A 72,089-nucleotide genomic window follows, 5' to 3' on the forward strand; every position below is an offset into this window, starting at 1 on the left:
CACAGTTTTGGTGGTTGTTTATAAGATGTAAAAGGGAACGGTCCCTCAAGGGTGTTTGAACGCAGTCAATGGAGCTGATGAGAAGACAATCAATTTTGGAACGCAGTGAATGGAGCTGTTGAGAACACAGAATTGGTGGTTGTTTGAGGGATGCAAATGGGAACGGTCTCTGGAAAGTGTTGAACGAAGTCAAAGGAGCTGTTGAAAACACAATGAATTGGTGCTTGTTTGAGGATGCAAAGGGGAACGGTATCTTAAGAGTGTTGTTGAAGCATACCATTGAGTTGAATGGTGGGAAGATGTGGTTGAGTTTGGTGCTGCATAGACGTGGTTGAACTGGATGCTGTGAATAGATGGCTAAGTTTGACATTTCGAATGTGTAGCTGATTTGAATTATTTGAAAATGCATCAGCCAAGAATGGAAAGCATTACCGGAGAAAAAGGACCCGGTGAAATAGGATCCCTTTTACGAACTTTTTTTAGGTCCCTATTTCTCCACTAGATGGGTCCTTTTTCTCCCCTCCGTAGGTCCTATTTCGTCTTCGAATTAGTGTTGTCGAGTATACTCGTCAAAATACTCGGTACTCGAGTACGATCCGAGTACTACTCGGAAAGCGAGTAGAAATCGAGTGAATATACTCGTACTCGGCTTTCAGCGCCATCTATCGAATACGATAATAACTGTTCTAATTAAGGCGCCAAATAATTATGATGAACAATCCATTCCTTCCATCACTCTTTTTATCTGTTATTAATTTCGTCAATTCACTTGCGTCTGCTATTTTACGAGTGTTTGATAGTCGAATAAGTGCGTTTTCGTTAGTGTTTCAACATCATGGCTACATTTGAAAGTGACGCTGAGAATTTGGACAATTTTGATGGTTTGGTGGAGGAGATGAATATTGAGGTTCACAAATTTAAAAAAAATCGAGTTCTTTTTCATGTTAGATATGTTGTATGTAAAGGTTGCAGACAACATTGAAGGCTCTAGTTCGGCGTATGTAAGCCCTATTTGGAAATACTTTGAAAAAGACCGTAGAGATGAAACGAAAGCGAAGTGCAAAATTTGCGACTCATTTCATAATCGCTCTGGTAGTTCTACTAGTAACCTGATTAAGGTATCAAAAATTTTGATTTAAAATGTCTGGATAGTAAAATAAAATTTCGATTCGTTTTCTAATTTTGTGTAGCATTTGAAAGCAGTGCATAAGATCGATCCTGGTTGTAGAAAAGTCACTAAAAAGGTAAACGCATCGGTCAATAAGACAATCGTGGTAAAGAGGAAGGTGGATACCGAGCTGGATCGTCTCTACGTTATGTGGCTTTGCCACGATCTTTTGCCATTTCGAACCGGGGAAAGTAAATATTTTCAGAAGTTCATTGCTGCTCTTAAGCCTGACTACGTAATTCCATCAAGAACTAAATTAAGTCAGTGCCTGGTTCCAGAACTAGCAAATGAAATTCAAGAAAAACTTGTTACGATCCTTGAACAACGGGATGTTGCAGACGTTGTATTGACAACTGATGCTTGGACGTCTAAGTCTTGTGACAACTATGAAGCTCTAACGGCCCATTTTATTTGCAAAAATTTCGTGTTCAGATCGGCTACGTTGGGAATCGCAAAACTCGACAATCAAACTGCTGACGGGCATGTAAAACTAATAGAAAAGCTTGTAAACAAGCATAAAGGACTAATGGAACGGGTAACCACATTAACTTCCGACAATGCCGAAGTTATGAAGTCCACATGTAGAAAACTTAAAATTAGCTGGTTTGGTTGTATCCCTCATACAATTAATCTTGTTGTCAAAAATGGTCTTAATATTTCTGATTGTGCGAATATTCTGGCTTCGATTCGTGCAATTGCTTCTCATTTTCGCAGGAGTGCAAAAGCAACTGCTTTACTGAACAGTGAACAGAAAAAACTAAAACTGGCTGAACATAAGTAATCACATATCATTTCTTAATTTTAAAAACATAGCTAATTGTTTGTTTACTAGGATCATAAGAGACAACGAAACCCGCTGGTCTTCTGTTTACTTCATGCTAGAACGTTTCCTTGAACAGCACAAGGCAATTTACAACGTCCTAAGTGATCTGAAGTCTGACCTTGCTTTTCCGTCCTTATCTGATTTGAAAGACCTGGCCATGTTAAGGGACTATCTGAAACCTTTTCAAGAAGTTACTACAGTAATGTCGTCAGAAAAAAACGTAACTGCATCGTCGGTAATTACTTTTATGAACTTATTTCTATATTTAGATATGATTTTCAGGTCATTATTAGGTGATTTATCTCGTCACTGAACTTATGCGTCATGCCACAGATTTCAGTGTCTTGCATGAAGACAAATACAAAGTGACCGCAGCTGTTGCAGCTTCCATGAGGGTTTCAATGCTAGAGCGTGGATTTCCTTCGTATGCGTCAAACAAAATACTTCTTCTTGCTACTATACTAGATCCCCGTTACAAAACTGCTGGGCTTCCGAATGACGAAGCAGTTCAAGCAGCAAAAGGTATATTAACTTTAGTTCCCTTTCTCTATTTCTTATACTGTCCTTTTTTATCATTGAAGGCGAGCTATTTCGGAAGGCATCTCTGCTCGACGATAGCAACGATGGCATTGATGAAGCTGTAGTCGAGTTATCATCAAGTGAACGCCCTAAATCAATTTTTGATCGTCTGGATGAAAATCGCGCTATTGCTAATCAATCTGCCTTAATTTGTGCTGGATCTCGCCACGAAGTAGAATCCTATCTTACTGAGCCGACTATTGGGAGGCACGAAGACCCTTTGCAATGGTGGAAGGCACGCCAAGATCGATACCCTCGCCTTTCTATTTTAGCAAGAAAAGCACTTTGCATAATTGTCAACTCTGTTCCGTGTGAACGCATATTTTCTAAAATGGGATTAATCATAACAGATCGCCGTCAACGCCTTAGTCATCGAAAGGCAGGTCTTCTCGGTTTTATAGCCCAAAATTTGCAAATTCTTTCCGATGAAATATAATAAGTATATAAATGGTTCCTTCGTGCAAAATATCTTTTTTTTTAAATTTTGGTTGAATTTCAAATGTACCTATACGTTATTTTCTCGATGTAAAACATTTTTATAGAAAAACTAGTTATTCCATTAAAAATTACTACTAAATTTACTTTTCGTGGATGGGATTCGAACCCGAATAATCTGCGTTCAAAGCAGCGGTGATGTCACTGTGGCACACCAGTTTAAATAGGGAAAATGGCAAATATTAATGATTCGCTCTATTTGATTAAGTCACCCGAGTACCGGGTATGTACTCGAGTACTTGCCGAGTAGTAGCCGGAAGTACTCGTACTCGAGTACTACCCGACAACACTACTTCGAATAGGCACGAGCTATATAGTTTTCAGCCGACAGAACAGCGTTGGCGTTGATGCATACATTGAAACATCCCAAACAATTTAGTTTTAACTCCGATTTCTTATTTTCTTTCATTAATACATTGCATATGAAGTGGTTTGTATAGCTCATGTTATGAAAAATTGATGAATGTTCTGTAAGATTGGTAATGTTGAATACCATCATACGTGTTCGTTTTCTGCTGCATTCTTGCACCCTTTCCCGATGTAGGACGCTATGCATTACGTTATGTACGATGCATTACATTAATAAACAATGATTGCTGTTTAATTTTTGTTACATTTTTTTATGAACCACACACTATATAGTATTAACTTCTAATTTTCTGGTAGGTATGGAAGATGACCAGTATAAAAATTTGGTAGGAAACAGTTACCAGTAAGCGTATTTGCAAGCAGTATCCCACAACTAAATACCTTTATCTTTGTCGGTTCTATATATTTTCTTTATAAATATGTAAATATGTATACATAATTATAAAAATGTATACATATTTTCTTCATATATATGGATAAGCTTTGGTTTATCGGAATTTATTGGTTTATATGAACTTATCTATAACCACAGGTATTTACCTTTTGGAAAATTGTCTTGGATCACTGTCTTTTCAGTGAGTCATGGATCATTAGTAGAGATGAACCTTGGATTATCTGCATGAGCTGGTTACATCAGACATTACTGAATTCCGCTGGTCTGATGTTAGCCCCCCCAACCGGGTGTGATAACACAGACCAGCAAATGAAAACCATCGATATCAGCTCGACAGTTGATGTTAGTTCAACTATAGAACTGAATTAGTTGGATATTCTTTGAATTATATAATACATACTTTGAAACACATACAACTGAGATTAAAAATCTTACAGTAATTAATCAATTTTTCATAACATGAGCTATATAAACCACTTCAAATACAATGTATTAATGCAAGAAAATAAAAAATCGGAGTTAAAACAATTTTTTTAATATTTTTTAATGTGTGCATCAACGCCAACGCTGTTCTGTCGGCTGAAAATTATTTAGCCCGTACAGTATCCTGCACCACAATAAGGTGAACACCGATTTATTTTAAAAAAGCCAACTGTGGGTAGAAAATATTAATGGTTTACCTTTTTAAGTTGAGGTAGGGTGGTTTTGGCGCTAAATAATTATAAGGGGGGTTGGGTAATGCCAGTCCAGACACTTTTTTTGCCCTAGGTATTAAATGTCTGGAAAAAGTGGAGACTGTATTATAAGTAGACTCCCGATACTGCGACTTGTTGATGGTCATGGCGAAAGCCACAAGCACGGGGAACTGCAATCGCTTGAGTTTAAACGGAAAGTCAGAGTCGGTTAGTGTCATAGACATGCGTGGTAGAAAAACAGTGTGTCCTTTGTTTTTTCCAGCTGCGATGTTTGCTACTATCAAATTGAGCGCAAGTTCTCTGATGATCAATCTCGCACCGTTGCACAGTCCTTTTCACGAGTCAATGTTCTTGAGAAGAATGATGATGGCTCCAGTTTTCAGTTTCAATTCGTGCGGAGGTAGTCCAGAAACGTTGAAGGTGTTTAATATTTCCGCAGGGTAGTTGGAAATTTCCTCCGGATCCTCTGGTGTCAATGCTCCTATAAATTTTCAATGCGCCAGGCATCTCTGTGATGATTTGGTTGTTTATCCGAAGACAATCTTCATTCTTGGGGCATAAAATCGACCACTCTATCTTGCAAGAGATCCGATGGGTCTCCAAAGACGTGTTCGACCAATTTACGTTGAATGTTGAGAAAGTCTTGTGGAATTTCGATGACATCTGGGTTGTTGAGCCTTGGTATTTGAGGGAGAGTTCCATTTCCGAGCTCGATGAGCCAATCCGCGTAATCTTGACTGCCAGCTGTGGTGCGCATGTTCTGCACCAATCGAAAAAGATGGAAATGTGGCCAAGTCGCGTTATTGATGTTGGTGGCTTCAGCGACTTGGATTCTGTTTCCATGTCGGACAACGGGCAGGCACTGTCTGAAATCGCCGCCAACCAAGAAGACTTTACCGCCGTAGGGATCGACACGATTTTTCATCACCGTTTGGAACAGATAATTGATTGCGTCGAGAGCATGGTTGGTCTTCATTGTGGCTTCGTCTAAGATGATGAGACTCGCGTTCCTAATCATTTGCGCATTATAGGTGCCTTCTTCGATTTTCGATCGTGTCGTCTCTGTAATTGGAGGGTAGATCTTGAACTGCGAATGGTAAGTCGCACCATCTAACAACAAAGTCAACGCGATCCCCGTCGAAGCCACTGCGATGACTTGTTTTCCTTGGCCCTGGAGTACATTTATGAGAGTGTTGTAGACAAAAGTTTTGCGCGTTCCTCCAGGGCCGTCTAGGAAATACTGTCTTTGATGTGCGGTGTTGGTGACATCGTTGACAGCAGCCATGATTTGATTAAAAGCCGCCCATTGACCGTCGTTGAGTTGAGCCAGTATCATTTCACCCATCAATCGCTTTTGTTGCCTCACGTTGTCGTAGTTTTTTCCATTTGGGCATCAATCAGTTGGTTGATGAGATGGAAGTCAGGAACAGGCAAGGAAAATTCTTCCATCGTCTTGTTGTTGAGACGTAGCTCGTCCTGAATCCATTTCAGCGTCAGATTTTTGGCTACATTGGCATCATGTCCGCTCCTAATAAAGTTTGCCATGAGATGATTGAGGTTGGCATCAAACAGAGTCGCGGCGTCTGTAGGATTACAGTAGAGGCAAATGTCGACATAGAGTTGCCTCAGTTGAGCTGGCATTTGGAAAACGGCTGCATCTTCCATGGTCGTTGACCAAGCCCTATCGTCTTCTAGCAGATTGAGTGCGATGGCTGCCGATTTAAAAGTGGCATGTTGTAATCCGTCGACCGTTTGAAGATGCTCAAAACTTGTCGCTCCCTTGACGTCGATGAGCAGTAATCGAAGGCAATGACGCTCCACTTGCCTGACGCCCACCGTGTAGAGGCGACCGATGATTCTAGCCCTTCTGCATCTAGGTTTCCACGAATTGGTTTTCTTCATGAATACGTAGTGGTGAGGGATTTCTCGGTAGAAATACTGTCTTGCGTTGTCGTCTTCGCTATTCAACTTGAAATATGCCGTAAGGTTGGTGTCTTTGTTGGCAGCGTTGATTGCGGCCTGCTGTTCATTGCCAGGCAGGGAAAAAACCGACTGTTCTCGGGGCAAATGGACGGCCAGTCGACATATGGCATGAGACCGGTCTGATAAGGGGAACTTGAAGATTCTCCAACAGGCTTCTGGTGCGCTGACGTAGCGCGCATCCAAATGACTGGTGATTTCATCCCACTCAACTGTTGGGACGTCACCTGCCTCCCGTTGAAAAGTTTCTACTTTCGTGTCTTTTTGATACAATCATATCCCTTGTAGACATATTTGAATATGTACTTGACGCTGACGATTGACGCGCAGTATTCCAAGTTGATGTGCGAATCAAACTTCAAGGACAGCCAGGGGTTTTACGGAACGACCCATCTGTTATCCACTTCGAAATGCGTGTGTCCTCTTTTCAAGCGATGCACGACACCTGTATCTCTTCTTCGATACGTCGGGAAACCATTGTCGTTGACAATCGTTTCGGCCATAAATTCCTTGGGAAACCGTTTCGTGCAGATGTTGCCGTCCATGCAAGGGGACTGTTTGTTGGTCGATCCACACGGCCCGTGAATCATGTGGGCCATGACGATGTTGTAGAGTCTCGGATGGGTTGTCTTGTCTGGTATTTCGGCACAGATGGTTTCGTCCACGTCTTTTGCCGTTGCAGGTGCGTCGTGCTTGTCGATCCAGATAAGCATGTGACAGTGTGGTAGGCCACGCTTTTGAAATTCAATGACGTTAATTCGAGCGGTGGCAAATCCCAGAACCTGGCGCTTTTCGATGTCATTAACCAATTAATTTTTCTTTTGATTAAAGACTCTGGCAACAGTATCGGGCCAATCAGATGCCGATAGATGGGTCGGAATGTTGGCCACAATTTCTTTCCACTTCGGGTTGCATGTGAACGTCAGGAAAAATACCGGTTTGCCGAATTTGCCGCAGATTGACATCGCGTCTTGGTACGCTTGCTTTATGGCTCTTGGACTTCCAATAAAACTCGAAGGGAGAACATGATACGATCCAACCGTCATATTTTCTCTTTCCGCCCGATTATTGATGTAGTCCAAGAGACCGTTGTACTGAACAACGTGAAGCTCCGCCTGGTGTTCGCGGATGTACTTGACGCGGTTGGCTTCAATCTTGACATAGGAATCTACCATCCATTGCTGAGTGAGTGGTCCTCCGGCCAAGACGTTGTTGAAATAGTCTCGTATCGACATGAGAAAGCTGTAAAATTCGCACTGCCTCACTCTCTTGCGTCTTCCCTCACCTCGATTAAATCGCTGAGGATCATTTTCATCATCGTCTATTTGCTCTTCTGGTTCCGGTTCAAGTTCTTCTGCCGGAAACGCATCATTGGCCGCTGATTCTGCTGCTGGAATTTGCATTAGCAGTCTCTCGTTGAGCCTTTGGAACTGAATCTCTTCCTCTTCATCCACATACATTTCTCTTGAAGCAGCTTCCTCTCTTTCTCGTCGTGTTGTGGTTGTGTAAGGCATATTTACATACTAACCATCGTCACCGTTTGGAAAGAGCAATGGATAAGTCATGGGGTCACACATTGGTTGCTGTGTGCTGACTTTGATGAATGTTCTTCCCCTGGCTGGTATGAAGAGATGGCCTTGGATGTCCCTCTTGGCTGTTGGCTCTCCGTTTGCGCTTTTGAATAAAACAGCAATCTCGTTTGTCGTCGGACTGTTGTAATGCCTTTGGTCTAAATTTCTTCGATCACTGCTGATGATCATACCCACTATTTGGTGCGGCAAATTTTCAGCACTTGACGTATCATTTTGTAAATGGCTGCGTAAGGATTTTTTTCGCGGATCATTGCGTCCAACTCCGCCATCAAGTTTCTACAGCATCTTCCGTTCGACTCGAAATCGGCTATGAACTCGCCGGCCTGTGCTGCATCCATGAAATAGAGATTGGCGTACTTGGGATTGTTTGTATTCGTACCAACGGGTGTCGTGTTGTGATACACTTGGCCATGTATTCTGAAACAATAGGGGCCACGTCTTGGTGGAGATGAAATACTGGCTCCCAATCAAGCAAATGCGTGAGCGCTATTGTAGGTGCGAATTTTCGCCATGAAACTCTTCGATTTCGGATGATTGTTTTGCAAAAATTTTGAAAGTGGTTGAGGGCATTCCTTTGGAGGTTGAAGGATAACTTTGCCTTTTCTACAACATTGCATTGATTTCTTGCCTGGCGGTCTTTCACCCTTGAAGTGTATTGCGCCGCATTCTTCGCGAACGATGTCCATTGCTCCACAATCATCTAATGGACAATCATCTTCAGAGACAATAGTTTTGCAAGCCAAACGATGAGTTCTTGCCAATCCAGTTCGGTTACGCTCCGCTAAAATTGCTTCGTGATACGTGCGTTCTTCTTCTGTTTCCAATGGAACGAATTCTGCATGTTCCAATGCGTTCATCGCACGAATTATTTCTTAATCTTCCACGTGTTCTTCATGGAGACGTTCCATCCGAAACCGACTTTGTTCTACTCTTTCTCGGGTTTCTTCTTCGTTTTCTGCCCCTCTGTAGGTGGCTGTTTGTTCCCTGTTAAGTTCCCTATGTACTTCCGCCTCTTCTTCCGTTTCTTCAACCAGATACATCTGATGACGCAATCTGTCAGCCATTACACGGAAAGTCATTTCTTCTACCGTCTCTTTTGCGCGTAGTACTTGATGGCGCATTGCTTCTACTATTATTCGGGAGGCTCTGTCTTCTTCTGTCTCTTAAACGCGTCGCACTTGATGTCGCAAGTTATCCTCAATCATCATTACTCTCCTGTCATCAGCGGTTTCTGCGTCACGTACAGCTTGCTGCCGTGTTGCTTGATCTCTTAGCCTTGCACGTCTTTCTTCCTCACTTTCTTCTTCACGCAGAGTTTGCTGCCGCAATGCTTGCTCTTGTAGCCTACCTTGTATAATTTCGTCTGGCTCTTGAGCTCGGTTTTCTTTACGTCTTTGCGCTTCTACGTCTAGACGCACTTGCCTGTCTACTTCATCTTGGGTTTGACGTTGAATTTCTTGATCGAGATGCTGTTTTTTCTCATCGCGCACATATTGTGTTCTGACTCTATTGTCTTGTAAACGTCTTTCTCTAGCCTTGGAGCTTCTTGCGCTCTTTTCTCTCTTTGCTTTATATTTTTTTCTGCTTTTTCAGCATCAGTCAATTGACGACGCGGTGCCATTGTTTGGTTGTTGATAATAATGGTAATATTCGATTCTTGAATGGGACATGCTGAGTGGAGGGCTTTTGGAGGGCTATTAGAGGTAGTTAGATGTGCAACAAATTAAAGTAATTAAAACAGGAAATCGAATTTTGCAAAAGAGAACGGTATCTTAAGGTTGTTTGAAAGCAGTCAATGGAGCTGTTGAGAAGCCAAGGAATTGGTGGTTGTTTGAGGGATTCAAAAGGGAACGGTCTGTCTAGGTTGGTGGAACACAATCAAGGGAGCTATTCAGAATTGGTGGTTGTTTGAGGGATGCAAAAGGAAACCGTCTCTGAATTATGATGGAACACAGTCAATGTATCTGTTGAAAAAAAAAGCAATGATGGTTGTTTGATGGAAGGACAGACTCTGAAAGGTGTTGGAATGCAGTCAACGGAGCTGTTAAGAACATAATGAATGTGTGGCTTGCGTTGAAGGAACCAAAAAGGGGAACAGTCAATTACAGTTTGTTACTGTACATTTGTAATTGATTATAATGTGAATAGTGAATTGTATACCTTCGTATCGTTGAGTTGAGGGCGTTGAAAAATTTACGCTGGGCATGTGACTGACGTCGGCTCTGATGGTGGAGACGTGTAGATAAATTGTGGAATGCGGTGTTGGGGATAGCTACAGTCACGAAAAAAGGAAACGAGGAAAGGTCAAAATCACGTGACCTGCCTGAAACCAATAGCAGCGTGCGCCTACACGACCTTGAATGAAAAATCAAACAGACGGACAGATACACACACAAAACTCCTCTCACAAACAGCCCTTGCTGCTTTATAGTATAAGCGACTAGTATACGGCGACCCGTACCAGGACGGTAATAGGTGAAGTCTAGTATTCAGGCGGACCTGTCCTTAAACCCCATAATCCACTTAAAGCCCCTTAATCCACTTTAAATTTCTTAATCCATGTTAAGCCGCCGAATCCACGTAAAGCCCCTTAATCTACTTACAACTTATTAATCCACTTAAAGCCCACGTATTGTCAAGTCATACCTCTCCTACACTTAACAAACAATGGAAGAAAAACTAATCACGGTTGAGCGCACTCGGGAACTACCCCCAAGGCCATGCCCGTGCTCCTTATTTGGTCCGTAGACCGAGGCGGAATTTAGTTCCTCTTTTTTTTGTGGTTGTCATTATCACATGGGTTGTGATTTTTAGGGGATTTTTCTTCGGCTCTGGCTATTCTTGTAGGAGAACTTCCTTGAAAACCATGTTTTTCGTGAATACGTTGTTCTTATCTTGTTCCGTGATTTGTGGAATATTTTTAAGTTGCTTGCCCTGTTTCTCTGTTTCTTCGCTCTGAACCTTGACACCTTCTCTTGATGTTGCACGCGAGAATGCGACGTATAGTTGGCCGTGGCTGAAAACGGATTCCGGAAGGTAGATGCCTACTTGCTCAAAAGTCTGTCCCTGTGACTTGTTGATGGTGATAGCGAAAGCAACAAGCACAGGAAACTGCAATTTTTTGAGTTTGAAGGGCAAGTCAGAGTCGGTGGGAGACATGGACATCCACGAAGGAAGACGTTGTGTCTTTTGTGTTTCCCGGCCGCGATCTCTGCCACGATCAGGTTACCGCTGAGCGCCTTGATGATGAGCCTCGTGCCATTGCAAAGTCCCTGTCGCGAGTCAATGTTCTTGAGAAGAATGACGATGGCTCTGATTTTGAGTTTGAGTAGGTGCGGAGGTAGCCCGGAGACTTTTCTTTTACTTTCCCGGAAGGTATGTAAAATTTCCGGAGGGTAGTTGGAAATTTCCTCTGGTTCCTCTGAATCGATAGTGTCGATACTTTTGCAGACTTTCAACGCGCCAGGCATCTCGCAAATGATCTTGTTGTTGATCCTAAGACAGTCTTCATTCTTGGGACATAGAATAGCCCGGTGTAATACATCCCTTTGGGGGTTGAGTACTACAAAGAATTAAATGTTGTTGGAATAGGAGTTTAAGTGAACTCGGAGGCGAATTACCCACAATGATAGACGTGTATTTTACCTGACTAAGGCCATAAGAATTACACGGGACAGGACATACAATATGACAAGAAAGGGAATAACGAGACAAACCATAATGACCAACAGAATAAGGACAATTTGGAAGCTTACCGATGTAGCGCGAGCGTTACGGGAGCGCACGTTGGTAAAACGATACGAAGTGGCTTGTGGTAGCGAGAGCGGGACGCGGGGAAACAGACAGTTCAAAAGGGAGAAAAGCACGAGACAAAGTTTAAGAGTAGGGAAAGAGACAAGTGCACGAATAAACTCACAGGATTAACACTCAACAATTCGACTACTAAACGTTTCAGAACTGTGAGAGGACTCTAGCAAATTCAAGAATTTGCACTGATAGAGTTTCCGCGTCTAAACGTTGTGGAAGTTGCCGAACGACTCTGTTTGTCGGAAATGTGGGTTCATCACGAAACTTCGCATTTCGGGAGTGGTCACAGACGCTGATGGCCTGTCGCAACTCGGCACGAGCAACCAATCAAGAGATGTTTTATTAATTGATTGATTATGACGTGTAAGCAACCAATCAATTGATTGTTTATTTATTGTGTGATATGCGCATCAGTTGCAGGTGTTCATCGAGGTCAGCTAAAAGTGTTGATGACTTCATCTCCGGATTGACCAACAACGTTTCAAGGAAGTAAACAGGAAATACGATACGAATTGTAAACGTTAACATAAGGAAAAAGGTGGATATCATAAGTGAAAAAGGGAGTAACATAAGATCATAAAATGTGGGCATGTTGAGTAAATATATTTGTAGGCCTTCGTTACACCGGTTACAAACTTGTTCTCTGACGCCTTCATTTAAATGATCCGATGGATCGCCAAAGACGTGTTCGATTAAGTTAGTTCGAATATTGAGAAAGTCTTGCGAGATTTCGATGAGATCTGGGTCATTAGGCCGTGGTGTTTGTGCCAAAGATCCGTTTCCCAGTTGAATGAGCCAATCAGCGAAATCTTGACTACCATCGGCGGTGCGCATGTTTTGCACCAATCGAAGCTGTCAAAAAAGAGGCCAAGTCGCGTTATTGGTGATGGTCAATTCGATGATTTTGACCCTGTTTCCGTGTCTCACAACGGGCAAGCACTGTCTAAAATTGCCGCCGATCAAGAGAACTTTGCCACCGTAGGGATCGACGTGATTCTTCATGACAGTTTGGAAAAGATGATTGATCGCGTTGAGGGCGTGGTTGGTCTTCATGGTTGCTTCGTCGGAAATAATGAGACTTGCGTTTCTGATCAGTTGCGCGTTGTAGCTAGCTTCTTCGATTTTCGATCGCGTCGTCTCTGTTATTGGAGGATTAATCTTGAACTGCGAATGGTAAGTTGTTCCGTCCAGTAACAAAGTTGACGCGATCCCCGTGGCAGCCACTGCGATGACTCGTCTCCCTTGGCCTTGGAGGACCGTGATTAGGGTGTTGTAGAGAAAGATCTTTCCCGTTCCTCTAGGACCGTCCAGAAAATACTGCCGCACATGTGAGTTGTTGACATCGTTAACAGCAGTCATGACTTGATCAAAGGCCAAGCGTTGACCGTCGTTGAGTTGCGCCGACATCATTTCGCCCATCAGTCTCTTTTCTCTTTGACTGGTTTCGTTGTTCTCTTCCATCTGAGCTTCGACCAGTTGGTTAATCAGATGGAAATCCGGGACAGGCAAGGAGAGATCTTCCATCGTCTGATTGTGGAGACGTAGCTTGTCCTGAATCCATTTTAACGTCAAGTTCTTGGCCACGTTAGCTTCATGCCCGCTTCTAATGTAGTCTTCCATCAGATGGTTTAGGTTGATTTCAAACAGATGCAGAGCGTCGGAGGGATTACAGAAGCGGCAAATGTCGACAAAAAGCTCCCTCAGCTGAAGAGGCATTTGGAATGCTGCCGCTTCTTGCATGGCTCTAGCCCCAGCCGCTTTAAAGTGGGATGGACAATCTGGTCAACTTTTCACAAATCTTCAAAGCTTGTTGGCCCTTTAACGTTGATGAAAAGCAAACGAAGGCAATGCCGTTCCACCTGTCGAACGCCAACCGTGTATAGGCGACCGATGATCTTAACCCGTTTAACGCGAGGCTTCCACGAATTGGTTTTCTTGATGAAAACGTAGTGGTGAGGTATTTCTCTGTAGAAATATTGCCGTGCGTTCTCGTCGACGCGATTCAACTTGAAGAAAGCAGTCAGGTTGGGGTCTCTCGAAGCGGCATTGATGGCGGCTTGCATTTCGTTTCCCGGTTGGAAAAAGACGGGCTGCTCTCGGGGCAAATGGACGGCCAGGCGATAGATGGCATGCGAACGGTCGGAAAGGGGAAACTTGAAGATTCGCCAACAGGCTTCCGGCACGCTGACGTAACGCGCATCAAGATGGCACGTGATTTCGTCCCACTCCACCCTTGGTTCTTCGCCTTCTACCAGATGATACGTCCCCACTTTTTGATTCATTGTCAGGCAATCGTACCCTTTGTAGACGTACTTGAAGATGTACTTTACGCTGACGATGGATGCGCAGTATTCGAGGTTGATGTGGGAGTCATACTTGAGGGATAACCAAGGGTTGTAAGGAACGACCCATGTGTTGTCAATTTCGAAATGCGTGTGTCCTCGTTTCAAGCGGTGTACAACCCCCGTATCTCTTCGTCTGTAAGTGGGGTAGCCGTTATCGTTTAGGAGTGTTTCTTGGCTATGTTGCTTCGGGAAAGCCTTTGAGCACTTGTCGCCGTCCATGCAAGGGGATTTTTTGTTGATTAACCCACATGGACCGTGAATCATGTGGGTCATGACGCTCTTATCAAGTCTCGGATGCGTTGTTCTATCGGGAATTTCCACGCATATGGTTGCATCCAAATCTTCCGCTGTAGCAGAGGCGTCACGCTCGTCCATCAAAATGAGCATATGACAGTGGGGCAATCCCCGCTTCTGAAATTCAATGACGTGTATCCGTGCAGTCGCAAATCCCAGCACCTGGCGCTTTTCAATGTCATTGACCAACTTAATTTTTCTTTTGCTGGAAGACTCTTGCGACTTTATTGGGCCGATCTGGTCCCGAGAGATGGCTGGGAATGTTGGCCGTGATTTCCCTCCACTTGGGGTTGCAGGTGAAAGTCAGGAATAATACTGATATGCCGAATTTACCACAGATGGCCATTTCATCTTGGTACGCTTGCTTCATCGCCCTTGGGCTTTCGATGAAACTCGATGGGAGGACGTGATAAGATCCGACCGTAAGGTTATCTCGTTCGGCGCGATTATGCAAGTAGTCCAAGAGACCGTCGTATTGAGCCACGTGAAGCTCTGCCTGATGTTCGCGGATGTACTTGACGCGGTTGGCTTCACTCTTGACGTAAGAATCGACCTTCCATTGCTGAGTGAGTGATCCGCCGGCCAAGACGTTGTTGAAATATTCCCGAATCGACATGAGAAAGCTGTAAAATTCGCACTGCGTGATCCTTTTTCGTCTTCCTTCTCCACGATTCAATCGATGGGGATCGTTATCGTCGTCACCCATTTGCTCCTCTGGTTCCGGTTCTGGTTCTTCCACCAGCTCTTCCTCACCAGCTAAGGCTTCTACTGGTGCATTTTCTAGCTGCAGCATCTCATTAAGTTTTGGGAGATCGATCTCTTTCTCTTCATCCACATCCATTGCCCGTGCTGCTGCTTCCTCTCTTTCACGTCGTGTAGTGGTGGTATAAGGCATGTTTATTGGGTCGCACATGGGCTGTTGTGTGTCAATCTGAACGAATGTTGTCCCTTTACTGGGATGAAGAGATGACCACGGATATCTCTCTTCGCTGGCGGCTCACCGTTTGCGCTTTTGAAAATCACAGTAATCTCGTTTGTCGTCGGGCTGTTGTAACGTCTCGGATCTAGATTTCTTCGATCACGGCTGATGATCATTCCTACTGTTTGGCGCGGTAGATTCTCATCTTGGGCTCGGCGGTACTCTTCTTCAAGCACTTGACGCATCATCTTGTAAATGGCTGCGTACGGATTCTTTTCTCGGAGCATTGCGTCCAATTCCTCTATCAAGTTTCTGCAGCATCCTCCGTTTGAGGTGGAAAGCGCTCTGAACTCGCCAACCTGCGCAGCGTCCATGAAAAAAAATTTGCATTCCTAGGATTGTTCGCATTGGAGCCGACGGATGTGGTGTTGTGGTACACTTGACCGTGGATTCTGAAACAATAGGATCCACGCCCTGGGGGAGATTAAATATTGGCTCCCAACGAAGCAAAAGCGTGAGCGCTGTTGTATTGGCGGATCTTCGTCATAAACGCTTTCGCCTTTGGATAGTCATTCTGCAATAGTTTAACCAGCGGTTGAGGGCACTCTTTTGGAGGTGGGAGAATCACCTTTCCTTTTGCGAAGCATTGGGTGAATTTATTGTCTGTCGGTTGTTCACCCTTGAAATGCCTGGCATTACATTCGCCGCACGTGACGGTCATTTCTCCACAATCGTGCATTAAGATAAGGTCTTTGGAAGCCAATATTTTGCCAGCCGCTCTATGAGTTCTTGGCACTTCCGCACGGTTGCGGGCAGCCAATAGCTCTTCGTGAAAAGTGCGCTCCTCTTTAGTTTCCAATGGTATAATTTCAGCATGTTCCAATGCATTCATGGCATGAAGTAATTCCTCGTCTTCCTCTCTCTCTTCTCGCAAACGTTACATTCGAAATTGACTCTCTTCTCGTCTTTCTTCCCTTTCTTCTTCTTTCTCTGCCGCTCTGTAGTTGGCTGTTTGTTCCCTGTTAAGTTCCCTACGTATTTCCGCCTCTTCTTCTGTTTCTTCAACCAGATACATCTGATGACGCAATCTGTCAGCCATTGCACACAAAGTCCTTTCTTCTGCTGTCTCTTCAATACGTTTAGCTCGATGGCGCTCGTTGTATCTTATCTGTCTAACTCTTCTCTCTTCTTCGTTTTCTTCGTCACGCAGTGATTGCTGGCGCAACGCTTGGTCTCTTAGTCGAACTTGATATACCTCTTCAGACTCTCTAGCTTGGCACTCCCTCCGCTTGGCGGACTCAGTTTCCAATCTTGCTCGTCTGTCGTCTTCAGTTACGGTTTGACATTGTCTCTTTGCAGGTTCAGCAAGTTCGTCTGCATTTTCTCTAGCCCCACCTTGAATTGGTTCTTGTTGTCTCGCTCATTTCTTGTTTTCGCGAACATAAGTTGCTCTGGCTCTATTTTCTTCGTACCGCTTCGCCTTCGTCTGCGGGTCTTCCTGTGCTCTTCTTTCTCTTTGTTTCCTATTTTTTTCTGCTTTTTCAGCATCAGTCAATTGACGACGCGGTGCCATTGTTTGGTTGTTGATAATAATGGTAATGTTCGATTCTTGAATGGGACAGTCCGAGTGGAGGGCTTTTGGAGGGCTATTGGAGGTAGTTGGATGCGCAACAAATTAAAAGTAATTAAACAGCAATCGAATTTTGGAGAAGGTGGGAATGGGAGCGTATATTGAACACCGCAAATATCCGAAAACACTTTCAAATTAGTCTCTTGAATAAAATGAATTGACGAAACAAAAATTACACCGCAAGAATTTCCTAAAACACTTTCAAATTAAACTAAGCCAATTAAAATGTAAAATTGAAACCGTTCCACCTCACGACACTTTACCAGAAAAAGTTGCCCGTGGGATTTCGCAGTGCTTATGTCTTATAAAGTTGTTGGTCACAACACCTATCACTATATCTCCGGTATTAAAGGACTGTTCTCAAGTCACAGGCTCTGCATTCTCCCGGCCTTACCGTAGTCTTTGGCCGGGGAGCTTGCCTGACAACTAATCATCACCCGCACAGGAACCTGTGTTCCACAGTGACTTGAGAAGGACCCTCAAAGAAAGTTAGTTTTTCGGTGCCGGGTTTAATCCAACAACTCTTTGGTGGGGGGGAGGATGAGGTTGGGGAATACTTTACTTGAAAATTGAAGACCAAACGTGTGATTCCCCGCGGTGGTGTGGCAATTTAAGTGCCAGGATAGAATGTTGCGATGAAAGCCTTAATAACCTATGAATTTATCGTAAAAAGGAAAAATACAATCATAAAAGATAAAGATGTGAAGAAAACCCACTTACTTAATTCATTAAAACATAGTTTTGTTTGCGAAAATCTTCAAATCAACATAGAAAAGTTTTGTTTCTTTTGCAGTTCAGCTTTTGACAATAATTATCCATAAATGAAATTTTAGAATTGACTGCGTTCCAATATTTTTGGGACCATTCCATTTTTAAAAAAGTATTATACAGTAGATCTTTCTTTTGCAAAAATCATTCAAATTTAAAAAAAACTACGTTCCAACGTTATTGTGATCCTTTTCGTTTTTAAAACCCTAATCGATTGTTTGGAAGGTGACACAGAAAAAGTTTTATCATAAAGTTGGAACTCAGTCAATCAATCAATGAAACATCTTATCCCAAAACAGTTTACTTAGAAAGATTTTGATCAAAAATTTCCTTTAGTTAACTTACATTGATTATTAGAATGCTGTAACATGGAATGCAGGCAATTTTTCAGTTAGAAATAACATTCACAGATTTAAACCGTTTGTGTTTTGTTACAGATTTTCAATGTTTTGGCACCGTTCCCCCTTCAACATTGGAATTAGTTTTTGTTAAAGAATTTTAAGGAATAGTTTTCGTAAGCACAATCAATTCCAATTTTGAAGACGAAATGTTGACTTAAACTTAACAAACACAGTATTTCCTTCTGTTATAGCCTGCAATTGGCAAAAGGACCGCGTTTCCAAAATTTTTGGCACCGTTCCCTATTCAACATTGAATTGATGGTTTGTTGCTGATTTTCAAATGAACATTTTCTCATGCATAATGAATTCCGATGTTGAAGAACCGATGTTGGCTAACTCTTAAAAAATCCAGTATTTGTTTCAAATTGTTTCCACATTTGGCAAAGGACAGTGTTTTAAAAAGTTTAAGCATCGTTTCCTTTTCAACTTATGAATTAATAGTTTGCCACAAATTTTCTAGGAGTAGTTTTCAAATACACAAACAATTCCAATGTAAAACGGGAAAATTTAACTTATAAACTTAATAAACCAAGTCTTTGATTCAGTTGTGGCCTGCAATTGTGAAAGGACTGCGTTTTTCAACATTCTTGCTACCGTTCTCTCTTCAACATTGCAATTGGTTGATTGCTACAGATTTACATAAAACAATTGTCTTGTCAATCACCATTCCTTTAATAATATACTACCTGTTTGTTTGGTTTTTTTTACTGTGGACGGAGCGTGCTCTTTGTCAACGTGTGTAATTTTTCTTGGGAAACTTATATAAGAATTTTGTCTGCTTTTATTTGGGTTTTACGTTTCCTTTCATCGGCCGTCTATTGGTCAATATATTGATTTTCATACTGCTGACGACAAAGAAAACAGGGCGCTAAATCATAGAAATTTGTGCAGCGCAATGTTTTAGAGTTCATGGTTCATACATCATGGCGGCACAAAATCTGCTGGACGACATGTCTGATTCAATCTCTAATTCTGTCGGCGACGAAAATGTGGAAGACAGACAGTATTTTATCCCAAATACCGCTTTTAGAGATCGGGGGAAAATATACCATAACTAACTGCACCCAAGAATCGATGATAGAAGAGAAAGAGGAAGAGGAAGAGGAAAAGATGAAACAAAGAACGGAAAAAGGGATTGAGTATTTACAAAGTGAAAGAAATGAACAGAGGAAAACAATAAATATAAAAAGTGGCAAATAAACGATGGAAGAAGAAGAGGAAAATGTAGAAAGGGAGCTAAGGGAGAAGAAAAGAAAGATTGATATGGAAGGAAGAGAAATAGAAATGAAACTAAGGGAACTGACGAAGAAGAAGAATGCGGAAATGGAGAAAAAAAAGCGGCGGATTTGCTCCGGTATCGAAAGTATCCGGAAAACAAAGCATCAGATTTGCTGAGGGAGCTGGAAAAACGGGCCGAAGAAGCACGCTACACCGCCATTCAGTAATATTTTTTTTTAACCTTTTTGTTGTATGAATAGATTTTTTATTTTAACAGGTTTCAAACAGTTAAAGGAAGGAAATGTTTAAAAGGAAATGTAGCCTATAAATTTAGCATTGCATTGTATTATTACTCTTATTTCAGGCAACAATAGAAAGAAATGACAAAGGACTGCGTTTCCAAAATTTTAGGCACCGTTCCCTGTTCAGCATTGTAATTGGTTGTTTGTTACATGTTTTCAAACAACAGCTCTCTTATGCAAAATCAATTCCAATGTTGAAGAAGAAATGTTGGTTAAAATATAAGAAACAAAGTCATTGCTTCTGTTGTTACCTACAATTGGCAAAGGACTGCGTTTCCAAAATTTTAGGCACCGTTCCCTGTTCAGCATTGTAATTGGTGGTTTGTTACAGATTTTTCAAAGAACAATTTTCTTATACACAATCAATTCCAATGATGAAGATCGAATGTTGTCTAAAATATAAAGAAATTAAACAGTCATAGCTTTTCAAAGGAAAACTACCTTTTACACAACCAATTGCAATATTAAAGTGGGAATTTAGCGATTGCAGTATTGGGAATGGTGTCTTAGATTTTGACAATCCCTGCCTATGTCGAATTGAAATGGAAATAAAATTTATAAAATTTATTATTTTGTATTAGTGCACGAAAAAATTCAACCACAATGGACAAACTGGTGACCGAAGCAAGACAACATCTTCATATGAAGAGATGCAGGAGAGTTGCGGCAGAGCAACGAGAGAAGAATAGCAATAGTGCTGGCAAGAAATAGATATTGTCTTACGTGTATTCGCATTTCGTCATTAGGCAATCGTAATAAAAAATTAACAAACGATGGTTAGATTAAACAGCTTAACTTTTGTGGTTGGGACATCACACATGACGTCAAATCGACCAATAAAGTAAACATTTATGGAGCTGTTAAAAAGACAAAGAATATGTGGTTGTTTGAGGAATGAAAAGGGAACGGTCTCTCAAAAATGTGGGAACGCAGTCAATGGGGCTGTTGAGAACCCAATGAATTAGCGGTTAATTGAGGGATGTAAAAGGGAACGGTCTCTCAAGTGTGTTGGAACGCAGTAAATGGATCTGTTGAGAACACAAAGAACAGGTGGTTGTTTGATGGCTGCAAAAGGGAACGGTTTCTGAAGGGTGTTAGAAAGCAGTCAAAGTACCTGTTGAGAAGCCAATGAATTTGTGATTGTTTGAAGGATGCAAAAGGGAACGGTCTATCAAGTGTGTTGGAACGCAGTCAATGGATCTGGGAACAAAACAATGAATTGGTGGTTGTTTGAGGGATGCAAAAGGGAACAATCTCATAAGGGTGTTTGAAAGCAGTCAAAGAAGCTGTTGAAAACAGAAAAAATTAGGGCTTGTTTGGGGGATTCAAAAGTCTCTTAAAAGTGTTGGAACGCAGTCAGGGGATCTGTTGAGAACAGTATCCAATAGCTGTTGTTTCAGGGCTGCAAAAGGGAACGTTCTCTTAAAAGTGTTGGAACGCAGGCAGTGGAGCTGTTGAGAACAAAATGCAGTGGGGGTGGTTTTAGGGGTGAAAAAGGGAACGGTCTCTTAAACGTGTTGGAACACAGTCAGTGGAGCTATTGAGAACAGAATGCAATAGTGGTTGTTTGTCGGCTGCAAAAGGGAATGGTCTCTGAAGATTGCTTGAACTCAGTCAATGGAGCTGGTGAAAACACAATGAATTGGATCTTGTTTGAGGGATGCAAAAGGGGACGGTCTCTGAAGGGTGGTGAAACACAGTCAGTTGAGCTGTTGAAAACACAATGAATTGGTACTTGTTTTAGGGATGCAAAAAGGAACGGTCTCTCAAGGTTGTTGGAATGTAGTCAATGGATCTGAATAGAAGACAATGAATTGGTGCTCGTTTTAAGGGATGGAAAAGGCATCGGTCTCTGAAATTTGTTGGAATGCAGCCAATGGAGCTGTTTAAAAAACAAAGAATATGTGGTTGTTTAAGGGATGCAAAAGAAAACGGTCTCTGAAATTTGTTGGAATGCAGTCAATGGAGCTGATAAGAAGACAATGAATTGAAGACTTGAGTTGAAGGAAGCAAAAACAGTCTATAACAGTTTGTTTTTGTATATGTAATTGTTTGTAATATGAATAGTGAAATAGTTGTAATAGTAGTAGTTGAGGACGGTGAAAAATGTACGCCGATATTGCGGTTGACGGCGGCCATGTTGGAAAAGACGTGGAGATAAATTGAAGAATGCAGTGTTTAAATTGGCTACCGTGAAAAATCACGTGACCCACATGCAACCAATGGCAACGTGTGCCTACATAAAATTTCTCAACCATGAGTTTTTATTTCTATACGTGAACAGGATCAAATATACTTGTATTTAATGTAAATAGACTTTGATACCACTAATTTTTATTTCTTTATGTTAACAGGATCAAATATACTCGTATTCAATGTGAATACACTGTGATATTAAGATTTTATACTTCTATATGTAAACAGAATCAAATATACTTGTATTTAATGTAAATACACTGATAAACCATGATTTTACACTTCTACATTGATACTGTATCAAATATACTTGTATTCAATATAAATACAATGTGATATTATGAGTTTATACTTCTACAAGTAGACAGAATCAAATATACTTGTATTCAATGTGAATACACTGTGATACCATGAGATTTTACTTCTTTAAATACACAGGATAAAAAATACTTGTATTCAATGTGAATACACTGAGATACCATGATTTTACACTTCTACATGGAAACTGTATCATATATACTTGTATTCAATGTGAATACACTGTGATGCCATGGTTTTTTACTTCTACATGTAAACATAATCAAATATTCTTGTATGCAATGTGAATACACTGTGATATTATGAGTTTATACTTCTACAAGTTAACAGAATCAAAAATACTTGTATTCAATGTGAATAAACTGTGATATTATGAGTTTATACCTCTACAAGTATACATAATCAAATATATTTGTATTCAATGTTAATACACTGTGATACCATGAATTTTTACTTCTATACGTAAATAGGATAATATATACTTGTATTCAATGAGAACACACTGTGATATTATGAGTGTATAGTTCTACATGTAAACAGAATCAAATATACTTGTATTTAATGTGAATACACTTTGATATTATGGGTTTATAATTCTACATGTAAACAGAATCAAATATAGTTTTATTTAATGTGAATACATTGTGCTACCAGGAATTTACAGTTCTACATGTAAACTGTATCAAATATACTTGTATTCAATGTGAATACACTGTGATATTATGAGTTTATACTTCTACATGTAAACGAAATCAAATATACTTGTACTCAAAGTGAATACACTGTAATACTATGAGTATTTACTTCTCCATGTAAACAGGATCAAATATACTTGTATTCATTGTGAATACCCTGTAATATTATGATTTTAAATTTCTACATGTAAAGATAATCAAATATACTTGTATTCAATGTGAATACACTGTGATACTATGAGTTTAAACTTCTACATGTAAACTGAATCAAATATACTTGTATTCAATGTGAATACACTGTGATGCAATGAATTTTTATTTCTAAATGTAAACAGAATCAAATATACTTGTATTAAATGTGAATTCACTGTGATACCATGAGTTTTTACTTCTATACGTAAACAGAATAATATATACTCGTATTCAATGTGAACACACTGTGATATTGTCACACAAGTTGTATTTGAACAAGAACAAATGAATACAACAAGTAATGACTTAATTCTAAACAATAGTTTAACTCGAACACAAAGGGATAACGATTACGAAAAGTTGGAGAAGCTTCTGAAGACCTCTAGGGAAACCAGGGAAATCGTCTTTTACCGAATTTTACACTTGCATTTATACTGCTATGCTAATTACGCCCCTTCCGGAGCGCATGTGTCCGTATCTACTTCTAGCGCTGATTATCTGTAATGATTCATTCCCACGTTCGCAGCGTAGTCCAATGAGCGGGTGAATCATCTCTGTGAAGTGATAAACATTTCCCGTTTTTCATCCGCGACAATATTATGAGTTTATACTTATAAAAGTAAACAGAATCAAATATACTTGTATTCAATGTGAATACACTGTGATATTATGAGTTTACACTTCTACATGTAAACTGTATGAAATATACTTGTATTCAATGTGAATACACTGTGATGCAATGAGTTTTAACATCTAAATGTAAACAGAATCAAATATACTTGTATTCAATGTGAATACACTGTGAAACCATGAGTTTATACTTCTACAAGTGAACAGAATCAAATATACTGGTATTTAATGTGAATACACTGTGATATTATGAGTTTATACTTCTAATTGTAAACAGAATCCAATATACTTGTATTAAATGTGAATACACTGTGATAGATTGACGGAGATGTAGGACCGGTCGAAATAGGCCCCGACGAAATAGGCCCGGCAAATAGGACCGGACGAAATAATACCCAACGAAATAGGACCACTTTAAAAATATTTTTAAAGCGGTCCTATTTCTCCGTCAAAGTGGGCCTATTTCTCCCTTTTATTTCTAAGTTTCATAAGGTACTCGGATATAATTTCAAAAATATTCGACCTATTCTCCATGAGAGAGAAGGCGGAATAATCTACGATACTTCCGCCACCGTTTATATTCATTGCCGTAGCTCAAACCACGATGAGTGAAATTCACACATTGCCGTCTAGTTATTCATATGTTAGTTAACCGATTTCCGTCTTTATTTTTTCATGAACCTATTCCCCTTTTTTTTTACTATAAAATTCATTTGTTACAAAAGTCGTTTTCACTTCACAACTATCGTTAATTTGAAAAATGAACAAATTTCCGTGCTTGCTTTGCCATTTTTTTCTTCCGTAGCTCGATCCCCTCTTCAGTGGCTCAGCCTTGAACGCATCTCCCCCCTTTAGCGGATCAGCCTTGAACGCGTCTCCCCTCTCTACCGATGCCAATGCCCATTGCTTGCGTGAAGTAGGAAATGAACATATTTTATGAAATAACTCTTACGGATTTATTTCAAACATTTTCATAAACAATTTTATGTTTTTTAAAGCAATAAACGAAAATAACTTTTAAGTTTTGAGTTTAACGGGGCTGACGCGACGCGCTGCTCAAGCCGGCCAGAAGGGTGGTCGAGCGGGGGAGGCTGCACGCACTCATGGGAGAGGGGTGAGTGAAGGGGGGGTTTTCCTGGGCCATACCATACGCTCCTATGTTTTCCCGTCTTCATATCAGCAACCAGTGGTGTAGTGGTCAGCAACTCGGACTGTGATTGCCAAAAGTCGGTGTTCGAATCTCGGCCAAGTCGAAATAGAATTTTATTTACAAAATATTTTTGAAAAATTAATAGCTCAACAGCATAAAGCGGTGTGGAACTACCCTGGCGAAATGGATCGTTTTTTTTTTAATTGATCAAATATAAATATACAGCATGAAAAGAAAATTTCTATTATAGTTTAATACCAAATGTGGTTTTGAAGATTTCCATCTATAATATAATCGGTAATAGTGGCGTCACTAGCGTGGTGCAATAGCGTCATGAAGATGGCGTCATCTGCTCATCGTCAACTTCAGCGTTTATTTTACAAATAAAAATAGAAATCTTATAAAAAAATAAAAATAGCTTCAACATGTGTACATTTTATTATTATATGGCAATCCGTTTTACCAAGAAAAAAAAATTTTTTTTGCTCCCTCGTTTTTTTTTCTTTTTGCGACCCACAGCCATCTAGCGCTTGCAGTTGTACTAATTAATGTGTGAAGATAGCCTAAGCAGTGAGCACGTAAAAAATAAAGAGACTAATTAAGCACATGTTCTGCATAGTTTTTTTTCTTTAGTATTAACTTAATTAATTAGTGATGGAAACTGAACAATTGAAGGCTAAGTATGGTAATTCTTTGAATGATTGTTATTGTATTCATTATGTAATGTTTCTTTCTTTTTTTCAGCTCTAATTCTTCGTCTGCAAGCTCAATTACTGGAGCAAAACAGAAAATTTAGAGGAAACACTTTTCAACCAGTACATGATGTGCTACCGAATTCGTCCCTGACGGAAAGGGAAAATGAGCTGGCAGTGGGATTCAAGAAGTACGAAAAGGGTAAATATAATAAGAAAACTATTCTTGTTCAATGATTTGTTAAGAAATTGTTGTTATATTTCCAGGGAAAAATGGGCTTCCAGTTCTACAACGGAAACAAAAAGGAAAAGAAAATCTTAGTAAGCCTTGCGAGCAGCTTTTCTGTTGCATGATGAAAAAATGGCATAGTAATTATATCTGTCCCATCAAACAAGACTTGGAGGAATTATCCAGAATGTCACTAGGTATTTGTTCAGTAAGCTACTATCGAGACTGGTCCAGTAGAGAAATGTCAGCTGAATTAGAGAAGTATGAGATAATGAGAAAAAAGTTGCTCGTACATTTCATTAAACAATTTTAATTCCCTCTTTATTTTAGAGTCTTCAAAGGACTGGATATCTGTGGAGGCTACTGCTTGTGTGTGAAGAGTGGAAAGTTCCTGAAACATTTTCAAAGTAATGTTCCCGATGGAAAATCTATCAAGGTAACTTAGTTGTAATGCAAAACTTACAAATAAACAAAATAAATGTCAGGTTATGATCTATGTCTAGTCCAAACAAAGTTTATTATCCTGTCCTGTCAAACTCGACCACTTTTAAAACAAATACGTACCTTTATGAGCTTCGGTCAACTTGTCAGCCCTAAGGGTTGCATCTTTTAACAGTGATTGATAATCTAGGATAAAGTTCTTTTCCTTGTCGAAAAACTCGTCAACCTCCTTTTTTGTAGACCCAAGCAATATCTCTCAGTCGTTGTAGAAAACGATCTAACAGTTTCTCCTTTTTGTTTTTTCCTCGTACTGACAACTGTGAATATTCAAAAGCATTACTAGAGTTGATTCTGAAATTGATTGACAAGGTACACTCGTTCTTATATCTATCTTACCTGATAGATTCAATCATGAAATTTATTCATTTCGGAAGCATCGACGAATAGTGCAGGTGATGGTACAGCAAGCTTTTTGCATTCACAGAGATGACTAGTTGGTCTTCATCATAGACATCAAGACGAAATGGCTTGACAAGCAGAACAGCTTTGCCAGTGACGCCAAATGAAAGGGATATTGAATCACTAGATTCCTCCAGGATTTTCAAACTATGAAATTAAGAAAGACAAAATGTAAATAAACAGACCATAATGTTTTTAATCGGAAGAGTGCCTTGAAAGCTGTGGACTTCCAGAAAGGGATTCCTGTGCCCTATAACGTAACTTGATAGGATTCATTTCATCAAGCTGAAAATGAAGAGTCTGATCACATGTTTTAAAATTACCACAGGGGAGTGAAGAAGAAAATTGCCACTTACATCGAACAACACCTATTGAAGATTTATGTTGCCTGCGAGTCAACCAAAATCTGCACAAAATCCAGCTCCACGAGCACCAACAACAACTATGGAATAAATACTTGAATAAAGGAATTGCTTTAAGCAACTGTTATGTAATTAGATACCTGCATCATGTGATGAATAACTGGCTGGATAATCATGGTGAATCTGATAACAGGAAAACAGAAAAGAGACAGGGTTAAACTAGTCTGTATTAAATATAAATAACCGTGTTAAAAACTAACCTTTGTGACTTAAGAATCTTTTAAGCGTCCATCGTAAGTGGAAGAGAATGATACAAATCCAATCAGAGCTGGTCTGGCATTAAGCTACAAATAAACTTTAGATCTTCAATTATAAAACTGCTAAAGATTTTTGTGGACAGCATTTCTGGTATAAATGTAACGAAGTTTTACCGATGCAAAATCCCAAAGAGTGAAATAATATCCAAGTTGTGTGTTATTAAGATGACGGATGACCACGCTATTGATGACTCGTCTGCTAAACGAGTGTGCATTTTCAATAATTAAAAATGGATTATATTCAATTCAAGAATGGATAGTTGTTAGAACACATTAAATAATTTTTTTAAAATTTTAAATAATAAAAAATTTGTGTATTAAAGTTATTTGATAATTTTCATGTTGAAAATTAAACGCTGGTTAGTGATTAACACATGATGCCATCTTCATGACGCTATCAAACCACGACATTTTTACCGATAGATGGAAATCTTAGACAACTGGACTTCGGGACTGGTATTCAAAACTATATAGTAATTTTCGCTTCGTGCTTTAAAAAAATTAAATAATTTACAAAAATGTTTTAAACGACAAGCGTCGTGTAAAGCCCAACCGGTGATTTATTTAATGCAACATGTAGCCGCTTGGTATTGCAGGGCTTGATGCTGTTGTGCTATTTATTTTTCAAAATAATTTTTCTGAAATTTCTACTTTCACTTATCCGAGATTCGAACACCGGTTCTTCCGATTGGTATCCCGGTTTGCTGACCAATAGACCACCCGTTGACATAGAAGCGAAAAATAAAACATGGCTGCGTATGGTATGGCCCAGGTAAACCCCCCTGCACTGACCCCTCTCCTACGGGTGCGGGCAGTCCCACCGCTCGACCACCCTTCTGGCCGGTTTGCCGGCTTGGGCAGCGCGTCAGCCCCGTAAAACTCAAAAGTAATTTTCGTTTCGTGCTTTAAAAACATTAAATTATTAATGAAAATGTTTTATATATATTCGAAAGAGTTATTTCATCAAATATGTTTCATTTCCTACTTCACCCGAGCACTGGATTGGCATCGGTAGAGAGGGGAGACGCGTTCAAGGCTGTTCCGCTAAAGGGGGGAGATGCGTTCAAGGCTGGGCCACTGAAGAGGGGATCGAGCCACGGAAGAAAAAAATGGCAAAGCAAGCACGGAAATTTGTTTATTTTTCAAATTAACGATAGTTGTGAAGTGAAAACGACTTTTGTAACAAATGAACTTTATAGTAAAAAAAAAAGGGGAAGAGGTTCATGAAAAAATAAAGACGGAAATCGGTTAACTAACATATGAATAACTAGACGGCAATGTGTGAAATTCACTCATCGTGGTTTGAGCTACGGCAATGAATATAAACGGTGGCGGAAGTATCGTAGATTATTCCGCCTTCTCTCTCATGGAGAATAGGTCGAATTTTTTTGAAATTATATCCGAGTACCTTATGAAACTTAGAAATAAAAGGGAGAAATAGGCCCACTTTGACGGAGAAATAGGACCGCTTTAAAAATATTTTTAAAGTGGGCCTATTTCGTAGGGTCCTATTTCGTCCGGTCCTATTTGCCGGGCCTATTTCGTCGGGGCCTATTTCCACCGGTCTTATATCTCCGGCTTCCCTGTGATACCATGAGTTTACACTTCTTCATGTAAACTGTATCAAATGTACTTGTATTCAATGTGAATACACTGTGATATTATGAGTTTACACTTCTACATGTAAACTGTATCCAAAATACTTGTATTCAATGTGTATACACTGTGATGCAATGAGTTTTTACTTCTAAATATAAACAGAATCAAATATACTTGTATTCAATGTGAATACACTGTAATGCCATGAGTTTACACTTCTACATGTAAACAGAATCAAATATACTTGTATTCAATGTGAATACGCTTTGATAACATGAGTTTTTACTTCTATACGTAAACAGGATCAAATATACTTGTATTCAATGTAAATAGACTGTGATACAATGATTTTTTATTTCTACATGTAAACAGAATCAAATATACTTGTATTTAATGTGAATACAATTTGACACCACGAATTTTTAATTCTTTATGTAAACTGGATCAAATATTCTCGTATTTAATGTGAATACACTGAGATATCATGATTTTACACTTCTTCATGGAAACTGTATCAAATATACTTGTATTCAATGTGAATACACTGTGATGTTATGAGTTTGTACTTCTTAAAGTAGACAGAATCAAATATATTTGTATTCAATGTGAAAACACTGGGATACCATGAGTTTTTACTTCTACATGTAAACAGAATCAAATATACTTGCATTAAATGTGAATAAAATATGATACCATGAGTTTTTACTTCTTTACGTAAACAGGATCAAATATTCTTGTATTCAATGTGAATAGATTGTGATACCATGAGTTATTATTACTTTTACATTTAAACAGAATCAAATATTCTTGTATTTAATGTGAATACAATTTGATATTATGAGTTTAAACTCCTACATGTAAACTGCATCAAATATACTTGTATTCAATGTGATTAGACTGTGTTACCATGAGTTTTTGCTTCTACATATAAACAGAATCAAATATACTTGTTTTCAATGTGAATACACTGTGATATTATGAATTTATACATCTACATGTAAACAGAATCAAATATAGTTGTATTCAATGTGAATACACTGTGATACTATGAGTTTTTACTTCAATACGTAAACAGGATCAAATGCGCTTATATTGTAAGGACTCCCAGTAGAGTTAAGACTTTAAGTAAAATGAAGTTAACTTCATTTAGTTAAGTGTTTGTACAATCTTATACTCCTTTTCCCCACCATTGACCTCCTTTCCCTCGCTATCTCTTTTATCACTGTCTTCCGCTTGACCGAGGTGTCGATGACACCCAGTTTTATCATTAACCTTGTTCTTTTTTGGCACATTCCTTCATCTTTATTGCCCACGCTAAACTTATAGCGTCCGCATCTTAGGTTTGGTATAAAACCCACCGTTCCTTAGATGTTCGAGTTAGTTCCCCTTTTAGCAGTCGTGTGTAGTTGTTGCACTTTTTATTCCCTACTATCGTGTAGAAACCTAATAAAAAGTGATGGAGAAATGAACGGATCGTGCCAAGACTCACCGTACGCACTGTGTCCTCTTATACATCGCCGCTCCCCACTGCCAGTCCGACCCGTGCTTCCAGACCCGACGTCGCGGCACTCACCGTCACCAACAAGGCGTCAATATGTCATCAACTCCAGCGTAAGTAACCTTCAATCTAACCTTGCTAGCTGTCCTACCTTTTTTTTTGACCACCTCGCGCCGCTACAATTAGATGATTCACTCGTTCAGGCTCCGTGGTGCGGACACTATGCGTCGCACGCACATTCAATGAATTGACATGCGTCGGGTAGTTTTCTGCGTAGCGTGATTGAACGTGTGGGTCGTCCTAGCTTACTTATGTCCCACTTGGTTGACGGACGCCATCTTTCTTTTTTTTCGAGTTCGTCCAGCGACGGATTTAGGATTCAGAAATCACCGTTTTTTTTTGTTTAAACACCACTCCCTTATGCTGCCGTACAGTGAACCGCGATTGCTCACGCGGGAGTAGGAATTCACGAAGAGTGATTTGTGTGTTTTTTCAAGCCAGAAGATATTGGAGCCGATAATAATGTTCCACGATGCCCTCACGCTAAGTCACGCTAATTCACGCCGTCTCCCGAAACCCTCAAATTGCCAGAAAAAACCCGTTTTTTCTGAACTTTGTTACGTCACTTATCTCGTGCATAGACTACCCAGGGAAGGTTGGGAACCGTGATTGCTCACGCGGGAGTAGGAGTTCACGAAGAGGGATTTTTGTGTATTGTCAAGCCAGAAGATATTTGAGCCGATAATACTGTTCTACAATGCCCTCACGCTGACTCACGCCAACTCCCGAAATTCTCAAATTACCAGAAAAAAACTGTCTCTCTGATCTTTGTTACGTCACTCATGCTTGTGCATAGACTACCCAGGGAAGGTTGGGAACCGTGATTGCTCACGCAGGAGTAGGAATTCACGAAGAGAGATTTCTGCGTAATTTCAAGTCAGAAGATATTTGAGCCTGTAATACTGTTCCACAACGCATTCCCGGTAAGTCACGCCGACTCCCGCAGACTCCCGCAGACCCAAAATTGGGAGAAAAGACCGCCTAACCCATTTAGCTTCATTACCGCGTGCATAACATCCTTGTAAAATAGTAAAGGTTAAGGACGAGAGCAGCGCGGGAAAGAAGCGCGGGAAAAAAGATTTCGCTTCTTAAGCGTTGGGGGAGGTCCTTCCGTCAATCCTTCCCATCATTCAGGACGGGCCCAGGACCAAACCAAGCCGCAGCAAACCAAAAATACATCGACGAACAATTAGAGAAGTTTGTAGACAGCTGTAAGGGTAGCCAAGGGTTAGGAGAAGGATATTTCACGCAACAGGAAGTACGGGAACACGCAAACGAAGACGAATGGGCACACCTGGGCGCCCGACCAAAAAACCTATACCCCCAACCAACAGCCCCCCTAGTAAATTTCGATATCCTCAACAACACAGACCGAAGGGAAACACAATTCGCCCAGCAAAAGAACATACTCCGGAACACGCACAGTCCTTATTTAAAGACAGTTACACACAGGAGGAGAGAAGAGAGCTGTTACGCCAGGCAAGCACTCTCCTACACGAAGCACACCCCTCCCTCACACCTAGTAACCGGAAAAGGATCTCCTTCCACAGCCAATATTGGCACTCCCGCATCCACGATATCCCGGAAGACGAGCTTATTTCCGAGCTCCAGCATCATCTGGAAGCTAATGGCCGAATCTGCCTAAGTGACGAGCACACCAGGGTCTGGTTGCTTTCCCTTCTAGCGCTTTACCCCTCCTTCGATACTCCTGCCAGACTTTTCGAATTTTAAAACCTACTGACGGGGTACACCCCAGTTCTACCTCGTTCGTACGACAGCAGTGATTCCGCCCCATCTATGGACGCCCTAACCCCACCGCTGAGAACCGAAACAGTACAGAGCACCGAGGAGCGGCTTATCGACGTACAGTATGATGCACAAAAAGGTGAACACCGATTTTTTTTAAAAAGCCATCTATGGGTAGGTAATATTAACTGTATACTTTTTTTCAATAGAGGAAGGGTGGATTTGGCGGAAAACCACCATAAGCGGAGGCTGGGTAGTTTAAGTGTAGACACCTCTCTGTAATGCTTCTGGCGATAGGAATAAATGTCTGGAAAAAAGTGTGTGTTGTATTTTTCTTAGACACCCGAACCCTTCCCCCCCCCCAGGCGAAGAAGAAAATTTATAGAGTTATCTAACAATCACGATGTCAAACTCTTTCACCCGTCATTGTAATAATTACACCAAACAAGCACGTATGAAAATATTAGAATAAAAACGCATAATCATATGTTATTATAAAAATATTATTAGTGATCGATACTAATATATTTTTTGTCATTAAACACAGGAAAAATGGTTGTCTTATACGGGGCTTGAACCGCCGCAATCCGTGCATGAAGCCAATGCTATACCATCAAGCCATTATAACTTAAAGATTACTCTTTCGGATATCTATATATCGTGTTATTTCAAATTTTATAACTGATATCTGGTATGAATATATAGAATTGCGCGGCATGCTTGGGAAATGGAAAAATATAATTTTTTTTTTTTTTTTTAAGTTTTCCTTCATGAAATAACACGATATATAGATATCCGAAAGAGTACTCTTTAAGTTATAATGGATTGATGGTATAGCATTGGCTTCATGCACGGATTGCGGCGGTTCAAGCCCCGTATAAGAAAACCTTTTTTCCTGTGTTTTATGACATAAAATGTATTAGTATCGATTACTAATAATATTTTTATAATAACATATGATTATGCGTTTTTATTTGAATGTTTTCATACGTGCTTGTTTGGTGTAATCATTACAATGACGGGTGAAAGAGTTTGACATCGTGATTGTTAGATAATTCTATAAATTTTCTTCTTCTCCTGGGGGGGGGGAAGGGTTCGGGTGTCTAAGAAAAATACAACACACACTTTTTTCCAAACATTTATTCCTATCGCCAGAAGCATTACAGAGAGGTGTCTACACTTAAACTACCCAGCCTCCGCTTATGGTGGTTTTCCGCCAAATCCACCCTTCCTCTATTGAAAAAAAGTATACAGTTAATATTACCTACCCATAGATGGCTTTAAAAAAAAAAATCGGTGTTCACTTTTTTGTGCATCATACTGTACCTACCCCAGACTTTGCCAGACACGACCCGAACTTACCCGATCCAACCGAGTTTAGCCCCGTGACGACTTCGGATCCCGATACAATCGAGGAAACACCCGTGAAGCCCACTTCTCGCCAAGAGACAGATAAATTCACACCTCCGACTTCGACTAGCTCGCCAATCGCTTCGCCAATGATGTCCCACCACCACACCCTACATCCAACACCAGTGTCCGACCCCCCGTGCCCTACGTCGATAAAGACACCGTCAAACAGGAAGGTGTCATTTACGCCAGGGCTCACCGTGTATGGGGCGGGTGCAAACAAACCGTTTCCAGTTGAGGCGAGCACGTTCTTTGAGACGTACGAAAAAGAGTTGACCCGCCTCCTAGAAACTGGCGTCGACACGAAGACAGCGATTAGTACCGCGAGAAACCTTGCCCAAGCAGAGCAGAACCAACCAACGGCAACCGCAGACACCCTACAAGGAACCACCAACCCATACCCGACTTCAACACTACAGGGGGTCACCCCATTACTTGCACCACAGTGGGGCTATAACACGCCCCCCACCAATCCGTTTGCCCCATCTGGACAACCCACCCAGAGCATTGCCCACCCAGGTTTCGTAGCTTCCACACCAGTCAACCCGCCATCCAGTGGGCAGCAAAACCCCCACTGGCTAAACACACAACCGCCCTCCACCCCACACCCAGGGACCACAAGTACCAGCTGTCCTTCATCCGTAATAAGGGTGGCCATAGACGACAAAAATAGGAGGGCACAACAAGAACAGGCAATGCAAGCCTTTGGTTCAGTAACAATCTTTTGCGATCGTCAGAGGTCTGGTCGTTTTAACGGTTAGGCGGCTCACCTGGAATCAGCCCTCGATCTAGGAAACTTCGAGGAAGCTAGGAAATTACGCTTAATGCACTCTAAACTCTACGGAGAGGCTGCTGAAGAATTCGACACATTCAAGTTAGACAACCCTATCCGATCCCAAGAGTACGCAGCAGTGAAAGCACGACTTTTCAAACTCTTCCACTCGACAGAAACGCGGTCAAAAAGGAGTGTCGAGTTTCACAACATGAAGAGGGAGCCGGAGGAAAACATGCGCCGCTACGCAAATCGTATTCGTAAGGCATTCCATAAAGCTTACCCTATGGATGGGATATTAGATTCAGTTACCGCCGCATCCCGGGAGCAAATGATGATGGACAGGTTTCTGGGAGGTCTACCTAGCGACGTGCAAGTCCCCTTAAAGTATGAAAAGTTTGCATCGTTCGAGACGCTTATCGATCGAGCCGCATTAGCTATTGAAGAATCACAGACGAGAGTTAGAATCCATGCAGCATACTCATCAACGAACGCCTCAACCCATCAGAATGAACTGAACAGCGTACTGGAAGCCCTAAATCGTTAAAGCACCAAGGTTGACCAAAATGCCACGACTCACAACGCGGAACTACAACAGAGTCTTGCAGAAATAAAAGGCAATTAGCACAGAGGCCCTCTCAGGTTGGTGGAAGACAGAGAGACCCGAACTTGACGCAGTCCGAAACTTTTAAAAGGGCAGCCCTTTTTGCTAATTCCACAACACCTGGGGGTTCCACACCAAAACAGACTGTTTCACCAAGCTACAACAAAAGAACGAGTATTGCCGCCTGTGCCGAAACATAGGGCACCGACATAATTTCTGCCCTACCATCCGGAACCCAAGACCCCCTCCACCATCAGGGGATTATGCCAACACTCCAGCGATACCAACCGGCATCCTGCGGTCGCAGGCGGAAAACTAGAAACCACCGAATCAACTGTTGGGCCACTCGGTGGGTGCCCCAAGCACCAACAATTTGGCAAATCCGTGTCCACCTAAGCTACCACCCCCAGAATTGGACTTAGAGTAGGGAATTGCTCATTCAAAGCGTTAGTAGACAGTGGAGCAGGCAAAAGCCTCATTAGTAGTCGACTCTTCGAAAGACTACAGCAACAAATGGAAGAATTCAGACACACAGGAGAAGTAGCGGTAAACCTTTTCGATATAAGCAACAGGCGCCTGGCCTGCCAGGGCACCGTAACAGTAGATGTTCTCGTCGAGGACGAGAGGCCCCGTGAACCCTTTAGACAAGAGTTCATCGTCGTTCCGCAAATTATGGAAGAATGCGTACTAGGTTTAGACGCTCTTTATGAACATAAGTTTATGATCGACGGTCGTGAGAGGGGAATTTATCGAGTGAGGGAGTCTGATCAACTCCAAAACGATGACAAACCTACAACGATGGTGGCTGTTAAAACGAAAATACCTCCATCATCCGCATGCGTGAGGGAGAGCGAGAATAGTGACGTCAAGCTATCTCTCGACACTGCCTGTTTTCTAGTAAAAAATCCACGGTTACCCGCCGGTCTTCGACTGGACCCCTTTGTCTGTACAAAACGTGACAATGGGATTTTCAGAATTGTGATAGTCAACGAAACAAACCACACAATTTCCCTTCCTCTCTACACCATCTTAGGTCATGTGGTTTTCGAGCCACCTAAACTAATAGCATCTTGTTCCACCAAGCCTACCACCATCGACCCCGCCATCTTCGAAGCCTCCCTCCCAGATGTTACGGAAACCATAAAGGGGGAATTGCGCAAATTGCTCCTAGAAAAACAAAGTATCTTTGCATTTCAAACACGTGATCTGGGGAACACGGGCCTGGTCAAACACGTTATCGACACTCAGGGGCAAGGGCCCATCCGCCAAAGACCATACAGAGCATCCCCCCGTCAACGGGAGGTTGCAAAGAAAATCATCGATGAACTACTAGCAAACAATATTATACGACCCTACCTCTCCCCTTGGGCGGCCCCAATAGTGTTAGTAAAGAAGAAAACAGGAGACGACTGCCTGTGCATTGACTACAGAAAACTAAATGTGATCACGAAGAAGGACTCCTTTCCCCTGCCCCGCATTGACGACGTGCTTGACCTGTTACAAGGCCAAAAATGTTTTTCCACTCTAGATCTGGCATCAGGGTACTGGCAAAAAGAAATGGACGAACCGTCAAAAGAGAAGACGGCGTTCATTGTTGAGAACAATTTGTATGAATGGAATCGGCTCGCCTTCGGTCTGACTAACAACCCTTCCAACGATTGATGAATTTTGTCCTTAAGGAAGAGATAGGAAAGAATTGCTTGGTTTACCTAGATGACATTATCATCTTCTCTAAGACTCCCTTAGAACACATATCGAACCTGCGGAAAATCTTTTATTTACTTGAAGAAGCAAACCTAAAAATGAACTTATCAAAATGTAGATTTTTAGAAACATCAGTTCAGTACCTCGGCCAAGTCATCTCAGCAGATGGCATAGCACCAGACCCCGCCAAAATCGAATCCCTAGTAAATTACAAAAAACCACTTACCGTTAAAGAGATGCAGTCTTTTTTGGGGTCAGCGTCATACTACCGACGGTTTATCAAGGGGTTCTCCACAGTCGCCCACCCACCCCCTCATACATCAAGCGAAAGGTAAACCGCAGGACAGGATAAAATGGGGGCCCACTGAAGAAAAATTCTTCGAATTCCCTAGGAAATGCCTGATGACCGAACCTGTTCTGGCCTTCCCGGATTTCACTAAAGAATTCCTAATTTACACTGATGCCAGCGATTACGGACTTGCAGCCGTTTTGTCCCAAATACACGACGGAAAAGACCAACCAATCGCCTACGCCAGTAGACACCTGAATAAAGCAGAAACCAAGTACTCTACTATCGAGAAGGAAGCTGCGGCCGTGTTTTTCTGTATAAAGCGTTAACGCCATTACCTTCAGGACGAGCCATTCGTTATCATCAGTTATAATCGCCCACTTCAGTGGTTGCAGACGTTTAAAGACGAGACCGGTAGATTAGGAAGATGGTCAATACTGTTGGCTAACCTCAAATACTCGATAAGGTACCGGCCGGGTCGAGTCAATGAGAATGCAGATTTTCTATCCCGAATTCCGGTTAACTCAGTTCGAACGGCCCCTGAAGAAGATGACGCCATACTCCGTGAACAGAAAAAAGATTCATTATGTATGGACACAACAAATTACTTAGAACATGGAACCCATAGTGAAGAAAATACAGACTAGATTTGGGCGAAAAAAATCGAGCTGTATGGTATTGCTGGTGGCCTTCTGTGTCGTACATAAGAGCCCATCTCGAAGAAGAGTTGACGGATCGTGCAGCAACAAGTGGTGGTTCCCTTCACCCTGAGAAAACAGCTATTGAACGAGTATCACGACTGCCCTCTATCCGGCCATCTGGCATACCAGCGGACATGCCTCCGGATTAGAGACAAATACTACTGGCCAACAATGCTCTCCGACGTAAAGGAGTACTGCCTCGCTTGTAAACCCTGTGCCCTCCAACGACGATCGAATCTTCGGGCTTTCTTAAATCCCCTAGATCTCACCTCAGGACCCTTCGAGGTCTTAGGGCTAGACTTCTTAGGGCCAATTCAACCACCATCCCTGCAAGGGAACAATCACATCCTAGTAATTACTGATTACTTCACGAAATGGGTAGAAGTTATCCCTCTGGCAGACCAGACCGCCCTTTCAACGAGCAAGGCGCTAGCAGATAGAGTCATTTTGTATCATGGTCCCCCAAGGGCCATTGTCACCGACCGTGGTTCGAATTTTACGTCCGAGCTGTTCTCCTCACTTTGTAAGACACTACAAATTAAACAGTTGAGGACCACTGCGTACCATCCACAGACTAATGGCTTAACCGAAAGATTCAACAAAACCGTAGTAGAAATGCTACGGAAATACATGGAACAGGGTTTCTCTAAATGGGAAGAAGTGCTAGGCCCAGTTGCTTTCGCCTACAGGAACTCTGTACACTCCTCCACCCTGGAAACCCCCTACTTCCCAAATCATGGCCGCGATCCAGTAGTGCCCATTGACCAATTTTTACATAAACCAGCAAACATCATCATCCCATCCGACTAAAAAAGCCAGCTAATGCAACGTCTTCACGAGGCCTTCGTATTGGTTAAAGCAAACTTGACCCAAGCCAGGGAACAGCAAACGACTTAGTACGACAAGCGGGCTCCTGAGCAAGCATTCAACATCGGTGACAAGGTGCTAATCGACGTAAGAACGCCAATGGCAGGCGCAAGCAAGAAACTAGTCCCCCGTTTTATGGGGCCCTACTGCGTCACAAAAATCAACAACAACCACACCGTGGAAATTCAAGAATGCGTGAAAAAACAGACCCAGTTGGTGCACGTAAACAGGATCAAACCCCTTTATGAATCTATGATCTGTAAGGAAGAACCTTGCGTAGATTTCCAAAAGAGCCGTGATCACCCCATACCACCAGAGGTCACCAACGAACTAGAAGTACCACCCCCAACGGATGAAGAGTACGCTCTGCAGGGAGAACAGGATCTGAAAGACCTCGATGCTGGTCCATCCCCCTTACCAGAAGGAGCGATAACTTCAAACCTCCACAAACGACAAAACATAGACCTCTCTTTCACCCCGGAACGACTCCTTTTAACGGCTTTAGAGCAAGTAGCCCCACCAGTCCCCCCCCGTAGCACCCCGCCCTGAGCGCCGCACTGGCCTACAGCCATGGAGCGCCCTTAGACTACCCAATGGCCGTGACATGTAGCGCATCCCCTCGTATAAATGTTAGATGTTTAAATATAAGTTGAGTAGCAGCCATATGAACAGTTCACCATGCGAAGTTAACCATGTGCCTTTTCACTACATGCCGCGCCGTAGAATAAAATCCGTTACTTCCCTATGTATCATTGCTATGCATTTCCTGGTTTTACTCGTGATTTCATGCTATTCACCGTATCGTATCTTCGCTTGCCTAGATTATTGTTGCTGTCCCTGCTCGCCCTCCTGTTTTTTACCCCCTTGGCCGCATTTAACGCCACCGTGTGTACCTGTGATGGTGCGGCATACCTGGGATTCCTGGAGTTCACGGAGGAAGACTTCTCTTTTGAAGCCACCCGCACTCCACCGGTACCCATTACGTACGCTATCTACTCTACACTACCAGAAGTTAAACGCTTTGCTGGCCACACGTATAGCATGTGGGTAGCCACCACCACAGTGTACAAGGACTTCATGCAATGGAATCAAGTGTCTTACTGCCAGAACCCCATCGAAGTGGATACAGCAACGTGCCGAAGGATGAGAGACACACGACAATGTCGAGGTAAGACGATGGATATAAAAGGTCCCAACTCATTCGCCCTGGAAGGCCACCCATTCGTGGAAACCAGTTGGCTTCGGACGGCGACAGAAAAGATGACCAACTGTCGCCTCGAAGAAGTGACCTTCCAGAGCAAATGCCCGAACTGTACCATCAGCTCTCCACTTGGCGACATCCCTGGAGCAATAAACGGCTCTTTCAAACACAACCTCATGACCCTCGTCTGACACGATTCCTGGAAGAAAGCGAAGCCGTGTGAGATAAGGGTTATTGAAAAGGGAATGGACGTCAAGTACTCTACCGGAAACGACACTGCCTTCCGTATTCGGGACCCAATTAAGCAGCTGGATTTTATATATTCAATGATAAACAGTTCCGTCTGTGGAGGAGGAAACCTCACTGCCTACCATCTGGTTCTAGGAATAGACAGAATCGTCATCGTGGTTCGGGAAGCCGCCAAGGGAACCGACCTCGTCGAGATGAGGCCCAATAACCCGGAAGCCGTGACCAAGATGGCACTGTCCGAACTGACACGAGCGGAGATCGTATACGCCAGTCATACGCAATACATCAGAGACTTCGCAATGGATATTTCAAATCACCTGGCCCGAGAAATTCGTAACCTCCAATGCGAAAGCCGGAAAACCGCCTACCATGCCGCTACGATGACTGCACAGTACGACGGATGGTTATCCGCTAAACACCTGGACCTTCCATTATGCACCAAGCTATTGGCGGTCGGAGCATCCGTATCCGTGTTGCAGGGTTTCCCCAGCAACGTCACCTTCGAGACGGTTTTCAAGCCATGTGAAACCCAACCTCGTTGGGGCAACCAGACCATCAACGTGGAAGGCTGGGAGCTCACGAAGTACTCCGATTGCTACTAGCACGCAAACTTCGTCAACTTCAACGGCAAAGCCCACACCTTCAAGAACAACACCTGGATGCCAATCAACCCCAACCTAGAGATACAAGGCCGCCGTTTCATCGCCACTATGCCCCTGGAGGTCGATAACTCCTTGGGCATGATACTGCAGTTGCACCCAACAATAACGTCGCAACCCCTGAGTGCTTCAATCATCATGGCGGACATCCTGGCGTACATACATATGGGCTATGTCACAGAAATGCCGGGCGAACGACTCGTCAACACAGTCCTCGTCCACCCCGGACAAGCACAAGACGTCTCCTTCATGGCAAAGATCGGATACTGGCTTCGGAACTTCGGCATCATGTCGGGAGTATGAGTATCCCTTGCTCTGGCTTTCCGATTCTGCGGACTCGGTTCCCTCTTTGGTCTTTACATCCCTTGCTGTCGGTACTTTAACCCGTGCAGTTGGTTAACGCCACCTCAGTCTGCTCATCGAAACATTAAGTCGAAACCCCAAGCAACCACCAACTTGGCCCCAACTGCTCCGGTCACCATTGTCAATATACCCCCACCCCCAACTCCCGCCGGTCCCACAAGGCAGCTAGGACCAACAACCATACCTCATCCCACCCATTTCACATTCCCGTAGCCTAGCCCAACACAGAGAAGCAGCAGCCCTCCTCTCGCGTCCCTAGTATTAAAACCCCACGCGTTGATTGCCCCCCTTACTTTTCCCATGTATCATGCAATGTCGTAGATTTTATGTTAGTTTCCTTTAGAATAAACCCACCCAGAATCGTGCAGAGTATACCATGTACCCCATAACACCCCACCAACCCTTCGATACCAAGCCTTCCTAATCCTTACCGCACTCTATCCCTAGGCTCCAACCCTCCCCCCTTACATCCTCGGATGATCGGGAAGACCAGAAAGGTGGACAAGCGGCCTGGATCCCCGACCCGGACGAAGAAGACAACCTCTACTGCGCAGACTACTCGTCTGACATGGAGAAATTCCGATACGTGGTGGCCTGCCCAGATGACGAAGAGGACATCCTGTATTGCGCGGACAACCCCGACGACGACGAGGTTATGTACGACGCAGACGTCTCAGGTGACATCGACGACGTCTCCCTACTCTCGGTAGATGACCCCTGGGAGGAAGACTCCTTTTCCTCGGGCACCTCCACCCTCCTCTTAGATCCGGTCGCACTACTCGAAGACAGGCCCTCATCATACTGTATGTCAGCGGCCAGTGACGTCCAGGAAAGGGGCATAGACATTGCAGCGCTAAACGACAGCATCACGAGGCTTCGTGGCGGAAAATGCAATATCAGCTTCGTAAGCAGTCATTACTCTTTGAACTCCGACGAAGAGGACCTGGCAGCAGCGCGGTATGCCGAACGCATCTATCGCTTACCCCCACAAAAGGAGCCGGAGTACGGATGGGAGATCGGTGAGCTGGACAAGTCCGGGAATCATTCGTGGATCAGCAGGGAGGAGCCCTGGCCGAGGTCATCCACCCCTCGTGACAGAGGAAAGACTGCCGAGGAATAACTGACCCCCTTACGACCCAACCGCCCTACGCAATGCTGATTGCGGGACGCAATCTTGTAGGAAAAGGAGCTATGTAAGGGCTCCCACTAGAGTTAAGACTTTAAGTAAAATTAAGTTAACTGCATTTAGTTAAGTGTTTGTACAATCTTATATTCCTTTTCCCCACCTTTGACCTCCTTTCCCTCGCTATCTCTTTTATCACTGTCATCCGCTTGACCGAGGTGTCGATGACACCCAGTCTTATCAATGACCTTGTTCCTTCTTTCACACCAGTTCGAATGGAGTGCGAACTGGAGGCACACTCCTTCATCTTTATTGACCACGCTAACCTTTTTGCGTCCGCATCTTGGGTGTGGTATAAAACAACCGTTTCTTAGATGTTCGAGTTAGTTCCCCTTTTAGTATTCGTGTGTAGTTGTTGCACTTTGTGTTCCCTACTATCGTGTAGAACCCTAATTACAAGTGTTGGAGAAATAAACGTGGTCTGGCAACCTAATTTATATATTGTATGATTTCTGTTCACATCGATTATTCGTGTAGAGGGCAGCACCCACGTTCACAGTGCAATAGGGTTGCGGTTTAGCCCATCTTAGGTAACGTCGAAGCCTACTTAAACCTTATGGCGTCTGTATGTCTGTGTGTGCTGTCCGAGAGGTAATCTGATGTTATAATTTGCACGGTTTATCATATACTCATATAATTTTGCAAGGGGTCATGCCAAGATTTCCCGCAATATAAAGATTGTAAGAAAAGAAGAGAAAATCCCTTTCTCAAGAGTTAGCGTGAGAACAAAACGATTCGTGCCAAGACTCACCGTACGCACCGTGTCTTCTTATACATCGCCGCACCCCGCTGCCAGCCTGACCCGTGCTTCCAGACCTGACGTCGCGGCACTCACCGTCACCAATAAGGCGTTAACATGTAATCAGCTCCAGCGTAAGTAACCTTCCATCTAACCTTGCTAGCTGTCTTAACTTTTGTTCTTTTCATATCCGGGCAACCGACGTGTCCGACGCGCCGGACTTTCCTGTAATGAGCCTGTGCAAACGGCACGGCCGGAATGGCCCAAGCAAAGTTGCCCATCACCTTTGCAAGGTCTCTTAATTTTATCCTATTATGTTCCAATGCTTGAACACAAAGCTTGTGAAATTTATCCCTCTTTTTTTCTGGCAAAATAAAGGCCAGCGACGGGGAATCCAAAACCCCCCCAAAAAATTCCAAAGTTTTGGTAGGGGACGGCTGGGATTTCTGCTAGTTGATGAGAAAACCAAGTTCTTGAAGAAGGTCTGAAGCTAGCTTGACATCTGCTAACAGCCCCTCCCTCCTCTCATTCAAAAATAACATATCGTCTAGGTAAATGATCACCCTAACCCCTTTCGAACGTAGGGCCACCATTACAGGTTTTAAAAGTTTAGTGAACACCCACGGGGCCGGCGCCAGCCTAAATATAGAGATGTAAATTAGTAGGCGTTTTCTTTCCACCGGAAACGCAAAAAGGGTTGATGGTCGATGCACACGGGCACCGTCAGGTAGGCATCTTTTAAATCCAGCTTAACCATAAAATCCCCCTGTTTTAGCAAGTCTTTTACAATGTCAAACCCCTCCATTTTAAAGTGCTTGTATACTATGTGCTGGTTGAGATACTTTAGGTTGATTATCGGCCTATAGCCCCACGTTTTCTTGGGAATGGCGAACACTCTACTGTAAAAACCTGGTGTTTCTGGAGCTCTGACAATGGCCTCTTTCTTCAATAAGTGCGATACTTCAGCGTTGCAGAACCATTTGCTGACTCATAACGAATTCCCCTGATCTGTTGATTGAAAAGGTTTAGACTCGAAAAAGATTTTGGATCCTGACTCTATGATCCCACGGATCCAAGGGTCTTTGGTCAACGCACGCCACGCTACAGTAGAGAATCTAAGTCTAGCTCCTATATTCTTTCTTACTAATGCTGACGCCGTTCCACCACAGGTTGGCGTCGTAACAACCGGAAAAAAAAGGAAAAACAGTCAGTATACCTTGTCTGGTAACCACGTCTCTCGGACGGGTCTCCCTGTCTCGAAGTCTCGGGGCGTGGATCCTCTGGTTTATCCGCTTGTTTCTGTTGTGTCTTTTGACTGAATCCTCCGCTGATCCTTCCGACCGATGCGACCTTTTGCAACTTTGCGTCCTCATCGGCTGCTTGCAGAAGAGCGGACGTAAAGGTCGGTCCGAATAGCTGGGCCTCTTCCGAAGGTGAGAAGTTAGTGGGATCTTTCAAAAGGGTTTTGAAACGCGGATAAACGCTATTCATCAAGTTGGCTCTCCTATTTTTTTAAATAAAAAAATGTGTTTCTGCCCAAAGACGGATCGCGCTCTCCAAAATCATCCCTTCCTCAGTGTCTGGAGCTAAGCGGTTCCAAAGCGAAATTAGTGGTCTGACATTATCTAATACCTTGAGCTGTGTAGATTTCCAGATTAACTCTCTCTGGGCGATGAATTTACTATGGCTGTTGCGGGAAATCTGCCGCTCAACCACGTCGTCCATTTTGGGGCATGATAGTAGAAAATTTTCGTCCTCAAACGCTGGTTTAAAAATGTCCCTCAGTTCTCTAGTTTGAGCTTGTTTCTTTCCTACCGACATCCAAGATGCTAGTTGGGCTTACGCCTCTTTTGGAAAAACTCGGTCTAGGGCAGGTGGAGGCGTCTGCAGAGACCTTGAAGAACGCTCTCTGCGTAGGGATCTGGACGGCTCCTTGATGCACGGCGAGGTGAACGTCTACGATGCCGATCTCGAGACCTTGATCTGTCTCTACGTCTACGGTCCCTGCTTCTGTCTCTCCTGTTGTAGCGATGCTGCGATGATACGTCGTATCGTCTTGAACGGGAGCGCGATCGAGAAGGTAATGGTCTAGGCGCTCTAGGAAAAGGAGAGCCTCTCCTACCTTCAAAAATTACTCTCGAGTCAATGGAATACGACCCTTCGCTATATGGGAACGGGGTGGAATCCATGACTGCACTCAGATGAAGCTAATAACGGTCTGAGGCATGAGACGCGGCAAAGGCGCGAAAAGAACTTAGAAAAGCTAAATAAATGACGTGTCAACACTGTAAAAGTTGAGAGGAGTTTTTTACTTATAACATGAGTTTTTACTCCAACATGTAAACAGGATCAAAAATACTTATAGTCAATGTGAATACACTGTGATTCCATAAATTTATACTTCTACATGTAAACAGAATCAAATATACTTGTATTCAATGTGAAAACACTGTGATACCATGAGTTTTTAATTCTATATGTAAACAGGGTCAAATATACTGGTATTCAATGTTAACATACTGTGATATTATGGGTGTATACTTCCACATGTAAACAGAATCAAATATACTTGAATTCAATGTGAATACACTGTGATATTTTGAGTTTATACTTCTACAAGTAAACAGAATCAAATATACTTGTATTGAATGTGAATACACTGTGATACCATGAGTTTTTACTTTGATATGTAATCAGGATCAAATATACTCGTACTCGATGTGAAGCGCACTGTGATATTATGAGTGTATACTTCTACATGTAAACAGAATCAAATTTACTTGTATTAAATGGGAATACACTGAGGTACCATGAATTTTTACTTCTATATATGAACAGGATCAAATATACTTGTATTCAACGTGAATACACTGTGATACCATGAATTTTTACTTCTATACGTATACAAAATCAGAAATACTTGAATTCAATGTGAATAGAATATAATACCACGAGTTTTTACTTCTATATGTAAACAGTATCAAATATACTTGTTGCCAATGTGAATACACTGTGATTCTATGAATTTATATTTCTACATGTAAACAGGATCAAATTTACTTCTATTCCATGTGAATACACTGTGATATCATGAGTTTTTACTTCTATAGATGAACAGGATCAAATATGCTTGCATTAGATATGAATATTCTGTGATATTATGAAATTAATATTCTACCTATAAACAGAATAAATTATACTTGTATTCAATGTGAATACACTGTGATATTATGAGTTTATACTTCTACAAGTAAATGGAATCAAATATACTTGTATTCAATGTGAATACACTGTGATAGGATGAGTTTATACTTTTATCTATGAACAGGATCAGACATACTTATATTCAATGTGAATAGACTGTGATACCATGAGTTTTTACTTCTAAATGTAAACAGAATCAAATATACTTGTATCTAATGTGAATTCACTGTGATATTATGTGTTAACACTTCTACATATAAACAGATTCAAATAAACTTGCATTCAATGTGAATACACTTTGATATTATTAGTTTACACTTCTACATGTAAACAGAATCATATAAACTTGTATTCAATGTGAATACACTGTGTTATTAAGCGTTTATATTTCTACTTGTAAACAGAATCAAATATACTTGTATTCAATGTGAATACTCTGCTATATTATGAGTTTATACTTCTACATGTAAACATAATCAAATATACTTGTATTAAATGTGAATACACTGTGATACCATGAGTTTTTACATCTTTATGTAAACAGGATCAAATATACTTGTATTCAATGTGAATTCACTGTGATATTATGAGTTTATATTTCTACATGTAAACCAAATCAAATATATTTGTATTAATGGGAATACACAGTGTTATTATGCTTTATACTTCTACATGTAAACAGAATCAAATATACTTGTGTTCAATGTGAATACACTGTGATAACATGAGTTTTTACTTCTATAGGTAAACAGGATCAAAGATACTTGTATTAAATTTGAATACACTGTGATATTATGTGTTAACACTTCTACATATAAACAGATTCAAATAAACTTGCATTCAATGTTAATACACTTTGATATTATTAGTTTACACTTCTACATGTAAACAGAATCATATAAACTTGTATTCAATGTGAATACACTGTGTTATTAAGCGTTTATATTTCTACTTGTAAACAGAATCAAATATACTTGTATTCAATGTGAATACTCTGCTATATTATGAGTTTATACTTCTACATGTAAACATAATCAAATATACTTGTATTAAATGTGAATACACTGTGATACCATGAGTTTTTACATCTTTATGTAAACAGGATCAAATATACTTGTATTCAATGTGAATTCACTGTGATATTATGAGTTTACACTTCTACATGTAAACAGAAACAAATATACTTGTATTCAATGTGAATACACTGTGTTATTAAGCGTTTATATTTCTACATGTAAACAGAATCAAATATACTTGTATTCAATGTGAATACACTGTGTTATTAAACGTTTATATTTCTACATGTAAACAGAATCAAATATATTTGTATTCAATGTGAATACACTGTGTTATTAAGCTTTTATATTTCTACATAAAAACAGAATCAAATATACTTATATGTATACATATGTATTATATGAAAACAGGATCAAATATACTTGAATTCAATGTGAATACACTGTGATACCATTAGTTTATACGTCTACATGTAAACAGAATCAAATATACTTGTTTTCCATGTGAATACACTGTGATATTATGAATATACACTTCTAAATGTAAACAGAATCAAATATACTTGTATTCAATGTGAATACACTGTTATACCATGAGTTCTTACTTCTATATGTTAACAGGATCAAATATACTTGTATTCATTGTGAATACACTGTGATACCATGAGTTTATACTTCTACATGTACACAGCATCAAATATATTTTTATTCAATGTGAATACACTGTGATACCATGACATTTTACTTCTATATGTAAACAGGATCAAATATACTTGTTTTCAGTGTGAATACACTGTGATATTATGAGTTTACACTTCTACATGTAAACAGAATCAAATATACTTGTATTCAATGTTAATACACTGTAATACATATAATATATGTAATACATAATAGATTTGATTCTGTTTACATTTAGAAGTGTAAACATATATAATCATAATATCACAGTGTATTCACAATGAATACAAGTATATTTGATCCTGTTTACACATAGAAGTAAGATTTCATGGTATCACCACGGTCTACCACGAGAGGTAGACATACGCCATGTAAGCAGACTAGACATGGGACCTTTGAAGGTTCCATTAAATTCCGCTTGGAGCGCGAGAGTCAGGGAGGCATAGATTAAATTTTACATGGCGGGTATGAAATATATGATGTAGTTGTTTACAATATTTGATTCGTTTGAAATATATGTAATGATTTTTTTTATATTGAGCAAACTGTCTTTTTATTCAAAAGTTAAAAATTGAAAAAATTTAATACATCACATTTTTGCGAACGATATGGCCAACATTGTTAGCCATATGCCTTACATGATGCATGAATATGACTGACATTTAGGTAATAAATTTTAAATTAAGGCAAAGGCAGCATTTTGATTTCGACTACAAGCGTCACACACAACACAGTGCAAATCTATGCCTCCCTGACGCTCGCGTTCCAAGCGGAATTTCAGGGAACCTTCAAGGTCCCTAAACCATTCTGGCTGATGAAAGGGATAGGGCGTTTGTCTACCTCTCCTGGTAGACCGTGGTATCACAGTGTATTAACATTGAATACAAGTATATTTGATTCTGTTTATATTTAGAATTATATTCTCATAATATCACAGTGTATTCACATTGAATGCAACTATATTTGATTCTGTTTACATGTAGAAGTATGTACTCATGGTATCACAGTTTATTCACAATGAATACAAGTATATTTGATTCTGTTTACATACAGAAATAAAAACTCGTGGAATCACAGTGTATTCACATTGAATACAAGTATATTTGATTCTGTTTACATGTAGAAGTGTAAACTCCTAGTATCACAGTGTATTCACATTGAATGCCAGTAGATTTGATTCTGTTTACATGTAGAAGTGTAAACTCATAATATCACAGTGTATACAAATTGAATACAAGTATATTTGATCCTGTTTACATATAGAAGTAAAAACTCATGGTATCACAGTGTATTCACATTGAATACAAGTATATTTGATGCAGTATACATATAGAAGTAAAAACTCATGGTATATTAGTTTATTCACATTCAATACAAGTATATTTGATCCTGTTTACTTGTAGAAGTAGAAACTCATAAAATGACTGTGTATTCACATTGAATACAAGTATATTTGATCCTTTTTACATATAGAAGTAAAAAGTCATGGTATCACAGTGTATTCACATTGAATACAAGTATATTTGATCCTGTTTACATATAGAAGTAAAAACTCATGGCATCACAGTGTATTCACAATGAATACAAGTATATTTGATGCAGTATACATATAGAAATACTTATGGTATAACAGTATATTCACATTGAATACAAGTATATTTGATGCTGTTTACATGTAGAAGTATAAACTCATAATATAACAGTGTATTCACATTGAATACAAGTATATTTGATGCTGTTTACATATAGAAGTAAAAACTCATGATATTACAGTGTATTCACATTGAATACAAGTATATTTGATGCTGTTTACATGTAGAAGTATAAACTCATAATATCACAGTGTATTCACATTGAATACAAGTATATTTGATCCTGTTTACATACAGAAGTAAAAACTCGTGGTATTTTAGTGTATTCACATTGAATACAAGTATATTTGATGCAGTATACATAGAGAAGTAAAAACTCATGGTATAACAGTGTATTCAAATTGAATACAAGTATATTTGATGCTGTTTACATGTAGAAGTATAAACTCATAATATCATAGTTTATTCACATTGAATACAAATATATTTGATTCTGTTTACATGTAGAAGTATAAACTCATGGTATCAAAGTGAATTCACATTGAATACAAGTATATTTGATGCAGTATACATATAGAAGTAAAAACTCATAATATCACAGTGTATTCACATTGAATACAAGTATATTTGATCCTGTTTACATATAGAAGTAAAAACTCATGGCATCACAGTGTATTCACAATGAATACAAGTATATTTGATGCAGTATACATATAGAAGTAAAACTTATGGTATAACAGTGTATTCACATTGAATACAAGTATATTTGATGCTGTTTACATATAGAAGTAAAACTCATGAAATCACAGTGTATTCACATTGAATACAAGTAAATTTGATGCTGTTTACATGTAGAAATATAAACTTATAATATCACAGCGGATTCACATTGAATACAAGCATATTTGATGCTGTTTACATATAAAAGTAAAAACTAATGGTATCACAGTGTTTCACAATAAATACATGTATATTTGATGATGTTTACATGTAGAAATATAAACTCATAATATAACAGTATATTCACATTCAATACAAGTATATTTGATCCTATTTACGTATAGAAGTAAAAACTCATGGTATAACAGTAAATTCACATTGAATACAAGTATATTTGATACTGTTTACATATTGAAGTAAAAACTCATGGTATCACAGTGTATTCACATTGAATACAATTATATTTGATGCTGTTTACATGTAGAAGTATAAACTCATAATATAACAGTGTATTCACATTCAATACAAGTATATTTGATTCTGTTTACATATAGAAGTAAAAACTCATGATATTACAGTGTATTCACATTGAATACAAGTATATTTGATGCTGTTTACATGTAGAAGTATAAACTCATAATATCACAGTGTATTCACATTGAATATAAGTATATTTGATCCTGTTTACATATAGAAGTAAAAACTCATGGTATTTTAGTGTATTCACATTGAATACAAGTATATTTGATTCTGTTTACATGTAGAAGTATAAAGCATAATAACACTGTGTATTCCCATTAATACAAATATATTTGATTTGGTTTACATGTAGAAATATAAACTCATAATGTCACAGTGTATTCACATTTAATACAAGTATATTTGTTTCTGTTTACATGTAGATGTGTAAACTCATAATATCACAGTGAATTCACATTAGATACAAGTATATTTGATGCTGTTTACATGTAGAAGTATAAACTAATAGTACCATAGTGTATTCACATTGAATACAAGAATATTTGATCCTGTTTACATATAGAAGTAAAAACTCATAGTATACCAGTGTATTCACATTGAATACAAGTATATTTGATTCTGTTTACATGTAAAAGTATAAACTCATGGTATAACAGTGTATTCACATCGAATACAAGTATATTTGATGCAGGATACATATAGAAGTAAAAACTCATGGAATAACAGTGTAATCACATTAAATACAAGTTTATTTAATGCTGTTTACATGTAGAAGTATAAACTCATAATATCATAGTGTATTCACATTGAATACAAGAATATTTGATCCTGTTTACATATAAAAAAAAAAAATTTAAAAAAATTTTTTTTTTTTAAAAAAAAATATTTTTTTTTTTTTTTTTAAAAAAAAATAAAAACTCATATTATCACAGTGTATTCACATTGAATACAGTAAGTATATTTGATGCTGTTTACATAAAAGTAAGTAAAAAACTAATAATATCACAGTGTATTCACATTGAATACAAGTAAATTTGATGCTGTTTACATAGAAAAAACCATAATATCAAAAAAAAGCGTATTCACATTGAATACAAGCATATTTGATGCTGTTTACATAAAAAAAACTCATGATATCACAGTGTATTCACATTAAATACAAGTATATTTTTTTTAAAATAAAAACTCATAATCATAAAGTGTATTCACATTTTGTACAAGTATTTTTGATCCTGTTTACATATTTTTTAAAAAAAAATATTATTTTAGTATTACATTGAATACAAGTATATTTGATGCTGTTTACATGTAGAAGTATAAACTCATAAATGATATCACAGTGTATTCACATTGAATACAAGTATATTTGATGCTGTTTACATGTAGTAAGTAAAAAATCATGGTATAACAGTGTATTTACATTGAACACAAGTAAATTTGATGCTGTTTACATGTAGAAGTATAAACTCATGATATCACACTGTATTCACATTGAATTCAAGTATATTTGATGCTGTTTACAAAAAAAAAAAAACTTTTGGTATCACAGTGTATTCTTATTGAAAAAACTAAATACAAGTATATTTGATGCTGTTTACATGTAAAAGTATAAAATCATAATATCACAGTGTATTCACATTCAATACAAGTATATTTGATCCTGTTTACATATAGAAGTAAAAACTCATGGTATCACAGTGTATTAACATTGAATACAAGTATGTTTGATGCAGTATGCATATAGAAGTAAAAACTCATGGTATAACAGTGTATTCACATTGAATACAAGTATATTTGATGCTGTTAACATGTAGAAGTATAAACTCATAATATCATAGTGTATTCACATTAAATACAAGTATATTTGAATCAGTATACATATAGAATTAAAAACTCATGGTATAACAGTGTATTCACATGAAATACAAGTATATTTGATGCTGTTTACATGTAGAAGTATAAACTCATAATATAACAGTGTATTCACATTGAATACAAGTTTATTTGCTGCTGTTTACATATAGAAGAATAAATTCGTAATATCACAGTGTATTCACATTGAATACAAGTATATTTGATCCTGTTTACATATAGAAGTAAAAACTCATGGTATCACAGTGTATTCACATTGAATACAAGTATATTTGATGCAATATACATATTAAAAAAACACATGGTATAACAGTGTTCTCACATTGAATACAAATATAGTTGATGCTGTTTACATATAGAAGTAAACACTCATTGTATGACATTGTATTCACATTAATTACAAGTATATTTGATGCAGTATACATAGAGAAGTTAAAACTCATGGTATAACAGTGTATTCATATTGAATACAAGTATATTTGATTTTGTTTACATGTAGAAGTATAAGCTCATAATATCACAGTGTATTCACATTGATTACAAGTATATTAGATGCTGTTTACATATAGAAATAAAACTCATGGTATAACAGTGTATTCACATTGAATACAAGTATATTTGATGCTGTTTACATGTAGAAGTATAAATTCATAATATAACAGTGTATTCACATTGAATACAAGTATCTTGGATGCTGTTTACATATGGAAGTAAAAACTCATGGTATTACAGTGTATTCACATTGAATACAAATGTATTTGATGCTGTTTACATGTAGAAATATAAACTCATAATATTACAGTGTATTTAACTTTTAATACAAGTATATTTGATGCTGTTTACATGTAGAAGTATAAGCTTATAATATCATAGAGTATTCACATTGAATACAAGTATATTTGATGCTGTTTACATATAGAAGTAAAAACTCATGGTATAACCATTTATTCACTTTGAATACAAGAATATTTGATCTGGTTTACATATAGAAGTAAAAACTCATTGTATCATAATGTATTCACATTGAATACAAGTATATTTGATGCTCTTTACATTTAGAAGTATAAACTCATAATATGACAGTGTATTCACATTGAATACAAGTATATTTGATGCTGTTTACATGTAGAAGTATAAGCTTATAATATCATAGAGTATTCACATTGAATACAAGTATATTTGATGCTGTTTACATATAGAAGTAAAAACTCATGGTATAACCATTTATTCACTTTGAATACAAGAATATTTGATCTGGTTTACATATAGAAGTAAAAACTCATTGTATCATAATGTATTCACATTGAATACAAGTATATTTGATGCTCTTTACATTTAGAAGTATAAACTCATAATATGACAGTGTACTCACATTGAATACAAGTATATTTGATGCTGTTTACATGTAGAAGTATAAACTCATGATATCACACTGTATTCATATTGAATACAAGTATATTTGATCCTGTTTTTATATAGAATTATAAATTCATGATATAACAGTGTATTCACATTGAATACAAATATATTTGATTCTGTTTACATGTAGAAGTATAAACTCATGGTATCAAAGTGAATTCACATTAAATACAAGTATATTTGATGCAGTATACATATAGAAGTAAAAACTCATAATATCACAGTGTATTCACATTGAATACAAGTAAATTTGATGCTGTTTACATGTAGAAATATAAACTTATAATATCACAGCGGATTCACATTGAATACAAGCATATTTGATGCTGTTTACATATAAAAGTAAAAACTAATGGTATCACAGTGTTTCACATTAAATACATGTATATTTGATGATGTTTACATGTAGAAATATAAACTCATAATATAACAGTATATTCACATTCAATACAAGTATATTTGATCCTATTTACGTATAGAAGTAAAAACTCATGGTATAACAGTAAATTCACATTGAATACAAGTATATTTGATACTGTTTACATATTGAAGTAAAAACTCATGGTATCACAGTGTATTCACATTGAATACAATTATATTTGATGCTGTTTACATGTAGAAGTATAAACTCATAATATCACAGCGTATTCACATTGAATACAAGCATATTTGATGCAGTTTACATATAGAAGTAAAAACTCATGGTATCACAGTGTATTCACATTAAATACAAGTATATTTGATGCTGTTTACATGTAGAAGTATAAACTCATAATATAACAGTGTATTCACATTCAATACAAGTATATTTGATTCTGTTTACATATAGAAGTAAAAACTCATGATATTACAGTGTATTCACATTGAATACAAGTATATTTGATGCTGTTTACATGTAGAAGTATAAACTCATAATATCACAGTGTATTCACATTGAATATAAGTATATTTGATCCTGTTTACATATAGAAGTAAAAACTCATGGTATTTTAGTGTATTCACATTGAATACAAGTATATTTGATTCTGTTTACATGTAGAAGTATAAAGCATAATAACACTGTGTATTCCCATTAATACAAATATATTTGATTTGGTTTACATGTAGAAATATAAACTCAAAATGTCACAGTGTATTCACATTTAATACAAGTATATTTGTTTCTGTTTACATGTAGAAGTGTAAACTCATAATATCACAGTGAATTCACATTAGATACAAGTATATTTGATGCTGTTTACATGTAGAAGTATAAACTAATAGTACCATAGTGTATTCACATTGAATACAAGAATATTTGATCCTGTTTACATATAGAAGTAAAAACTCATAGTATACCAGTGTATTCACATTGAATACAAGTATATTTGATTCTGTTTACATGTAAAAGTATAAACTCATGGTATAACAGTGTATTCACATCGAATACAAGTATATTTGATGCAGGATACATATAGAAGTAAAAACTCATGGAATAACAGTGTAATCACATTAAATACAAGTTTATTTAATGCTGTTTACATGTAGAAGTATAAACTCATAATATCATAGTGTATTCACATTGAATACAAGAATATTTGATCCTGTTTACATATAGAAGTAAAAACTCATGGTATAACAGTGTATTCACATTGAATACAAGTATATTAGATTCTGTTTACATATACAAGTATAAGCTCAAATTATCACAGTGTATTCACATTGAATACCAGTATATTTGATGCTGTTTACATATAGAAGTAAAACTCATCGAATCACAGTGTATTCACATTGAATACAAGTAAATTTGATGCTGTTTACATGTAGAAATATAAACTCATAATATCACAGCGTATTCACATTGAATACAAGCATATTTGATGCTGTTTACATATAGAAGTAAAAACTCATGGTATCACAGTGTTTCACATTAAATACAAGTATATTTGATGCTGTTTACATGTAGAAATATAAACTCATAATATAACAGTGTATTCACATTCAGTACAAGTATATTTGATCCTGTTTACATATAGAAGTAAAAACTCATAATATCACAGCGTATTCACATTGAATACAAGTATTTATGATCCTGTTTACATATAGAAGTAAAAACGCATGGTATTTTAGTGTATTCACATTGAATACAAATGTATTTGATGCTGTTTACATGTAGAGTAAGTAAAAACTCATGGAATAACAGTGTATTCACATTAAATACAAGTTTATTTAATGCTGTTTACATGTAGGAGTATAAACTCATAATATCATAGCGTATTCACATTGAATACAAGTATATTTGATCCTTTTTACATATAGAAGTAAAAACTCATGGAATCACAGTGTATTCACATTGAATACAAGTATATTTGATGCTGTTTACATGTAGTAGTATAAAATCATGGTATAACAGTGTATTCACATTGAACACAAGTAAATTTGATGCTGTTTACATGTAGAAGTATTAACTCATGATATCACACTGTATTCACATTGAATTCAAGTATATTTGATGCTGTTTACGTATAGAAGTAAAAACTCATGGTATCACAGTGTATTCTTATTGAATACAAGTATATTTGATGCTGTTTACATGTAAAAGTATAAAATCATAATATCACAGTGTATTCACATTCAATACAAGTATATTTGATCCTGTTTACATATAGAAGTAAAAACTCATGGTATCACAGTGTATTAACATTGAATACAAGTATGTTTGATGCAGTATGCATATAGAAGTAAAAACTCATGGTATAACAGTGTATTCACATTGAATACAAGTATATTTGATGCTGTTAACATGTAGAAGTATAAACTCATAATATCATAGTGTATTCACATTGAATACAAGTATATTTGAATCAGTATACATATAGAATTAAAAACTCATGGTATAACAGTGTATTCACATGAAATACAAGTATATTTGATGCTGTTTACATGTTGAAGTATAAACTCATAATATAACAGTGTATTCACATTGAATACAAGTTTATTTGCTGCTGTTTACATATAGAAGAATAAATTCGTAATATCACAGTGTATTCACATTGAATACAAGTATATTTGATCCTGTTTACATATAGAAGTAAAAACTCATGGTATCACAGTGTATTCACATTGAATACAAGTATATTTGATGCAATATACATATTAAAAAAACACATGGTATAACAGTGTTCTCACATTGAATACAAGTATAGTTGATGCTGTTTACATATAGAAGTAAACACTCATTGTATGACAGTGTATTCACATTAATTACAAGTATATTTGATGCAGTATACATAGAGAAGTTAAAACTCATGGTATAACAGTGTATTCATATTGAATACAAGTATATTTGATTTTGTTTACATGTAGAAGTATAAGCTCATAATATCACAGTGTATTCACATTGATTACAAGTATATTAGATGCTGTTTACATATAGAAATAAAACTCATGGTATAACAGTGTATTCACATTGAATACAAGTATATTTGATGCTGTTTACATGTAGAAGTATAAATTCATAATATAACAGTGTATTCACATTGAATACAAGTATCTTGGATGCTGTTTATATATGGAAGTAAAAACTCATGGTATTACAGTGTATTCACATTGAATACAAATGTATTTGATGCTGTTTACATGCAGAAATATAAACTCATAATATTACAGTGTATTTCACTTTTAATACAAGTATATTTGATGCTGTTTACATGTAGAAGTATAAGCTTATAATATCATAGAGTATTCACATTGAATACAAGTATATTTGATGCTGTTTACATATAGAAGTAAAAACTCATGGTATAACCATTTATTCACTTTGAATACAAGAATATTTGATCTGGTTTACATATAGAAGTAAAAACTCATTGTATCATAATGTATTCACATTGAATACAAGTATATTTGATGCTCTTTACATTTAGAAGTATAAACTCATAATATGACAGTGTATTCACATTGAATACAAGTATATTTGATGCTGTTTACATGTAGAAGTATAAACTCATGATATCACACTGTATTCATATTGATTACAAGTATATTTGATCCTGTTTTTATATAGAATTATAAATTCATGATATAACAGTGTATTCACATTGAATTCAAGTATATTTAATGCTGTTTACATGTAAAAGTATAAACTCATGATATCACACTGTATTCACATTGAATACAAGAATATTTGATCAATTTTACATATAGAAGTAAAAACTCATGGTATCACAGTGTATTCTTATTGAATACAAGTATATTTGATGCTGTTTACATTTAGAAGTATAAACTCATAATATCACAGTGTATTCACATTGAAAACAAGTATATTTGATGCTGTTTACATTTTGAAGTATAAGCTCCTAATATCACCGTGTATTCATATTGAATACAAGTATATTTGATCCTGTTTACATAAAGAAGTAAAAACTCATGGTATCACAGTGTATTCACATTGAATACAAGTATATTTGATCCTGTTTACATATAGAAATAAAAACTCATGGTATCACAGTGTATTCTTATTGAACACAAGTATATTTGATGATGTTTACATATAGAAGTAAAAATTCATGGTAAAACAGTGTATTCACATTAGATACAAGTATATTTATTGCTGTTTACATGTAGAAGTAAAAACTTATAATATCTCAGTGTATTCACATTGAATACAAGTATATTTGATGCTGTTTACATGTAGAAGTATAAACTCATGATATCACACTGTATTCACATTGAATACAAGTATATTTGATCCATTTTACTTATAGAAGTAAAAAGTCATGGTATCAAAGTGTATTCTTATTTAATACAAGTATATTTGATGCTGTTTACATTTAGAAGTATAAGCTCATAATATCACCGTGTATTCACATTGAATACCAGTATATTTGACCCTGTTTACATATTGAAGTAAACACTTGTGGTATCACAGTGTATTCACATTGAATACAATTATATTTGATCCTGTTTACATATAGAAGTAAAAACCCATTGTATCAAAGTGAATTCACATTGAATACAAGTATATTTGACCCTGTTTACATGTAGAAGTATAAACTCATAATATCTCAGTATATTGTCATTAAATACAAGTATATTTGATTCTGTTCACATATAGAAGTAGAAACTCATAATATAACAGTGTATTTACATTGAATACAAATATATTTGATCCTGTTTACTTATAGAAGTAAAAACTCATGGTATCACAGTGTATTCACGTTGAATACAAGTATATTTGATGCTGTTTACATATAGAAGTAATAACTTATGGTATCACAGTGTATTCACATTAAATAAAAATATATTTGATTATGTTTACATGTAGAAGTAGAAACTCATAATATCACATTGTATTCACATTGAATACAAGTATATTTGATCCTTTTTACATATAGAAGTAAAAACTCATGGTATATTAATTAATTAATTATATTTATCAAAAGTATATTTGATGCTGTTTACATGTAGAAGTATAAACTCATAATATCACAGTGGATTCACATTGAATACAAGCATATTTGATCCTGTTTACATATAAAAGTAAAAACTTATGGTATCACAGTGTATTCACATTGAATACAAGTATATTTGATTCTGTTTACATGTAGAAGTGTAAACTCGTAATATCACTGTGTTTTCACATTGAATACAAGTATATTTGATCCTGTTTACATATAGATGTAAAACTCATGGTACCACAGTGTACTCAAATTGAATACAAGTATATTTGATTCTGTTTACATGTAGAAGTGTAAAATCATAATATCACAGTGTATTCACATTGAATACAAGTATATTTGATTCTGTTTACATGTAGAAGTGTAAACTTATAATATCACAGTGTATTCACCTTAAATACAAGTATATTTGATGCTGTTTACATATAGAAGTATAAACTCATGGTATCACAGTGTATTTACATTCAATACAGGTATATTTGATTCTGTTTACATGTAGAAGTGCAAACTCATAATATCACAGTGTATTCACATTGAATACAAGTATATTTTAATCTGTTTACATGTAGAAGTGTAACCTCTTAATATCACAGTGTATTCACATTGAAAACAAGTATATTTGATCCTGTTTACATAAAGAAGTAAAAACTCATGGTATAACAGTGTATTCACATTGAATAAAAGTTTTTTTGATTCTTTTTACATGTAGAAGAATAATCTCATAATATAACAGTGTATTCACATTGAATACAAGTATATTTGATTTTGTTTACATGTAGAAGTATAAACTCATAATATAACAGTGTATTCACATTGAATACAAGTATGTTTGATCCTGTTTACATATAGAAGTAAAAATTTGTGGTATCAGAGTGTATTCAAATTGAATAAAAGTATATTTGATTCTGTTTACATGTAAAAGTGTTAACTCATAATATCACAGTGTATTCACATTGAATACAAGTATATTTGATCCTGTTTACATATAGAAGTAAAAACTTATGGTATCACAGTGTATTCACATTGAATACAAGTATATTTGATTCTATTTACATGTAGAAGTGTAAACTCATAATATCACAGTGTATTCACATTGAATACAAGTATGTTTGATCCTGTTTACATATAGAAGTAAAAATTTGTGGTATCAGAGTGTATTCAAATTGAATAAAAGTATATTTGATTCTGTTTACATGTAAAAGTTTTAACTCATAATATCACAGTGTATTCACATTGAATACAAGTATATTTGATCCTGTTTACATATAGAAGTAAAAACTTATGGTATCACAGTGTATTCACATTGAATACAAGTATATTTGATTCTGTTTACATGTAGAAGTGTAAACTCATAATATCACTGTGTTTTCACATTGAATACAAGTATATTTGATCCTGTTTACATATAGAAATAAAACTCATGGTATCAAAGTGTATTCACATTGAATACAAGTATATTTGATTCTGTTTACGTGTAGAAGTGTAAACTCATAATATCACAGTGTATTCACATTGAATACAGGTATATTTGATCCTGTTTACATATAGAAGTAAAAACTTGTGGTATCACAGTGTATTCACATTGAATAAAAGTATATTTCATTCTGTTTACATGTAAAAGTGTGAACTCATAATATCACAGTGGATTCACATTGAATACAAGCATATTTGATCCTGTTTACATATAAAAGTAAAAACTTATGGTATCACAGTGTATTCACATTGAATACAAGTATATTTGATTCTGTTTACATGTAGAAGTGTAAACTCGTAATATCACTGTGTTTTCACATTGAATACAAGTATATTTGATTCTTTTTACATGTAGAAGAATAATCTCATAATATAACAGTGTATTCACATTGAATACAAGTATATTGGATTTTGTTTACATGTAGAAGTATAAACTCATAATATAACAGTGTATTCACATTGAATACAAGTATATTTGATTCTATTTACATGTAGAAGTATAAACTCATAATGTTACAGTGTATTCACATTGAATACATGTATATTTGATCCTGTTTACATACAGAAGTAAAAACTAATGGTATCACAGTGTATTCACATTGAATACAAGTATATTTGATTCTGTTTACATGAAGAAGTATAAGCTCATAATATACCCGGGTAGGAATTTTATCTAGGTCCAATGTTGTTGCCGATACAGAATCGGCCATTGGTTCAGGATCAGAATCGCACATCGGCCCGGGTCATTTCCAACTTGAGTCGCCAAACCTTGTCCATTTCTGTTATGCCAATATTACACATGTATTTTGGTAGAACACCGGCAAGCAGTGTTGATCCGGGATTAATTTATCAATATTGGCATAACAAAAATGGACAAGGTTTGGCGACTCAAGTTGGAAATTACCCGGGCCGATGTGCGATTTCGATAGGCAGCCAATAATGGCGCAAAACAACATTGTATCAATGTTAAAAATTTAACACCTAACCAATGTTATAAATTTATTTTGGTAGAACATTGGCGAGCAGTGTTTATCCGGGATAATTTTATCAGTAGTGGCATAACAGAAATGGACAAGGTTTGGCGACTCAAGTTGGAATTGACCCGGGCCGATGTGCGATTTCGATATGCAGCCAATAATGGCGCAAGACAACATTGGACCAACATTCAACATTCCAACATCAAAAATTAAATAGTAGCCTAAAACAAAACAATAGCTTTATTCATCGTAACATAAAGTAAACACAGACATAGCCGGATTTGCCGGATTTGAACCCTAGACCACTGTACAACAACTTCATCTTTCAGACGCTTTATCCACTTAGCTATTTCTATACATATCAAGTAATATGTTTTCCGGAGTAATTCCGGAATTTGGTTAAAAACTTAGAAAAAATTTCCCAGTGAAAACCAAAGTTAGTTTAAATTTAGTACGTGGTTACAGTTTTATTATTTTTACTGATTATAGATACTAATTTACACAACAATCATTTGATTTTCATGTTTAATCGTTAATTTAGACCAAACATTTCAAAAATACAACAAAAAATGTAATTAAGAATAACAAATTTAAAAAGCACACCCGGGTAGGAAACAATACTGACCATTCTGTTTTCTTCATCCGATGTTGATTTTTGGTCGGTTCACATCGTAAATGCGTTATCAGTTACATGAGATTGGTCCATGGTTGGAAAAATATTGGAATGTGGTTTTCCAAAAACCAAATCAATTCCATACTGGGCCATTCTTAGAAAGTTGAGTTTTAACGATGCATGTATCCCGCTACTAAACCAATGTCGATACAATTTCGAACCTTTGCTGTTGTTCGATATCGACTAGCCAATAATAATCCAATGTCCAAAACCCAAATTTCAACGATTTATATATCCCAATTTTTATCCAATGTCAATACAATTTCGAATTTTTGATGCTGTTTGATATCGAAATGCCAATAGTACCCCAAAGTCAGAAATTCAAGTTTAAACGATATATATATCCATATACTAATCCAATGTTGGTACAATTCCAAATTTTAGCTGCTGTTCGATATCAAAATGCCAATAGTACCCCAAAGTCAAAAACCCAAGTTCAAACGATGTATATATCTATCTACTAATCCAATGTTGGTAAAATTTCAAAATTTTGCTCTTGTTCGATATTGAAATGCCAATAGTACCCCAAAGTCAGAAACCCAAGTTTAAACGATATATATATCCATGTACAAATCCAATGTTGGTACAATTTCAAATTTTTGCTCTTGTTCGATATCGAAATGCCAATAGTACCCCAAAGTCAGAAACCCAAGTTTAAACGATATTTATATATCCATATACTAATTCAATTTTGGTACAATTTCAAATTTTTGCTCTTGTTCGATATTGATTAGCCAACAGTAAACCAATGTCAGAAATCGATGTTTATCTCCCGATACTAATCTAATGTTGAAACAATTTCGAATTTTTGCTGTTGATCGATATCAATTTGACAATACTAAACCAAAATTAGGAAAAAAGATTAAATGATCTATATATTCCGATACTAATCCAATGTCGATACAATTTCGAATTTATGTTATTGTTCGATATATACCCGGGCAGGAAACAACATTCGCCAAAACTAATCCGATGTTCGTATAGGCTTGGATTGATGCACAAAAATACAAGCTTTCTATTGGCAAGCCAATGCTCGGCCAATGATGGAATTCTGCACTTATATCAGTTATCGAATGACGAGACTAGGTAACATCGTAGGACCTATGTTAAAAATTCCTCGCTAAAATTAAACCCGGTTCCAAAAACCAGTTCCAAACACAGGGTGTTTACCGTTCCCCGACTTCTACCCCAAAACTATACATATATACATACATACCAATAATATTATCGTTAAACAACAACAAAAATTCGTATCGCATCGACATTTGGTTGGTATCGTGGTATAAAGATCGATTAATCTTGTTTGTCCAATATTGGCTTATAATTGGCTAATCGATATCGATCAAGAGCAAAAAATTGAAATTATACCAACATTGGATTAGTATATGGATATATAAATCGTTTAAACTTCGGTTTCTGACTTTGGGATACTATTGGCATTTCGATATCGAACAAGAGCAAAATTTGAAATTATACCAACATTGGATTAGTATATGGATATATAAATCGTTTAAACTTCGGTTTCTGACTTTGGGATACTATTGGCATTTCGATATCGAACAAGAGCAAAAATTTGAAATTGTACCAACATTGGATTAGTATATTGATATATAAATCGTTTAAACTTGGGTTTTTGACTTTGAAATACTATTGACCTTTCGATATCGAACAAGAGCAAAAATTTGAAATTGTACCAACATTGGATTTGTATAGGGATATATGAATCGTTTAAACTTCGGTTTCTGACTTTGTGGTACTAGTGGCATTTCGATATCGAACAGCAGCAAAAATTCGAAATTGTACCAGCATTGGATTAGTATATGGATATATATATCGTTTAAACTTGAGTTTCTAACTATGGGGTACTAGTGGCATTTTGATATCAAACAGCAGCAAAACTTCAAAATTGTACCAACATTGGATTAGTATATGGATATATGTATCGTTTAAGCTTCGGTTTCTGACTTTGGGGTACTAGTGGTATTTCGATATCAAACAGCAGCAAAAATTTGATATTGTACCAACATTGGATTAGTATATGGATATATATATCGTTTAAACTTGAGTTTCTAACTTTGGGGTACTAGTGGCATTTTGATATCAAACAGCAGCAAAAATACGAAGTTGTACCAACATTGGATTAGTATATGGATATATGTATCGTTTAAACTTGGGTTTCTGTTTTTGGGGTACTATTGGCATTTCGATATCGAACAGCAGCAAAAATTCGAAATTGTATTGACATTGGATAAATATTGGGATATATACATCGTTAAAATTTGTGTTTTGGACATTGGGTTATTATTGGCTAGTCGATATCGAACAACAGCAAAGGTTCGAAATTGTATCTACATTGGTTTAGTAGCGGGATACATGCATCGTTAAAAATCAACTTTCTAAGAATGGCCCAGGATGGATTTGAGTTGGTTTTTGAAAAACCACATTCCAATATATTTCCAACCATGGACCAATCTCATGTAACTTATAACGCATTTACGACGTGAACCGACCTAAAATCAACATCGGATTAAGAATGGTCAGTATTGTTTCCTACCCGGGATAACAGTGTATTCACATTGAATACAAGTATATTTGACCCTGTTTACATATAGAAGTAAAAACTCGTGGTATCACAGTGTATTCACATTGAATACAAGTATATTTGTTTTTGTTTACATATTGAAAATAAAACTCATGGTATCACAGTGTATTCACATTGAATAAAAGTATATTTCATTCTATTTACATGTAAAAGTGTAAACTCATAATATCACAGTGGATTCACATTGAATACAAGCATATTTGATCCTGTTTACATATAAAAGTAAAAACTTATGGTATCACAGTGTATTCACACTGAATACAAGTATATTTGATTCTGTTTACATGTAGAAGTGTAAACTCGTAATATCACTGTGTTTTCACATTGAATACAAGTATATTTGATTCTTTTTACATGTAGAAAATTAAATTCATAATATCACAGTTTATTCACATTGAATACAAGTATATTTGATTCTGTTTACATGTAGAAGTGTAAACTTATAATATCAAAGTGTATTCACCTTAAATACAAGTATATTTGATGCTGTTTACATATAGAAGTATAAACTCATGGTATCACAGTGTATTTACATTGAATACAGGTATATTTGATTCTATTTACATGTAGAAGTGCAAACTCATAATATCACAGTGTATTCACATAGAATACAAGTACATTTTAATCTGTTTACATATAGAAGTAAAAACTCATGGTATAACAGTGTATTCACATTGAATAAAAGTTTTTTTGATTCTTTTTACATGTAGAAGAATAATCTCATAATATAACAGTGTATTCACATTGAATACAAGTATGTTTGATCCTGTTTACATATAGAAGTAAAAATTTGTGGTATCAGAGTTTATTCAAATTGAATAAAAGTATATTTGATTCTGTTTACATGTAAAAGTGTTAACTCATAATATCACAGTGTATTCACATTGAATACAAGTATATTTGATCCTGTTTACATATAGAAGTAAAAACTTATGGTATCACAGTGTATTCACATTGAATACAAGTATATTTGATTCTGTTTACATGTAGAAGTGTAAACTCATAATATCACTGTGTTTTCACATTGAATACAAGTATATTTGATCCTGTTTACATATAGAAATAAAACTCATGGTATCAAAGTGTATTCACATTGAATACAAGTATATTTGATTCTGTTTACATGTAGAAGTGTAAACTCATAATATCACAGTGTATTCACATTGAATACAGGTATATTTGATCCTGTTTACATATAGAAGTAAAAACTTGTGGTATCACAGTGTATTCACATTGAATAAAAGTGTATAATATTCTGTTTACATGTAAAAGTGTGAACTCATAATATCACAGTGGATTCACATTGAATACAAGCATATTTGATCCTGTTTACATATAAAAGTAAAAACTTATGGTATCACAGTGTATTCACATTGAATACAAGTATATTTGATTCTGTTTACATGTAGAAGTGTAAACTCGTAATATCACTGTGTTTTCACATTGAATACAAGTATATTTGATCCTGTTTACATATAGATGTAAAACTCATGGTACCACAGTGTATTCACATTGAATACAAGTATATTTGATTCTGTTTACATGTAGAAGTGGAAAATCATAATATCACAGTGTATTCAAATTGAATACAAGTATATTTGATCCTGTTTACATATAGAAGTAAAAACTCATGGTATCACAGTGTATTCACATTGAATACAAGTATATTTGATTCTATTTACATGTAGAAGTATAAACTCATAATGTAACAGTGTATTCACATTGAATACATGTATATTTGATCCTGTTTACATACAGAAGTAAAAACTAATGGTATCACAGTGTATTCACATTGAATACAAGTATATTTGATTCTGTTTACATGAAGAAGTATAAGCTCATAATATAACAGTGTATTCACATTGAATACAAGTATATTTGACCCTGTTTACATATAGAAGTAAAAACTCGTGGTATCACAGTGTATTCACATTGAATACAAGTATATTTGTTTTTGTTTACATATTGAAGTTAAAACTCATGGTATCACAGTGTATTCACATTGAATACAAGTATATTTGATTCTGCTTACATGTAGAAGAATAAACTCATAATATAACAGTGTATTCACATTGAATACAAGTATATTGTATTATCTTTACATGTAGAAGTATATACTAATAATATATAAGTGTATTTACATTGAATACAAGTATATTTGATTCTGTTTACATATAGAAGTATAAACTCATAATATAACATTGTATTCACATTGAATACAAGTATATTTGATCCTGTTTACATATAGAAGTAAAAACTCATGGTATCACAGTGTATTCACATTGAATACAAGTATATTTGATTCTGTTTACATGTAGAAGTATAAACTCATAATATAACTTTGTATTCACATTGAATACAAGTATATTTGATCCTGTTTACATATAGAAGTAAAAACTCATGGTATCACAGTGTATTCACATTGAATACAAGTATATTTCATTCTGTTTACATGTAGAAGTATAAACTCTTAATATAACAGTGTATTCACATTGAATACAAGTATATTTGACCCTGTTTACATATAGAAGTAAAAACTCATGGTATCACAGTGTATTCACATTGAATACAAGTATATTTAATCCTGTTTACATATAGAAGTAAAAACTCATGGTATCACAGTGTATTCACATTGAATACAAGTATATTTGATTCTGTTTACATGAAGAAGTATAAACTCATAATATAACAGTGTATTCACATGGAATACAAGTATATTTGACCCTGTTTACATATAGAAGTAAAAACTTATTGTATAACACTCTATTCACATTGAATACAAGTATATTTGATCCTGTTTACATATAGAAGTTAAAACTCATGGTATCACGGTGTATTCACATTGAATACAAGTATATTTGATTCTGTTTACATGTAGAAGTATAAACTCATAATATAACAGTGTATTCACATTGAATACAAGTATATTTGATCCTGTTTACATACAGAAGTAAAAACTCATGGTATCACAGTGTATTCACATTGAATACAAGTATTTTTGATTCTGTTTACATGTAGAAGTATGAACTCATAATATAACAGTATATTCACATTGAATACAAGTATATTTGATTCTGTTTATATGTAGAAGTATAAACTCATAATATAACAGTGTATTCACATTAAATACAAGTATATTTGATCCTGTTTACATATAGAAGTAAAAACTCAGGGTATCACAGTGTATTCACATTGAATACAAGTATATTTGATCCTGTTTACATATAGAAGTAAAAACTCATGGTATCACAGTGTATTTACATTGAATACAAGTATATTTGATCCTGTTTACATATAGAAGTAAAAATTCATGGTATCACAGTGTATTCACAATAAATAAAGTATATTGAATTCTGTTTAAATGTTGAAGTATAAACTCATAATATAACAGTGTATTCACATTGAATACAATTATATTTGATCCTGTTTACATATAGAAGTTAAAACTCATGGTATCACAGTGTATTCACATTGAATACAAGTATATTTGATTCTTTTTACATGTAGAAGTATAAACTCATAATATAACAGTGTATTTACATTGAATAGAAGTATTTTGATCCTTTTTATATTTAGAAGTAAAAACTCATGGTATGGCAGTGTTTTCACATTGAATACAAGTATATTTGATTCTGTTTACTTGTAGAAGTATAAACTCATAATATAACACTGTATTCACATTGAATACAAGTATATTTGTTCCTGTTTACATATAGAAGTAAAAACTCAGGGTATCACAGTGTATTCCCATTGAATCCAAGTATATTTGATCCTGTTTACATATAGAAGTTAAAACTCATGGTATCACAGTGTATTCACATTGAATACAAGTATATTTATTCTGTCTACATGTAGAAGTATAAACTCATAATATAAAAGTGTATTCACATTGAATACAGGTATATTTGATCCTGTTTACATATAGAAGTAAAAACTCATGGTATCACAGTGTATTGACATTGAATACAAGTATATTTGATTCTGTTTACATATAGAAGTATAAACTCAAAATATAACAATGTATTAACATTGAATACAAGTATATTTGTTTCTGTGTACATGTAGAAGTAAAAACTCATAATATAACAGTGTATTAACATTGAATACAAGTAAATTTGATTCTGTTTACATGTAGAAGTATAAAGTCATAATATAACAGTGTATTCACATTGAATACAAGTATATTTGATTCTGTTTAAATGTAGAAGTATAAACTCATAGTATAACAGTGTATTCACATTGAATACAAGTATATTTGATCCTGTTTACATACAGAAGTAAAAACTCATGGTATCACAGTGTATTCACATTGAATACAAGTATATTTGATTCTGTTTACATGTAGAAGAATAAACTCATAATATAACAGTGTATTCACATTGAATACAAGTATATTTGATTCTGTTTACATGTAAAAGTATAAACTCATAATATAACAGTGTATTCACATTGAATACAAGTATATTTGACCCTGTTTACATATAGAAGTAAAAACTCATGGTATCCCAGTGTATTCACATTGAATACAATTATATTTGATCCTGTTTACATATAGAAGTTAAAACTCATGGTATCACAGTGTATTCACATTGAATACAAGTATATTTGATCCTGTTTACATATAGAAAATTTAACTCATCGTATCACAGTGTATTCACATTGAATTGAAGTATATTTGATTCTCTTTACATGTAGAAATATAAAATCATAATATAACAGTGTATTTACATTGAATACAAAAATGTTTTATTCTGTTTACATGTTGAAGTATAAACTCATAATATAACAGTGTATTCACATTGAATACAAGTATATTTGATCCTGTTTACATACAGAAGTAAAAACTCATGGTATCACAGTGTATTCACATTGAATACAAGTATATTTGATTCTGTTTACATGTAGAAGAATAAACTCATAATATAACAGGGTATTCACATTGAATGCAAGTATATTTGTTTTTGTTTACATGTAGAAGTATAAATTCATAATATAATTGTGTAATCACATTGAATACAAGAGTATTTTATCCTGTTTACATATAGAAGTAAAAACTCATGGTATCACAGTGTATTCACATTGAATACAAGTATATTTGATTCTGTTTACATATAGAAGTTAAAAGTCATGGTATAACAGTGTATTCACATTGAATACAAGTATATTTGATTCTCTTTACATGTAGAAATATAAAATCATAATATAACAGTGTATTCACATTGAATACAAATATATTTTATTCTGTTTACATGTTGAAGTATAAACTCATAATATAACAGTGTATTCACATTGAATACAAGTATATTTGATCCTGTTTACATATAGAAGTAAAAACACATGGTATCACAGTGTATTCACATTGAATACAAGTATATTTGATTCTCTTTACATGTAGAATTATAAACTCATAATATAACAGTGTATTCACATTGAATACAAGTATATTTGACCCTGTTTACATATAGAAGTAAAAACTCATGGTTTCACAGTTTATTCACATTGAATACAAGTATATTTGATTCTGTTTACATGTAGAAGTATAAACTCATAATATAACAGTGTATTCACATTGAATACAAGTATATTTGATCCTGTTTACATATAGAAGTAAAAACTCAGGGTATCACAGTGTATTCACATTGAATACAAATATATTTGATCCTGTTTACATATAGAAGTTAAAACTCATGCTATAACAGTGTATTCACATTGAATACAAGTATATTTATTCTGTCTGCATGCAGAAGTATAAACTCATAATATAACAGTGTATTCACATTGAATACAGGTATATTTGATTCTGTATACAAATTGAAGTAAAAACTCATGGTATCACAGTGTATTAACATTGAATACAAGTATATTTGATCCTGTTTACATATAGAAGTTAAAACTCATGGTATCACAGTGTATTCACATTGAATACAAGTATATTTGATCCTGTTTACATATAGAAGTAAAAACTCATAATATAACAGTGTATTCACATTGAATACAGGTATATTTGATCCTGTTTACATATAGAAGTAAAAACTCATGGTATCACAGTGTATTCACATTGAATACAAGTATATTTGATTCTGTATATAACAGTGTATTCACATTGAATACAAGAATATTTGATCCTATTTACATATAGAAGTAAAAACTCATAGTATCACAGTGTATTCACATTGAATACAAGTATATTTGATCCTGTTTACATATAGAAGTAAAAATTCGTGTTATCACAGTGTATTCACAATGAATACAAGTATATTAGATTCTGTTTACATGTTGAAGTATAAACTCATAATATAACAGTGTATTTACATTGAATACAAGTATATTTGATCCTGTTTACATATAGAAGTAAAAACTCATGGTATCACAGTGTATTCACATTGAATACAAGTATATTTGATGCTGTTTACATATAGAAGTAAAAACTCATGGTATCACAGTGTATTAACATTGAATACAAGTATATTTGACCCTGTTTACATATAGAAGTAAAAATCCATGGTATCACAGTGTATTCACAATGAATACAAGTATATTAAATTCTGTTTAAATGTTGAAGTATAAACTCATAATATAACAGTGTATTCACATTGAATACAAGTATATTTGATCCTGTTTATATATAGAAGTTAAAACTCATGGTATCACAGTGTATTCACATTGAATACAAGTATATTTGATTCTTTTTACATGTAGAAGTATAAACTCATAATATAACAGTGTATTTACATTGAATACAAGTATTTTGATCCTTTTTATATTTAGAAGTAAAAACTCATGGTATCACAGTGTATTCACATTGAATACAAGTATATTTGATTCTGTTTACATGTAG

General features: G+C 36.9%; 4 protein-coding genes, 1 long non-coding RNA gene and 6 pseudogenes across 19 annotated transcripts; 4 read left to right on the forward strand and 7 right to left on the reverse strand.

The window, feature by feature from the left end:
* Window positions 1-551: 551 nt before the first annotated feature.
* LOC116933923 (zinc finger BED domain-containing protein 4) lies at window positions 552-3,135 on the forward strand. The gene is made up of 6 exons (XM_032941590.2): window positions 552-907; window positions 966-1,118; window positions 1,191-1,945; window positions 2,001-2,226; window positions 2,285-2,513; window positions 2,573-3,135. The coding sequence occupies exons 1-6, from the start codon at window positions 836-838 to the stop codon at window positions 3,004-3,006; spliced, it is 1,869 nt and encodes a 622-aa protein (XP_032797481.2). The 5' UTR covers window positions 552-835; the 3' UTR covers window positions 3,007-3,135.
* A 1,932-nt stretch (window positions 3,136-5,067) lies between these two features.
* LOC116926856 lies at window positions 5,068-6,068 on the reverse strand (annotated as a pseudogene).
* Window positions 6,069-6,087: 19 nt separating this feature from the next.
* Window positions 6,088-9,716, reverse strand: LOC116926854 (annotated as a pseudogene).
* Window positions 9,717-10,930: 1,214 nt separating this feature from the next.
* Window positions 10,931-13,642, reverse strand: LOC116926853 (ATP-dependent DNA helicase pif1-like). Its single transcript, XM_032933789.2, has 5 exons — window positions 12,830-13,642; window positions 12,539-12,754; window positions 11,741-11,744; window positions 11,275-11,657; window positions 10,931-11,206 (listed from the first exon to the last, which is right to left on the reverse strand). Exons 1-5 carry the CDS (start codon window positions 13,640-13,642, stop codon window positions 10,931-10,933), a joined length of 1,692 nt encoding a protein of 563 aa, XP_032789680.2.
* A 50-nt stretch (window positions 13,643-13,692) lies between these two features.
* Window positions 13,693-14,634, reverse strand: LOC116926851. Its single transcript, XM_032933787.1, has one exon. The coding sequence runs from the start codon at window positions 14,632-14,634 to the stop codon at window positions 13,693-13,695; it is 942 nt and encodes a 313-aa protein (XP_032789678.1).
* A 97-nt stretch (window positions 14,635-14,731) lies between these two features.
* On the reverse strand, window positions 14,732-17,033 carry LOC123474474 (annotated as a pseudogene).
* Window positions 17,034-25,489: 8,456 nt separating this feature from the next.
* On the forward strand, window positions 25,490-26,666 carry LOC123474311. Of its 8 annotated transcripts, none has more exons than XM_045176254.1 (6): window positions 25,490-25,645; window positions 25,705-25,854; window positions 25,920-26,021; window positions 26,079-26,142; window positions 26,212-26,317; window positions 26,385-26,666. In XM_045176254.1, exons 1-6 carry the CDS (start codon window positions 25,615-25,617, stop codon window positions 26,430-26,432), a joined length of 501 nt encoding a protein of 166 aa, XP_045032189.1. In that variant the 5' UTR covers window positions 25,490-25,614; the 3' UTR covers window positions 26,433-26,666. The 8 variants fall into 8 exon arrangements, 6 of the variants coding, with proteins under 6 accessions (XP_045032189.1, XP_045032190.1, XP_045032187.1 ...); XM_045176255.1 differs by having other exon boundaries at window positions 25,920-25,973; window positions 26,049-26,142; XR_006648925.1 differs by lacking the exon at window positions 26,079-26,142 and having other exon boundaries at window positions 25,920-26,078.
* Window positions 25,890-27,684, reverse strand: LOC116927606. Of its 8 annotated transcripts, none has more exons than XR_006648932.1 (5): window positions 27,575-27,684; window positions 27,404-27,498; window positions 27,284-27,326; window positions 26,719-27,223; window positions 25,890-26,639 (listed from the first exon to the last, which is right to left on the reverse strand). It is a non-coding gene; the product is annotated as an uncharacterized LOC116927606 (long non-coding RNA). The 8 variants fall into 8 exon arrangements; XR_006648934.1 differs by having other exon boundaries at window positions 27,404-27,506; window positions 27,575-27,666; XR_006648928.1 differs by having other exon boundaries at window positions 26,719-26,928; window positions 27,138-27,223; window positions 27,404-27,638.
* A 6,784-nt stretch (window positions 27,685-34,468) lies between these two features.
* LOC123474475 lies at window positions 34,469-35,468 on the forward strand (annotated as a pseudogene).
* Window positions 35,469-38,809: 3,341 nt separating this feature from the next.
* Window positions 38,810-42,302, forward strand: LOC116927534 (annotated as a pseudogene).
* A 1,790-nt stretch (window positions 42,303-44,092) lies between these two features.
* Window positions 44,093-45,293, reverse strand: LOC116927533 (annotated as a pseudogene).
* Window positions 45,294-72,089: the final 26,796 nt, after the last annotated feature.

This window comes from Daphnia magna, linkage group LG7 (genome assembly GCF_020631705.1).
Source record: "Daphnia magna isolate NIES linkage group LG7, ASM2063170v1.1, whole genome shotgun sequence".
Classification (NCBI taxonomy): domain Eukaryota; kingdom Metazoa; phylum Arthropoda; class Branchiopoda; order Diplostraca; family Daphniidae; genus Daphnia; species Daphnia magna.

Excerpts from the sequence above, each read along its gene's own strand:
- LOC116933923 (XM_032941590.2), top strand. The coding sequence starts at position 836 with ATGGCTACATTTGAAAGTGACGCTGAGAATTTGGACAATTTTGATGGT. Across the intron at positions 1,946-2,000 it reads CTAAAACTGGCTGAACATAA|GATCATAAGAGACAACGAAA; the intron begins GTAATCACATAT and ends TTTGTTTACTAG. Across the intron at positions 2,227-2,284 it reads AAAACGTAACTGCATCGTCG|GTGATTTATCTCGTCACTGA; the intron begins GTAATTACTTTT and ends GGTCATTATTAG.
- LOC116926851 (XM_032933787.1), bottom strand. The coding sequence starts at position 14,634 with ATGCTCATTTTGATGGACGAGCGTGACGCCTCTGCTACAGCGGAAGAT.
- LOC116926853 (XM_032933789.2), bottom strand. The coding sequence starts at position 13,642 with ATGCAAGAAGCGGCAGCATTCCAAATGCCTCTTCAGCTGAGGGAGCTT. Across the intron at positions 12,755-12,829 it reads TTAGACAGTGCTTGCCCGTT|CTTCGATTGGTGCAAAACAT; the intron begins GTGAGACACGGA and ends CTTTTTTGACAG. Across the intron at positions 11,207-11,274 it reads GGAAACACAAAAGACACAAC|TTTCCTGTGCTTGTTGCTTT; the intron begins GTCTTCCTTCGT and ends AAAAAATTGCAG.
- LOC123474311 (XM_045176252.1), top strand. The coding sequence starts at position 25,615 with ATGGAAACTGAACAATTGAAGGCTAAGTATG. Across the intron at positions 25,646-25,704 it reads ACAATTGAAGGCTAAGTATG|CTCTAATTCTTCGTCTGCAA; the intron begins GTAATTCTTTGA and ends TCTTTTTTTCAG. Across the intron at positions 26,318-26,384 it reads CCGATGGAAAATCTATCAAG|TCCAAACAAAGTTTATTATC; the intron begins GTAACTTAGTTG and ends ATCTATGTCTAG.